The sequence below is a fragment of the Argentina anserina genome, chromosome 5, assembly GCF_933775445.1.
Source record: "Argentina anserina chromosome 5, drPotAnse1.1, whole genome shotgun sequence".
Lineage (NCBI taxonomy): Eukaryota > Viridiplantae > Streptophyta > Magnoliopsida > Rosales > Rosaceae > Argentina > Argentina anserina.
Window position 1 is genome coordinate 23,165,210 of NC_065876.1, and position 72,089 is coordinate 23,237,298.

The 72,089-nt window shown below is 37.8% G+C and overlaps 6 protein-coding genes and 1 long non-coding RNA gene across 8 annotated transcripts; 6 read left to right on the forward strand and 1 right to left on the reverse strand.

Annotated features, from left to right (window-relative positions):
• Positions 1-14,861: 14,861 nt before the first annotated feature.
• On the forward strand, positions 14,862-18,713 carry LOC126793406 (uncharacterized). Its single transcript, XM_050519919.1, has 2 exons — positions 14,862-15,061; positions 15,583-18,713. Exon 2 carries the CDS (start codon positions 15,806-15,808, stop codon positions 18,416-18,418), a length of 2,613 nt encoding a protein of 870 aa, XP_050375876.1. The 5' UTR covers positions 14,862-15,061; positions 15,583-15,805; the 3' UTR covers positions 18,419-18,713.
• A 13,222-nt stretch (positions 18,714-31,935) lies between these two features.
• Positions 31,936-35,444, forward strand: LOC126796447 (FT-interacting protein 7). Its single transcript, XM_050523272.1, has one exon. It carries the CDS (start codon positions 32,163-32,165, stop codon positions 35,304-35,306), a length of 3,144 nt encoding a protein of 1,047 aa, XP_050379229.1. The 5' UTR covers positions 31,936-32,162; the 3' UTR covers positions 35,307-35,444.
• Positions 35,445-35,579: 135 nt separating this feature from the next.
• On the reverse strand, positions 35,580-45,403 carry LOC126796448 (uncharacterized). Its single transcript, XM_050523273.1, has 12 exons — positions 45,193-45,403; positions 43,110-43,335; positions 43,004-43,042; positions 42,038-42,129; positions 39,361-39,610; positions 39,090-39,209; positions 38,941-39,016; positions 38,157-38,365; positions 37,896-38,004; positions 37,329-37,421; positions 36,988-37,148; positions 35,580-36,286 (listed from the first exon to the last, which is right to left on the reverse strand). The coding sequence occupies exons 2-12, from the start codon at positions 43,275-43,277 to the stop codon at positions 35,753-35,755; spliced, it is 1,851 nt and encodes a 616-aa protein (XP_050379230.1). The 5' UTR covers positions 43,278-43,335; positions 45,193-45,403; the 3' UTR covers positions 35,580-35,752.
• A 4,677-nt stretch (positions 45,404-50,080) lies between these two features.
• On the forward strand, positions 50,081-52,979 carry LOC126795105 (uncharacterized). Of its 2 annotated transcripts, XR_007672225.1 has the most exons (9): positions 50,081-50,255; positions 50,539-50,588; positions 50,889-50,947; positions 51,074-51,156; positions 51,383-51,417; positions 51,537-51,613; positions 51,682-51,755; positions 51,982-52,085; positions 52,650-52,979. It is a non-coding gene; the product is annotated as an uncharacterized LOC126795105 (long non-coding RNA). The 2 variants fall into 2 exon arrangements; XR_007672224.1 differs by lacking the exon at positions 50,539-50,588.
• Positions 52,980-56,610: 3,631 nt separating this feature from the next.
• On the forward strand, positions 56,611-59,598 carry LOC126795342 (uncharacterized). Its single transcript, XM_050522192.1, has 4 exons — positions 56,611-56,744; positions 57,210-57,632; positions 57,740-57,860; positions 59,535-59,598. The coding sequence occupies exons 2-4, from the start codon at positions 57,459-57,461 to the stop codon at positions 59,540-59,542; spliced, it is 303 nt and encodes a 100-aa protein (XP_050378149.1). The 5' UTR covers positions 56,611-56,744; positions 57,210-57,458; the 3' UTR covers positions 59,543-59,598.
• Positions 59,599-64,343: 4,745 nt separating this feature from the next.
• LOC126795763 (uncharacterized) lies at positions 64,344-64,829 on the forward strand. The gene is made up of 2 exons (XM_050522528.1): positions 64,344-64,410; positions 64,456-64,829. The coding sequence occupies exons 1-2, from the start codon at positions 64,344-64,346 to the stop codon at positions 64,827-64,829; spliced, it is 441 nt and encodes a 146-aa protein (XP_050378485.1).
• A 670-nt stretch (positions 64,830-65,499) lies between these two features.
• Positions 65,500-68,189, forward strand: LOC126794774 (pentatricopeptide repeat-containing protein At3g61520, mitochondrial-like). The gene is given in 4 exon segments (XM_050521550.1): positions 65,500-66,265; positions 66,267-66,461; positions 66,463-67,554; positions 68,137-68,189. Coding segments are annotated over 3 exon segments (1,866 nt in total). The 5' UTR covers positions 65,500-65,623; the 3' UTR covers positions 67,492-67,554; positions 68,137-68,189.
• The last annotated feature ends 3,900 nt before the right edge of the window (positions 68,190-72,089 follow it).

A 72,089-nucleotide genomic window follows, 5' to 3' on the forward strand; every position in this document is an offset into this window, starting at 1 on the left:
GATAGCAGTCGCGATTCCCATGGTGGGTGACTGAGCTTCAGCATGAGCCTGTGTCAAAGACAACTTAGTACATTATTGATTCACAGATGAACAAGATAAGATAAAGGAACTACATCCTAGAAAATAACAAAGTGTTGCTATAGGGGCAACAATGTGTTTAACCACTTACAGAAACGTCTTCCCTCGCGGTTGCAGCAGCTTGAGTGTTGGAAAGAGGTGGTGAAGTTGGGTTCTCACGAGCCTACAAATTAAATAAGAATCGATCAAAGTGGTTCATGAAGTGGATAGTCAATTGGAACAAATAATGTGTTCTTCTTACTTCAGTTGCTGTCTCAGGGTTGCTGTTCCCAGTTACTGGCTCAGGGTTGACCTGGTCAGTTGATGAACGTGGTATTGCATCAATCGTGAGCGGGGTGGAGGTCTCGAGATAGTTCTTCTTCTCCTCTGAATCAACTAATGTTCACAGGAGTTGGTTAGTGGCGAAGGTTGCAACAGTCTTTAATGTGGTTAATCAAATATGGATGAAGACTTACATGATTGAAGTCTATAGCGTCAAGATCGTCCTCTTCATTGTCAGATTGAGTTATTCTTCCTCGCTTACGGCCTTGGGAGAAGGAAGCACCAACTGTGTCCTCAAAGACCTGCAACAAGAACCTGTTAGTGGTTTTCAAACAGTGTTGGAATAGAACTGTGGGGGTTCTAAGTAAAGTTAGGACTTTACCCTAGAGTGAGCAATTTTTGCGGCACTTGGGACTGTTGTCCGCAGCAAATCCTAATCATCACGAACCTCAGGATCTTCCTGCAAGTATTTTCTGAGCCCAGCTTGGAAGATATGTTGAAAGATGACTCGCGATCGTTGTTCCTACTGGCCAGAATTAATTCTTCTCCACCATTGGGGGTAGGATTTGTCAACACGAAAGCAGCGAAGGATACTCCCTCTTGCTATCACAGGAAAGGGTGTTGGCTGTAGGTGCGATTGGTTCTCAGGATTGGTGGCAGTGGTGGGAGTCATGGGGCGTCTCCATGACGAAAACAAGTTCAGACTCTCGATGGGAGGGAATGGAACCATCTGAGCCATGCCTAATTGCCTCGCGAAGAGATGATGGGCATAGAGTTCCACTCCAGTGCAAGGGTGTCGGGGTAGGTCCGCCATTGAAACAGACTGTTGAAACAGATGACGGCTTTCCCCGTCATAGCGTCTGAGGACTAGAAAACCTCCACGGAGGGCATCAGGATGAGTGCGGTCTAGGAGCAGCCGTACTGAGTCAAGAACAGAGGCATCCAGGTTGTAGAAGTACTCGAAGCACGCTGCATAGCGAAGGGAAAAATTGGGCTTCAGACCAACAAATGCTTCTCCCAATACTTGATTCAGTCGGAAGTCCCTTGCATTTTCATTCCGCAGTTGCACGAAATAGACTTGAATCCAGAGGTCTAGAATCCACATGGGCCCCGAGAGCTTGTGATAATCGAGAGGTTCCATGGTAAGTGAACGCATCATGTGATAGAGTTCTGCTAGAACTACTTGTGCTAAGCCCACAGTATGGCCATTGTAGAGGAGAGTCGCGAGTTGCAGGTGGCGCCCAGTCATCTTCTTTGAGTTGGAGCAGAACATAAACTTCGATAGCCAGAATTCCAAGAAGGCAATTCCAGCATTGGCGGTATGATTGCGATTAAAACTAGAAAGCCAGGAACCATATGATTGGTAAATGCCAATCGCGCGAGTGGCTATGACCGGGCATTCAATAGCAAGATAATCCTGATCTCTATAGGGCTTGGTGCCAACTGGTAGACCTAAAATAGCATATATATCTAGTAGAGATATACCCATTTGACCAAATTGAAAATTGAAGGTATTACTTGCTGAATTCCAGAAGCAAGCAACGGTCATGATCGCACATCTGTTGCCTCCATCTTGAGTCAGGTGGAAAGAAAGATCGATACATTCCAAGATCTCTGCTGCTTTCCAGATGGTTCGATCGATCAAGCAGCGCCCTTCATACCATGTTCGCATAGCTGTGGAGACAATGGGCCATGCTCCAACTGGGGACCCATGATGACTTTGTAGCTGCCATCCATTGAAAGGCAAGCGGAGGAATTCGCGAGCGATGGTGATAGTCGTCATTGATGTGCTCTGGGATTACGGCGAGAGAGAGGCCTAAGAACACGGTGCTGTCGTCAATCACTCCAATGGTGGTGTGATTGGTGGGTTCGTTGTTTGGGTAGCCGAGGAGAGGCCTTGCACCGTCTTGAGCATCATTATGATTGAGTACCCGTGCCATTGTTGTTGAAGATTAGAGATTTCGAAAGAGGGCTTTTGGGTTTTCTAATGATGAAGCAATCGGATTTGATGAACTGGTAGAGTTCGAGATCGCGATTTATATAGAACTGAAAGGGTTTCTGAAATTGGAACCGGTTGGGTTCTGGGAAGAATTGCGTCTGCTCGATTGAAAATGGTTTGAGTTTCTGAAACAGTAGGTATTTCTCGCGTGCTTCAGCTCGAAGGGTTGTAGTGGTTTGAGGTGAAGTCTCGCGTCAGTTGGCAACGGGGGAACGTAAAGCGTTTCGAATTATTTTAAAAGATAACCTTTTGGGTTTTTCTTCTAGCCCTTTTCAATTTCGATGGGTCTTCAATTTCAAGGCCTGGAGGGCAATGTTTGGGCCTAAAATAATACTCCGGTATTATCTAGATTCTTTAGGCTCGTGGACCGGTTATTTGGGGAAAATCTATCGAAGAGCAAGATTGCATTCCTTATTGGAATAGATTTCGGGGTCTAATGCTGTATAGAATCTGAGTTGAATAAGGAAGGTGAATCCAAATCAACTAGGAGGTTCTCAAGACATGATCCGCAAGAAAGAACAATATGTGTTCTCTATATAAGGGGGTCGAATGTGCAAAATAACACACACACAATGTCAAACAAACTATCGCGCAACCGCATAGTCGGAGCGGAGCTACCCAGATGTACGCCTCGCGCTGCATGTACAACAAGTCTGATTAACCTCGGCAACTAGAGTCAAGTCCATCGAGTCGCTAGCCTAGCTTCTAGCAAACAGAAAAGTCGACACTAGTCAGCAATTCCCTACAGCAGGAGAGTCCCACTATCAACGACACATTATAAGCTCTGCTTTTCCCCAAGCGGTCTAAAGTAAGATCGGCCATCTACTTGAGGTGGAGTGAAAGGTATCTAGCAACTCCGGTTGTGTATAGATCATTCGAACTTCAACGGTTTATCAGCAACTGCTGAACAATCGTTCGAGAGGAGACCATACGTGAGCGCAATCATCAATGACAAGCAAGAGTTGTACCTAACTCAAAGGTACTAGCACGCCAAGCAACAACAGAGAACGAAGGTTAGAACCATCCATGGTTCAAAACCAGGGCTTGCTGATTGTTCTCTGAGGAGATCTTTTTCCTAGCTCGAACAACCATGAATGTAAAGCTCTACTGCCCCTCTAGTGATCGAAGGAGGATGTACAACATGAAAACAAATATCTCTACAGGGCACAACAGAATTGGACCGCAAAACTATGAAAAATAACATAGAATTTTCGATGCCGAAACAATCTAGAATAAAACACAATTTAATAACTGAAACTTCTTAGACTATCTACTTTAAACCGAAATCACACACACATGAGGGGCCTCCCCGCATGGACAAGACTTGGTAAGTCAAATTAGGATCCACGTCAAACTAACCCAAAACAAAGCCAATGCAAATGAGCTGAGCAGCCAATAGGGGTGGACTCGGTTCCATCGGTTCGGTTAAAGAGCACTAACCGAAAACTGAAACCGAGGTCTCAGTTTTATATTTCTCAAAACAAAAACCGAAAAAATATCTATTAACTACGGTTTTGGTTAACCTACAATTCGGTTCGGTTTCAGTTACATAACCTATCATTTGTAATAACTTTTCACACTTGACTTAAAACAAAAGTTAAAATCAAAGTAAATTAGTAAGCTACAAGTTTAGTACTTCAAATTAGTAAATAAGTAAACTAGATTGCAATAAGTTAGAAACAACAAATAAAATCAACAAAGTTACGATAGAGTATTAACCAAAACGTAATATTTAATAAGTTAAAGACTGTGAGCAATTAAGTTAGACATTTCGAGGCCATAATCATGTAAAATCATGTATATCGTATGTAACTCTTAGTCAATAAAAACATGACATACACCTATTGCTATATTAAATATTAATAATTAAATAGATATATGTCGATTCAGTTCGGTTCGGTTTGATCGGTTTTTTACACGGACGAAACCGCAAACCGAAACCGAACTATTCAATTTGATGTTAAAACCGGAACCGATAGATCGATTTTGTTCAGTTTCGGTTTTTCGGTGTCGGTTCGGTACGGTTTTGGCCGGTTTTCGATTTTTCGGTGTCTAAAAGTCCACCCCTAGCAGCCAAGCCCAAAAGGCACGTTCCCATATTCTAAGTGAACCCAATGGCACCCATCTCGACGCAGTCAGGTTGCCGCCAACAACGAACCAAAGCTCGATAAACAATCACCTCTAAGACATCTAGCTAGGCAACTAAAGTCACTCCTTAAAACTGGAAACACGAGCCACGTCCTCCCATCTCTAGTCCCAAGCCGCAGCAGATGCAAATTTACCACGCAATGGCATAAGAGAATGAAATTTATACCTATTATTTCTTACTATTATCAAAGTAGTGAAAAATATCGTTGTTTTGACTCATGTAACGTTATGAAATATATTGTAGTATTTCATTAGTTTTTTTTCTTTCAATTTGTTAAATCAAACATATTTGTAACTACACAATTTTCCCCTAAATTGTGCCTTACTATGGGAGTGCTCAATCCAAGCCAATTTTGCCACCCGTACGATCCAGGCTTGAACCATGTGCTGCGCTTGACTGAGTGGGGCTTAATGTTTAAGTAACTTGGTCAACTAGAGCCTGGCTAGAAAATAATTGGGTCAGCTCGAGCATGACATAAAAACATGGTTTGTTTTTCTCTATATGCGCGTTAGAGTCGTTGATTAATGATCGTACAATTACGTCAAATTGCAGCCTGCAATTGTGTAGCATATATGAAAATATCACGATCTGAAGTTTGATTCATGTGGGTGGAATTAGTTGAAGTGTAAGCTTGAATCTAAGGAGCCTACTTTCTAATTTGTATTGGAAATGTTTCAAATTGTCAGTCAATGTTAACAAATTTAGTTTGGAAATAGGTTATTAGTTCTTGTGTTCAAGTCACGATAAGTGGGTAGGTGTGAAATCCTTTAGAATTTCTTTAGAGAGGAAAGACAAAGAAAAAAAGATGTTTGTTGGAAGCATCTGAGGAAAAATCGAACTTATAGGGTAAGGCTAGAATAGAGTAAGGCAATGTTGATAGGTTTCATATGTATCAAACGGAGGATCAAGAGAGGATGTGCTTAAAGGAAAATGCTAAAAGACATCAAAAATGTATACAAAAAAAAAACCTATACCAAATTATGTGGCACATGCCACATCATCATCTTGAACTTAATATATTTCAACATGTACTCTTATATATTAAACTACATTTGATCTAAAATGCAATTAAAAAAAGTCGCAAACTTTTAAAATACCATTTATTAAGAAATTGATTATGAAGATGAATGTTAGGATTCATGCCCAAAAAAGAAGCACTCGTTGATGAAGCTAGGCTGAGTCTAAGAGTCTTTATTACAAAGATGTAGAGATTTTCTAAAAACCCTAGATCTTCAACTAGCAAAATAATATCATATTTTTTTTAGGTTCGAACAATTGATAAGAGAAACATTCAAGAAGTTTGAAAGCATATACCAACGAACAATCTCATTGACTAGATCATTAACCCAGCTTGATGAGAAAAGTGGTGTTGTTATGCAATTTGGCCTATGTATGGTTTTCTATTGATGATGATTCTTCTGATTAAAATAGGCTAATCTCACTACACTTTAAGGAAACTAGTTATTATTACTTTAATTATTACATTTAAGATAATTAATTAATAATTTACACACTAAAATTATGTAATTGAAAGGGATGATATGTAAGCTCCATGTAATTTGGTATTGGTTTTTTGTATAAATTTTTGGTGCACGTATCACTACTCATCCTTAAAATGTAACATTAGTCCATTATGGCATTATCCATAAGTGTAATAAAGTCTAAAAAAAACTATTATGACTGTCACAATCTGAACCGGATTATGACAAATATGGTAGATTGAATTTGAAATCAGTGCAAGACATTTTTTTTCATTGAAAAACAAAAATCATATTTTTGCTCGCGAGTGACAGAATTTCCAAAATTTTAGAAGCTGAATAGGAGAGCCACTGCAATTATAGTTGAATATGATTATAGTGAGCCAAAGAAGTCCGAAGGAAAATAATACAACAATAATTATAATTATAGTTGAATGAAGTGGTGATAAGCCAAAGAACATGGCATGAGAGAACAAAAGGCTGAAGCCATAGAATATTGGCCTAGCTCATAATTGGCTTACTTAAATAGACTGAAGAAATATGGCAGACCAAAGTCTCCATAGCAACAGAATGAACAAGAATTCCTTCAATATATACAAGTGCAAAAATACAGTTCTTTACAAAAACTTCCACCACTTTGGTAACAAAAAAAACATGTCAACCCCGGCCAGTAAATCTCTAACTTTACATTAGTATATAGCAAAATCTGCACTGCTGACCAAAATATGACTGAGCAATAACAAATTAGGATAGCAACACGTACTCAGTACACTAAAAGCAAAACTGTGCAGCATATAGTTCTATAAGCAAGACTTGACCACCGATTTAGGACAACTCAGGAATATCAGAAATAGAATCACACCTCTTTCCTGAAAACAAAGAAAGATGCAGGTAAGTGAGCTAATGCTCATTGGGTAAGTTAAAAACAATGATTCTAAGCCAGTTTACATTTGAAATGTGAATTAAGTTAAATGTACTTTCAAATACTTTCCTTAAATGAAAATAAGATAATACTGTAGCTGCAAGAAATAAACGAAGATGTCTAAAATAAGATATCATGAAATTGTTACAGTAGCCAAAGAAGTTGGTTAAACCAACAAACAACTGAATATGATAGGGAGAGAGAGTAAACTGATCACTCAATAAATGCTCAAATATAAGATAAAGGTGTTGCCCATTATAAATCCAGTAGAAGTAGCAATAGAGATCTTGAAGTCTCTTCAAGATATTTTCAAAAGCTGAAACTATTCTTTCCTTTGCAACCTGTAGCACCAGCTTAAAACTGAGGGGAAATCCTTGAAACCCTTTCCTTTTTCCAGTTAGAGCCCTAGCTCGCATTATGGCCACGAGCACACCCCGTACAAGCCGATCTTGATAAGGTTTTGGACATTTCACCCTAGGGAGACACAATCCCTTCTTAAACTATACCCCAGGCCTAACCAAATAAAACAAATAAAGCCATTCAAATCATTCCAAGAAACTCTTGGTTTCTCCAAACCAAATCAGTCAAGGATTTTTCACAATAACTTGGAAGGCTTTAGCATAAGAGAAAAACGTTTTGAAATAAGTAGTTCTTGGAGCAAAATCCCTTTTCTGTTCTTCTGTTTTGTGAAAACTATTTCAGTAAATATACATATGACCTTGGAAATTTTATAAGAAGAACAAAATCAGGTTAACACATATTAATCATAAATATAGTCTTACAATAATGAGCCTCTGTTTCAGTAAAGTCCATAAGTAAAAAGATGGGTTAAATGTGCTTAATTGTAACTCAATACATAGGAGAAAACTCGGGATTTCATTTGAGAACTGAACGATATATGACACAGCCATATAATTAAGTCAACTTGAAGGAGAATGCTTGAAACTTTCTGAAATAGACATGGACAAGGAACTCAGACATGTAATTATTGAACTGAAGATGGTCAATAAGAAATCAACGTTGGAGTTTCTTGTTTGTAAGAGAATGAAGGTTATAGGTATAGTGACTACTTAACCAAATATAGAAAAGCTTACAGTAAAACTGATAAATAAATAGCTGTGTTGTAAATGACTATATAAATGGAATAGTACTTTTCAGAGATGACTAGAGAGATGCTCAATTTAATTTTCAAGGAACCTCTTCAAATGTGGACTTGAGAAGAAAATTATAGCAACAAGGAAGAAAAAGAGAACGGAAGCAAAATAGATTGTAGATACTTAATTGACAAAGAACAAGCTTAATGATCAAAATGCTAATTTTTAGGTTGAAAAGGCCCAATACTATATAAGTCACAACTTTAGATTTGACACAAGTAAACAAATATAGACACAAAAGATACGTCAAGGCAAAGCACTAATACAAATATTGTAATAACCCGATTTTTCGGAACGAAGTTTGGTTTAATTTAATTTCTATAAAGTTGTGAAATTCAATTAAAATGAAATTTAGTTGTTAGCGACATTACGAAACAAGAACGGAAACGTTCTCGGAACGTTTATTTAGAAAAACGTTACGTTTCTGCGACGTGAATATCGACTTTTATTCCGTCGCTCATTTGCGAAAACTTCCTTCACGAAAGTTGTAGGGCTCGTTGATACGAGTTTGTGGATAAGTGACGCGTTCTAATCGGACGTTGTACGTAAAAGTTATTACTGATAGAAGTTATTTCCGATTCTAGAAACGGGTATAAATAGATAAGTAATGGAGCTAGGGTTTCCATTTCTGGAAACCTCACCCTGCACTCCCTCCACTTTATCTCTCTTCTCTCTCGCTCTCTCCCCGATTTTTCCGCCCTCCCTCAGAAACTTTGCCGGCGATCTCGCCGACCCGCCGTCCGTGTCACACACCGCCTCACTCAAAACTCTCGCATGGTCCTCCTCGTCCAACCCTGAGAAGACCGTGTCCTCTCTCGTCGCCGTTCACTGCGCCGACGCACCCCCATTAACCTGCAACTCGACACCACTGGTTTCTATCCCCGGCGATACACGCGCTCAGAGGATAGCTCGCCTTCACCTCACCTTGCCTCTAGAGCCATTAATGACGGAAGTGGAGCTCGACTCGCCGATCGTCGTACTCCTCTACGCGATTTGACTTTGCCGTTCTCGCAGGCACCTCTGGTGGTCTTCTCGGCGGTTCTACGCCCTCATGAGGTAATGGTTGATTGATTTGGTGTGGTTGTGATGTTGTTTGTGAGTTTTTGGATTAAATGGTGGAGGATCGGAGGAGATCGGAGGAGGGGAGGAAGTGATGAACACCGCCGCCTTAGGCGGCGCGTGTGGGAGCGTGGACGGGTCTAGAGGCGGCGTGAGGCCGTGGAGAGGAAGAGGGGAAAGCAAGGAGTGGTTTTGGGGCGGCGGTGGCGTGCTACGCGCCAGCCCTAGGCTCGGCCCGTGTGCCCCACGCGCTGCCACAGTGAGTGGCGCGTGAGCGCCACGCGCGGCTTGCCGGAGGTGGCGCGTGTACCCCACGCGCCGCCACGTGCGGCGGCGCGTGAATAGTGTTTCCAAACAGTAAATTGTAAAAAATTTATTTTTACGACGGTGAATGTAAAAATGTGATTTACGTACGGTAAATGTAAATTTTATTTTACGTACGGTAAATGTAAATGTAAATTACTTTCAGTAAAGGTAAAAAGTAATTTCAGAATGGTAAATCAGTAATTAATATTTACTGAGACAGTATTTACATTTGAATAGTATTCATATGTACAGAAATACGTAAAGAGTATTATACGTATAGGGATACGTAATTGCTGTGTATTTGTACAGAAATACGTGAATAGTAAATACATGAACAGCAATTTCGTCAAACCAGAAATTGTTGAACAGTAACTTATTATTACTGTTTCAGCATTTAAGGTTTACGAAACGATTCTAAATTTTTTTCTTATCTTTTCAAGGTGATCGATAAATCAAGGAAATGAATTACCTTCGGAAATTGTGGAATTACACTCGAGTTGATAAGATGAGTAAAATCTCACATATTTACGAATCTACCCTTGCGGAGATTCAAGATTTTGCAGAGTTTTAAAGATTGAAATACGACACGTATATGATATAGTGGAATATACATATTTGTATAAATGGTAAATAGGTACATATATATAGTTTGCTATATTATATATTGTTATGAATTCGTTATGAATATGTCATTTTGATGACGAGAATTATATATTGAGCATATCGAGTTAATTTGTACAATATGAGGTGATGATTATTGTATGTGGTTTTAACATGGAATTTGTTAAAACATTTTGTCTTCGGACGAGTTTTGTCTTCAGACGTGATTGATGTCTTCGGACGAGTTTTTGTCTTCGGACTTGATTTTGTCTTCAGACGTGATTGATGTCTTCGGACGAGTTTTTGTCTTCGAACTTGATTTTGTCTTCAGACGTGATTTTTGTCTTCGGACGAGTTTTTGTCTTCGGACTTGATTTTGTCTTCAGACGTGATTTTTGTCTTCGGACGTGTTTATGTCTTCGGACCAGTCTTCGGACGTGTTTGGCATGTCGGAACCTAGTCTTTGGCCGGGCAAAAATTACGATACAGTTAGAGCTCTAGTCTGTCTGCCGGAGTATTGCATGTGAGGTATCAGATGGGTTATCGGCTCATGAGTACTCACATTTTTGGATGTTGGGTAGCAGAAGGTTGCCCAATATCGGCGGTGTACTACGTGAAGGGTAACAGATATGTACCAGCGTTCATTAGTACCCGTATTATAAATGTATTTGGGTAAAAAGATGGGTTGCCCAATTTCTCATGAGTACTTTCATTTTCATATTTTTGGGACAACCAGACGGACCGTCCATTGACTCATGAGTGCATTTATATTTGTTGATTTGTGAATTTTCGTATATATTGATATGCGAGTTATATTTTTATTTTACTCATACGAGCTGTAAAGCTTACCGGGTTTGTGTTTACAATCCCGGTGCACCAATTCGATGGTGTAGGGGATAATTCTGCATGTGTCGATTAGTGGGAATCGAAGGACAACTCTGAGGACTCGAAGTCGTTCACTTTCCAGCTTGTGGTGAGGATTTATAGTGGATTTGTGTGAGAGTTTGTGAGGATTATTACATTTCCATTTTATGTAATGTTGAATTATAAATTTGGTTTGTAATAATTGGTTGTCTGAGTTGTATTGTGAACTCAGTAATGATCCACTGCGACATTAAAACGATTTCGATTTATTGAGATATGGTTTTAGCGTTTTCATGACTTCGAAATTTGAGTTTTTATGCTTGAAATTTCGGGGTCGTGACAAATATACACAAAACTGTGTTCAAATACAACATATACTCCATAATAGGATATAAGATACCCTCAATTGCAATCATATGAAACCTAGTTTGATATAACAAAACTCTGATATGATTTAAGAAATATGTTATCATCTTTCTAGAAAAAATGCTATAAATGGTTTATCAACTTCTAAAGAATTGTTGCCACAATCAAACATAATAATCTCGAGGAGATTTAAGAACAACAAGAATGTGATCTGTTGAAAACACTACAAGTAATACCAACAAAGACAGCCTCAATTGTTCGATATGTTGAGTTGTGTCTTGGCTGTAAATCAAAATGTCATCGAAGTAGACCATCACAAATTTTCCAATAAAAGCTCGGAATACCTGGTTCATGAGACGCATGAATGTACTTGGGGCATTAGTTAAGCCAAAAGGCATGACTAACCACTCAAAGAGACCATCACGAGTCTTAAAGACTGTCTTCCATTCATCACCTGGCCGCATTCTGATCTGATGGTAACCACTTCGTAGATCTATCTTGGAAAAGATCTGAGCCCCTGCGAGGTGATCCAACATATCATCTAATCAAGGGATAGGAAACCTATATTTCACCGTAATCTTGTTGATTGCTCGACTATCCACACACATGTGCCATGTCCCGTCTTTCTTTGGTGTAAGAAGGGCTGGCACCGCACATGGACTCATGCTTTCCCTGATTAGCCCTCGATGCAACAACTCAGTTACTTGTCTATTCAGCTCCTCGTATTCTTGGGGACTCATCCGATAGTGTGGTCTGTTTGGTAAACTCGAGCATGGCACCAAGTCAATATGGTGTTAGATATCCCTCATGGGAGGCAATTCAGCTGGTAGTTCGTCTGGAATGACATCTCTGTACTCATCCAAGATGAGAGCTATCTGACAAGGTGTATTACTCTCCACAATGTCCACTGACTTGATTATCATCAAATATATATATCACCTCCACAGTCTTCTGATTCTCTAAGTAAGTTCTTCATGCTCAGAAAAGTACTACTCTCTTGCTTACCTGTTTTAACCTTCTTCTCCCTCCGAGAAGGTCCAAGTATGATTTTAGCCTCATCTTTGACGAAGGTGTACGTGTTTTTGTATCCGGCATGTATAGCTTTCCTGTCGAATTGCCAAGGGTGTCCCAGCAGCAAATGACATGCATTCATTGGTACCACATCCCACCAAGCACCGCCGATCAACCACAACTTCATTACCTTTCTTAAACCAAGAGAGTTTATATGATTATGGCTTCCTCTTTGTTTTGAGCTTCAATTTGTCGACCATTTCTTGGGATACGACGTTCTCGCAACTCCCTCAATCTATGATAACATCGCAGGCCTTCCCATTTGATGTACAACGAGTGTGAAAGATATAATGCCGCAACCAATTTGGATCATCTTCTTCTCTGGTTGCTTTCATTACTCTTCGAATTACCAAGGACTCTCCATGATCGCTCCAAGTGATTTCTTCATCTGTCTCATCCTTGTAGTCATCATAGATTGGTACTTCGTTCCATCTATCAACACCTTCTTCTGCTAAGGTCACCATCTTCCGATTAGGGCACTCGGAAGCTATATGCCCTAAGCCTGAGCACTTGTAGCACTTTATTACGCGCCTATTGCCTTCCCGAGCAGCACGGTTCTCTATAGGAATCTGTCTTGGTGGTTCCACCATTTTCCCAGCATCACTAGGACTATGTTTATTGAGGGTTTTCTTCTGTTTGGAATCGTCGCCAAATCTTCTATAACGTGGTCGCTGCTGCCTCTCAATCTGAATTGCAAGTTTGTAGACGTCATTATAAGTCCAGTATGACTGCAACACCAAGACATCATATCTTTCATGCCTTAAACCTCCAATATACCTTGCGATGGTCTGCTCCTCGGTCTCAGTTACACCACTTCTTATGGTTAGGAGATCAAACTCCTCTGTGTAATCATCAATAGTCTTGAGGTTCTACTTCAAACTATGCAGTTTAAGAAAAGTTTCTTGGACATAGTTATCTGGTAGGAATTTGGTCCTAAATTCCTTCTTCATCTTGTCCCAAGTCTTAATCTTTGATTTTCTAAATCGTTCCCTTCGTGCCTTCAATTGTTCCCACCATGCTGATGCCTTCTTCACCAACTTAACGGCTACTACCTTTACCTTCTGGTCATTTAGGATGTTTTTGTAGTCAAAAACTCTCTCCATAGTGTTGAGCCAATCCAAGAATTCATTTGGCTTCATTCCTCCCTCAAAATCTGGGATATCTACCTTTATGTCAGAGCCTCTTCTATAGCTCTGTTCCCCCCTTCCAAAAGGGTTCTCATACCTCTCCATATCAATGATCCATCTCCACTGTCATGTTTCTGAGTTTCAAAATGCGATCGATCCGTGCATCCAATTGTTCGAACATTCGTCGAATCTCTTCCATGTCTGTGTTGCCCCGACCACCTTCCATTCAAATTCCTCCTCCGTTGCACCTGTTACAGGCCATGGAATTTCCCACCACGGAACTGCTCTGATACCACTTAATATCTTGAATCCCAAATTTTATAATTAGGGCCAAATAAAAAGTTATTTGGTAACTTTAAGCCGCCATGGTGGAAAGTGTTAGAATGACGGTCAAATGCTGAAACATTAGACCCATCATAGATCCAAGATAGCAACTGACATCATGTGACTTAAATGACGCTATTTCAGACTAACGTGATAAAATTTAAGGTCAAGGTCCTAACAAAATCTCTCTATTTGAAAATTTCAAATTAAACCAATTTATTATTATCTCTAGGTAAGGCAGTGTTGCGGTAACAAAAATTCTAAATTTAGCTCTAGAATTGGCACGGGTGTCCGAATAGAAGATACCATCAACCAATGTGAATACATGACGATTTAGGGTTGAACCACATTGGATATAATTACGATATTCCATCATTTAAAAATACTGTGTCAAGAATTTAAAATCGACACATCCAAAAACACAGCATTCAAATATAAAAAATCAAACCAAAAAAAAAAAGACAAGTCTTGATGCATCATGTATCACTATGTTACCACATAATTTCCGCAGATATTAATCTAGCAAACACATATGTTTTCACATAGCGTGTTGGGTTACTGGGGTAACTAAGTGACTGACGATATTTAAGGATGGAAGAAACGAATTTAAGGAGAGGTCTGAGGTCTGACCTCGCTCCGAGGAGACTTAATTAACACGCCGCTCAGGAAATAATAAACACTCTTCCCCATTTTACCCTTTATAGACCAACCGGCCCCCGAACCCCAGACCGGCCACCAACTCACGACCATGGAACGAAAATGAAAAGAAATAAGGTGTTGAGTCAGTGACCCCCCACAGGTCGCCCCCACCCTAAAACGACAGAAAGAGAGAAGAAAAAAGGGGGACAACGCCCACGAACGCGAAATTGGCGGGTCCCACGGCTGCTGCTCTGGGGGAGCACAATTCGGCGGAGAGAGAGAGGTGGAGCTGGAGGGGCCCATCAGCAGCGGAAGAAAAGGGAGGCGCGAGAGGACAGAGTCAAGAGTGAGACTGAGAGAGGTGGGGGCGCGGGGCCCACTGACTCCCCCTCCTCTTCTTAATCTTCCCATAATTTTCCAGCTGCCAATCACATCATCCTTCTGTCCTCTTCTCTTCTCTTCTCTTCGTTTCTGTTTTTTTGCTCTCTCCAAAATTCGTTCGCAGAGAGCAAAAAAACCAAATTCAGTTGTGTTTAATTTTATAATTCCTAAGCGAGCGAGAGAAGAAGAAGAAGAGGGTGTTGCTTTTGGTGTATTATAGGTAGAGGGAGCAGAGGGATCCCTTAAGGACCTATTTGTATTCTTCGCGAGATTCGTTCTACAGGTCCGTTTCTTCCATCATTTCCCTTCGTTTTTTCTCCTAATTGTTACTTTTTTTTGGGACCTGAATTATGATATTTTGTAATTCTACGTATTGCTTCAGTAACTGGGTTGGGTTTGGTTCGGTCTGTGTTGATTTTTGTTTGGGGTATGTGTATGTTTAATGAGTCCCAAAAGATTCGAGTGTTTGAATGTTTGTTTTCGTTGATTTGTTGACTTGAGACCTTGAGTCTTTCATAACGCTCAAGTCCCGTCTTTGAATTTAATTTGTTTCTCAATCTAGCCGGATTTATTTGGCCGGATTCATTCAACTAGAGGTTGGTTTAATGTTTAAGGTATATATGTTTTGATTTCATTCAAGTGTGGCTTATATGTTCACTGTTGCCAAGTTGGTGCATCATTGTATGTTTCTCTGCGGTAGTAGTATATGGTGGGACTATAATGTTTCGGTAGAGTATCCAATTGGGAATTGTCGTAATCTCTGCACCGTGAGATGACCATTTTGTGATGAATTACAATCTTCAGGAGATCCCCCACTGCCGTCAGCGCTGAACTTTCTGTGGAGTTGAACAGCGCAGCGAGTATGAAGTACTAGTGTTTCCGGCTGACCTGCTATATTTGAGCTGGATGAATGCTTTTATTGTAGGAAGGTTTCGTTGATTTCTGAGTATGAGGTCGGTCACCCTTCTTCCATCAATTTTGTGCTGTTAGCGAATTGGTTGTCTGCCGAAATCTGAAGGGAAGGGAGATGGAAGACAATGTTGGGCACCTCGGTTCTCCCGAAGGGCGAAGTACTTTAGTGAAGGCAAAGAGCTTATCTGATTGTCTTGGGGTGTCAAGTGACACAAATGTGGAAATGGATATGATAGTCGATATATCTGACCATGAAATTTGTGGTTGTAAAGATGAAAATATGCCACAAAAGGAAGGGATTGGTCATTTCTCTTCAACCGGTTGTACAAAGGATGATGTAGATACTATGAAGCAACCATCTTCTGTGGTTTCTACCGTCAGAATTCCAGTACCTGAAGACAATCATACAGAAGGAACTTCCAGAGTGATGTCAGGTCGTGATGGACTTGATAATAATGAGGAGAGTGAAGCTTCTGCACCTTTTACAGCAGGGAACCCTTCAGTGAAGAAAAATTCAGTGAAAAGTGATGTCTGCTCAGACAGTAATCAACCCAGTCAACCAAAAGGTGAAGAGTTTGTAGATGGTAAACTGGATGGAAATCCACCAAGCATGGGTAAAATTGAAATCAAGTTCTCGGTGCAGACAACCTGCCATGATAAGCAATGTAAGTCCGAGTCTTCTTCTTCCAACTCAGCACAAGTCACTCTTCCAGCCTCTTCAAAGGATAGCTGTCAGGAGATGCCAGTCTGTAAAAGTTCGTACGAGACTAACACACCCGGTGCCGTAGACACTTCCACTTGCACGAACATTAATCTTGTACAACCTGCATTTAAAAGTTTAGTACCGGATATGGCCGCGGATGTGCCAACATATCAGCTGGATGCTACCATGATTTCATCTGAGAAACAATGCGATGAGAATAAAGCTTCAGGCCCAATTGATAGTGCCAGGACAAGGGGTAGTGGTAAGGTGCTGGGTTTGACACCTGTTATGAGATGTGTGACTGGAGTATACATTAATCATTTGAAATCTGATTTTCCTAAGAAGAAAATTAAATCAGAGACTTGCTATGACCTGGGTGATGATGATGCACTTGAAGTGGCTTGGAGAGTTGCAAAAGAAGTAGAGCAGGAGGTTGAGGCTTCAGGAAGCTCCTCTTCAATACCGGGGAGAAGTAGCAGGGTGCTTCATCTCAGCTCTGTTGATTCAGCAGGTTCTCATCGAGAAGGCTGCGTAACAGAAACTGGTTCTATACACCAGAAATGCGAAGAGTCTGATAGTTTCTGTTCCACTAAAGAGAATATGGATATAAAACCGGAAACAAAGAAAGAACAGTTGCCTTTGGAGATGAAAGAGCCGGTTCAAGGCATTGTCCCTGGAACTAGTGTTGGCTGTCAGAAGCAGGGTTTATCCAGCTTTGCTACTAAAGTTGAAGGTGGATCAGCAAGTATCCAAACTTCTCATGTTTTCGGTATTGATCTTAATGAAGATTTTCTCGAAAGTGAAGAAGATTATCCTCAGAAGTGCATCAAAGAAACTGTATCTCGTCTTGAATATGTGTCAAAGCCAATACCTGTGCTCGCTAAATCTGGAATTCCATTGTGCTTACCGGTGCCACAATTTCAGAGTGAATGGGACCTAGGTGGTTGGAGGGGTTCAGCTGCTACTAGTGCTTTTAAACCAACTTCCTTTTCTGAGAGTTGTAATAGAAATGCATTGTCAATGAATGACACTATTTGCAGCTCAAACTATTCACAGGTTAAAGGGATTGACCTTAATGTTGCTCCTTCTGGTGCTGAGTTTGACGTTGAATTAATCCCCAAGAGACCTATTCCAGAAATATCCGGTAATTATTCAAAAGAGTCATCTAGTGAAGTGAATTCAAGACGACCAAGAATGCTTGACATTGATCTCAACTGTGTCAGTGTTAATGGAGACAGCTCCCAACAATTGTCTCCACCAGCTTCTGTTAGGGATTTTGATTTGAATGACAACCTAATTTCTGCAGATGCATGCCTTGCTCCGAAACAAACATGTGTAGGCTCTCGAGTCTTGAGAAATGGGGATTTCGATGATCTAGCAGTCTCTTCTGTGGAATATTCAAGACAATCAGACTGTAAACCGATCGTATCTTCATGTTCTCAGAATTTGAGTTCAAGGGAGGGCCTTAGTCATGGTCATGACAAAACCTTTCTGGTGGCTGCAAGCAATATGGTTCCCTCAAATGAACAGCTGCAGAGGATAGCTGCCTTGCAACACAAGATTGCCTATGCACCACCGCCACAACCTCATGCTTTTCTCTATAATAATGGATTTTGCATTGAGCCAACCAATAGCTTATCCCCAAATGTTTACCCTCCTTTTCTTCCATATATGACAGATCCACGTGCAACCGCTGTAATCCCACAATATTTTGGTTCTGGTGCTGTTCCTGTGTTTCCTATGGCCCCACATTTCATGGGGGTTCCTCATGGATCAGCCCTTAGTGACATTGATTATCTCAGGCCAACTGTTGATCTAAACATTGCAGCTAATTCTTTGGAGAGTGGAAGCAGGGGGATGAATGCTAGACAGTTTTCTATTCCTGTAAACGATGCAACCATGGAAGAACAAATGAGATCTTATCAGCAAGTCGGTTTGACCGCCATACCTATGAAGAGGAGGGAACCAGATGGGGGATGGGATTCGCATCAGCTTTCCTACAGACAGGCCACTCTTTGGCGTTAGGTTTGTTTATACAGAGTTCCGATCAGCTAATTGGAGGCGGCCAAGAAATCGATGTGATGTATACTTCTGGAACCCCTCGATCAATAGTTCAGTTATTACCTTATTGCAGTAGTGAGCGCCGTTTTGCCTTCAAGTAGATATGAGTTGAGATTATGCTCTTAAGTTATTCTTCTTTGCCATAACTATTCTATATGCATACTTATATCTACACTCTATGCATACTTGGTCGATAAAGCGGATTCTGTACAGAGGTCATTTTTATCTTCATGAATATAAAGAACTTCTACTTGGTTCCTATCAACTAGTACAGTGATTGATCATTGGCTAGTTAATGAGATTAGCATTTTCTATATACTGCTGTTGGTGTTATAAGAATGAAATGCATGGCACTCTGGCAATGTTTAAGCCCCTTTCATAAATGACAAATGTTAATATACGACTTTTGTTTCTTTGATGTGACAAAGATTGTTATAGCGAGTGTGTATGGTAAATCCATGTTGTTTTGGGATGTTGCAGCTTATTCTTAGAACTTAACTGGATTCCCATAATTACTGCCTTTGATTTTAGCTTGTCAGTGTTATCTGCAGATTATTGTCCTTAATTGTTGGACAGAGGCTAGAGCACCAACTCTGTATATCTGTGGTTCTTTTCTGTTATTTGGGGCTCGCAGCTATTGTTCATTCTTTTCATCCAGATATGCTGCTTGGCGGTGCTACTACTATCTATGTTACAGGTGCTTTACCTGCTGTGTTCGAGTGATTTTTAACATATGCTATTAGTCTTGCTGTACTGATTCTTGTAAGCTCTTCAATACTCTTTCTGTTAAATGGTTCACACAAATTAATATAGCCTTGCTTATATAATCATGTAGCATCATCGATGGCGTGTCCTGTAAGTTCTTGGGATTTTATTTTGTTTTGTTAATATGGAGTTTTTTTGTTCATCTCATTCTCTGAAGCCATTTTTGTTGCAGACGTAGTTAAACCCACCATGGCTGATTCTAAGACATCTTTAGTTTGGCAGCACTCTCATTCCCCTTCTGCTTCAGGATTTTCAGCTGCTCTTCGTTTTGATAACATCACTGGTGCGAGCGTGAATTTTCTTTTAGCCTAGTTCTTTATATTATTCTCAAAGTCCAAATGTTTGATCATTTAGCATTGTCCTCCCACAAAAGGCCACAATCTGCGACTCAGACAGACGACTAATTGTCCGCAAACCACTGCTCTATTATTTGGCCTCGATCTCATCTTTTCTCCAGCATCATAATGTTGCTGAATACTCCAGTATTTATTATTCAGAAGTGAGACTAACTAAGATTAGGTAGACCTCGTAAAACAATATTGCTCGAAATTGAAAGAATCATGTACATGATTCACATCCATATGAGTCAGTTAAGGACCCCTGTTTTATGTTGTTTTGTTTTACAGCAACTGGGGGTGGTCCTATGACTCCTATAGTCCTATCTGTGCACATGCAGTGTCCAATCTTAGGTTCCATAATATTCTTGCTCCACAACAGAGGCCAACTACACTCTTTATGCGCACTGTTTTAATAGAACACTAATAGCATATAAGTGTATAACCAATACTTAGTTGTGTATTTCATTCCTTTGGAGCCACCATATATGTCTAGGTTCTCAGCAAAACCTTCTCATGTTGGAGAATACGATCGATCAAGGAAATCTGAAGACCCCATATCTACAACAAATAGATCGTAGCATTTCCAAAAGCATTGCTAATTACAAAACGATATAATATAATTGATCCAGATATTATCCATGACTTGGCACTCTAATTGAATTTGATTTGATTTGATTTGGATGTAGTAGTAGCCGATCGAGACTTCACAATCATGCATGTGTCATCTCTAGTTAAAGAGTTGAGATCGAATTGAGATCCTAAGGAAGAAGATGAAAATTAAAGCAATATCACTAAAAACGAAGGAAAGCGACGCCATAGACGGAGTAGTGCCTTGTGACGGAGACTCTTCATCGCCCCTGCCGCATATTCTCCTCCACAACCTTCCATGCAAATCCCAATATAATATCATCGTCTTTGTCTTCAACTCACGCTAGTTACAAATTCACATTCTTTTCAATGAGAAGTTCCAAAGATATTTTACGTTAGACCTATGCCAAATCAAACCACCACAATTTTATCATCCAAACTTAACGTACCGACAAGTTCATTACATTATATTGCTAATTGCTTAAATGTAACCGGTGACTAATCAAATCATGTTATTCAACAAAGGGTGTGCCAATAACACTACCCTTATGGTATTATCTTTCACATGGTATGGTGTGCCAGCCACTGTTTTGTCGAATTTTCATCTTTTATCATGGTGTAACCTGAATGATCCCCGATTGCCGGAGACTTATTAGTACGTACATCAAACACAACCCACTAATTGATAATTACGATCAAACCTCGAGTGTATGTTAGAAAAACAGTGATATATTGCTTATATAATTTAATAAACTGAATTATAAAATAACAGAAACATAACATGAAAGAAATTCAATATGAACTCAACTAAACTACCGAATGATTGATGATCGAAGAACTAGTCGAGACGTGTGTGATACTATATTGTCCTTAAAACGTTTACGCCTGCTCTATCGGTGCAAGGATGTTTGGCGCTTGTCTCCCAGGATATAACGACTAACAAATTCTAGAAAATTGCACTACTAACTAGAACTCTCAACGAACTCGAAAAATACTTCTTTCAATCACCAGAGAAAAGCTAAGAAACAGTTTGAGAGAGGGAGAGCTGATTGTGTTTGGAATGATTTTACAATGAAAATGATGGTGGTTATTTATACAGTGAGAATTTGTAATCAGCAATGAATAAAATGGTTGTTGGAATTCAAAGATAATGTAACATACATAGGTTACAGTCAATGAATACAAAAACGTTTTCTCTTACAAATCTCCATAACATCTCTGCTGTTATAGAATTTGAACAGTTAAGAGAAGGTAAAACATCCAAAAATGAATTTTCAGAAATGCAAAAAGAATCTACGTTTCGACCCCCAATTCGAAGTTGCATTCGTATCCGCATGCATACACAAGTTCCTTGCACCCCCACCCATGCGCGTGCGCGAGGGTATAAATGGGTTTACACACTTTACAACCCATAAACAATTGATTCTATATAAAGCATTTTCAATACTTCTCTTTTCAGGATGGGACAAACAATTTCTCTCATTTTAAATAGTCATTTTTGAATGACAATTTCTTATTCACCCACTAACCAAATTCCACAAACAAACATATGATCGTGTAGCCCTCATTATGGAAAACTCAAATCTATGTTCATCTTTGATTAATTTTAAGTTTAATTTAATTTAATTAATCAATTAAAATTTAGTTTAAAATGATTTATCCAAACCATTTTTCCAAACAGTGTATAAGCAAGATTATTCATATTTAATTATCTACTAATTAGCTAGGAACCTTTGTTTTCAGACATTATATATCTAACAACATTATATATTCAAGTTAATTGGTACATGTAAAACGCCATTTTGGATTCTCTGTTAGTTCTATCCACATGCAGATGATACTTCTGAGTTCTAATACCCAGATCGATGAGCAAAGCAACTTTGGGAAAATTGGTCGACTTTTGGACATATCTTCGAAACATGTTCTTAAAGTGATGATGCGTGATAGCAACAAACCCTAGAAAGGACAAAAAGAAAAAAGAAATTAAAGAGAAAGAGAGGAGAAGCCTCTTCTTTCTCCACGTTGTGGATCTCATGCAATTTCGATCGATCGCTTCAGAATGAAGACCCAAAAAAACTTACTTAGCTATAACGATCTCACGAATTTTCATTTAAAAGGCTTATGTCGGCTGCACCCTCCAACAATTCGATCATAATGAGTGTGATCTCACCCTCCATAATGTCAACTATATATATCTTCTCCTTTGGCACACCATAAAAGGTGCGATTGTGACGAAAAACTTGCAAGGATAACAAACCGTCATACTTTAGCTTTGCATGGACTCACATATATGTAACGGGATTGATTTTCATAACAATGACCACACTTTGCCAACAAATTAAAAACTATGGTATGATCATATTTTATGGTGGATACATTAGTTCTTGAAAAAAATTGTGGTAAATGCATTTGTTTTCATTATTTAGAGGAACTTGTACTGTACATTACCATTCCTGGGTTTTCTCGCCAACAGCCTAAGACCAAACTCACTCATCTCTTCTCTCGATCCCGACCGAGTGCAATCGGCTCCGCCGTTGCGTCTCGGTTTGGGAGACGTTTTCCTTTTTGTTTCGGTTTCACACATCAGTTTTCCTCACACCCTTTCAGATCTCGAGTTCGTTGTCCGAGTTCTCGATGTTTGAGTGTTTGTCGGCGGCTTCCATTTCCTTGCTCCATATTTCCCAGATTTAGGTTCGGCCTTGGTGGTTCTACTACCCACTTCACTTGGGGTGTGATCTTTTTTCTTTGAGTTTTCATCGATTTGCAGGGCTGTGTGTGTTTTTCTTTTGGTTTGCTGAATAAAATCGGCGATCGGTTCTTGTTCGAACTACTCGACTCGACTCGACAGTGGTCGACTCCTGCCCTTCATGGGCGATGTCCTCTCTTGGGGTTCGTCTCCCTTTCTTGCTCTGCTGCTTTCCAGTGTTCTCGGGTCTTCTTGGAGCAGGGTATCGGCATGGGCCTCCTGTTCTGCGCGTCCGGTTTCACCACTGGAGGTTGCAGTTTGTCTTTCGTCTCTCCTGCACTTGCACCGTTCGGCTATGGTGGGTGCCCGGCTGCCTTGGTCGCCACTGCCCATCTCTCTGCGAGTACGGTTTGGTCAGAGTGGTGGCTGTCATTTTGGGCTTGGGCCCCTGTCTCTCGTTTGTTGTTGCTTGTGTCTGTTCTGGACTTCCTTGGCTGGGCTAACTTCATCGGTTTGAGTTGTCAAAGGTTCTGACAGAAAAGGATTCTGGGCTTCGCATTTCCCTTCATAATCAACCATGCTCGGATTCAACCTATTGATGCTAGTTTAATCTTATTGTCGTTGTCATGTCTGTTTTATTTCTGTTTTTACAGTCTAGGCCTGCCGTTTGTTTTACTGTTTTCTGGACATGTTTTTCGAAATCTGGTGGATTAATCGCATCTCTGATAGATTAAAATCTTGAACTCGTTGTAATTCTTTTTAAATGAATGAATTAATCTTTGATAAAAAAACAAAAGAGGAACTTGTACTGTCCGGCACCATTTACTGGTATACTATCTCTATCAGACGTGAGAGTTCATAAGTTTGTCGTACGAAATACTAATTAATTCACCTAGCAATATTGCTCTTTTTTTTTGGAGAAGAATCTATTCAATCTCTAAACGATAGTTTGGGCCCTTTTATATTGTTGGGTTCGACAAGATGATACATCTCACTTCAAAAAGCGACAATATATCTAAGTTACGTACAATGACTCACCTCAAGTGCGAATTGAACCTAAATGCAACAAAGACTCCTCCCTCTTTGAAGTCCAAAACTCTACATAATTTGTACACATTAAACCATGCGTCCTAGTGTCGGAGGATCAGGATCACATGTTGATGCGTACGTATATCATTTCTTAAAATAGCTACTAGCCATTGTATTTTACAATTTCGAAAATACTCTACGTCCAATATGCAATATATACTTCTTTCCGGTTTACAAACCCCTATAGTTATGAAGGGTTTAGGTTAAAATGATGAGTAGTTTGGTACGTGGTTATTAATGAGCTAGTGAGCTAGAGTCAATGAGAACGATCGAGTGATGGAAGAGGAAACTAATTCTTCAATGATAGCAACTACCAAATTTGTAAATTTGATAAGCATTTATAATTCTTTCTGAATAACGCCCATCTTCTCATGTTCCAGTTTATTGAAAGCCATTTAATCAAATTGCTGGATTCTGTAGTGACAAAGAAGCCATATATCAAACTCCAGATTCATGCTATCATTCTCTCCAACAACCTGATTACCTTGCTCTGTGTGTCCGCTGTGCCACTTAGCACAATTTTATGATTATTAATTTAAACCTGATCAAAAGACGGGCTCTTATGTAATGTGATCGAGTTAATAAGAGCGTTCTTTTATAGTGGTAAATTCTTCTATTGATGCCGACACTAATCAAAATTTAAATCTCAATTTACATTAATGACAAGGAGAAGAAGGGGTTTAACAAGATCCCATGCATATATGACGGGTAGAAAGCATATGAGGATCGGATAGTGTCGTTGATTACTTTCTATTTTATATATATAGTTTGTTATCGTTATCAAATATGAATCCTCAACGTTCTTGCAGACATTCCTACTGATGACCCATACACGTATTGACGCGCGTGCCACGGCGGCAGTAGTTCGGCAAAGCCGCTGCGGGCGGAGGAGAGGTTTTAATGTCGATAAAGCTGGCACATAGGTAACAAAAACTACTACAGTGCTGTACTACTCTACCTGGTCCAGTAGTGGTCAGTAATGACAACTGACAGTCAAACCTGGCATGCACGTATATAACTAGAAGAAGAAACTTTGTTGTTTTCATCCTCTACATTACGTACAACTTCCATCAATGTATTAATTTGTTTGTGAGAATCGACATGCATTTTTCAATCCTTTTGGCTTTGCCACCGATTTCAATAATTAATCAAAAGCAATTCACGATTAAACTCTTCTTTCCCTTTTGAGCCCAGTTTATAGGTTTTTTTTTTATCATTTCCCTGTTTCAGTCTCTCTTTTTTACACCCCTGTTTCTGTCTTTTAGACATCAGTTCCTATTAATCGAAGGGTTCGTGAATTTTGGAAATCGATAAATATGCAAGAGTAATAGTCACGATACTAAGTTTTAGGCTCTTAAGGCCTGATAATCTCAGTATTACTAAAAATAATGATAATAATTTGAAATAGTTGGAAGAAGCTCAAACACAGTGTGAACTCTGAAGCAGCAAAACTGACCCTGGAACTTTAGGCAAGGTTTGCGAGGAGGAAAAGTGAACGAAATTGCAAAGCCTTTGTCACAATATTTTTTGTTTTTCACACATTGTGATTGAAGTCTCGAAGAAATTTCTTCCACATTGCCTACCAAAACCTAAAATACCTTTATGTACTTTTTTTTTTTTGAAAACATACCTATATGTACTCGAATGTTACATAAAATTTTATATTCGAGAAACACTTATATGAATTAATTTATTCTTGGCTCAACTAAACTAATCGGGGTCGGACCGCTGCTGCTTCTCCCCTAATTTCACAATATAAGATTCATTGATAGATGACTATTAAAAATTCATCTAGATGTTTGTAAGGGGTGTATTGTATATGAAACTAGTTTGAGTTTTAAATAAATTCATAGATTTCAAAAGTGTATATGTATTCAATACAGACTTTTAATTATTCATACAAGTCTAGGCGTATTCATTTAGGATTTTAAAAAGTTATTATAAAATTCATGAGAGTAATCAGAACTTTTTAAAATGAATATAAGTCCGTGAGTATTCAAAATATTCATTCATACTTATGGAATCTCATGGACTTTATAGTGTAAAATACACACCAGAGTCTAAAAATTGTCTAACCTCTAGACCAAAGATTTTCATAGACATTTCCATGGACTTTCTCATTTCATTCAATGATCGATGTTCATCCTCTATCATTTTTTTATTTTCTTTTTGTCTTTTCTTTACCAATTATTTTTCATACAACCCAAAATGGTTATTCGCCCTTTGATTATTTGCTTCTTCTTTATGTTATGTTCTTACATTATAATCTTTATACTTACTAAAACCTTATTCTCAATTGTGGACACATGTCCAATGCTACCAATAAAAACAATGACGATGAAAAAAGTGCATAAGAAAAAAAAGATTAAATTTGAAGGGTTTCTCTTACTCTTTTATAAATAATTGAGATTCTCTAATTTCTTTATAATACACAACCAATAAATTTGCTTAGAATAAATGTGATACCCCCGAAAACCATAGAAAAAGTTTATTATACTAATTAAATTAAGGGATTTATATACTTATCGATTTAAAAAAAAAGTCGGTTCCAACCGACAGAGGGAAATAGATAAAAATGAAAGGATTGGCATAGGAAGGGGATATCTCTGCTCGGCTAATCTATCTCTCTCTCTCTCTCTCTCTCTCTCTCTCTCTCTCTCTCTCTCTCTCTCTCTCCATAAAATTTATCGTCGAGCACTGCAGCCATGGACGGTATCGTTAACTGTGGGAACCGATCTACAAGACCATGCCCAAAAACTTTCTTATCTTCTCCTCTATAAAACTGCTCCCCGATTTTAATGTGGTGTGTTTGGAGTTATTTTTCTTAATTTATTTTTGGTCGGGATGTCACAATAAAAATGGTTTCGTAGAAAATTTTATTAGCATGCATTAAGTCCCCGTTTAATAGCACTCATGAGGCGTTAGAGAACCAGGCCAACCTAGATGCTTAAGGTGCACTCGAGAGTGAATCAAATTCTCATGGAACTGTGGAAAGTGAAGCAACAGAACCGTAAGCTTGTAATTAATAGACATGGTATGTACATTAATTGGTTACCATACCTTATTTTCTTAATTAATAAAAAAGAAAGTTTTAATTTTTTATGAGTAATAAAAAATCAGTATAAGTCAATCAATATGAATTTTGTGGATTTCATGAATCAATAGAAATCTATAGAAATCAGTCAAAAATATGTGGTTGAAGTCAGTGATTTTAACAGTTCTATGAGTCTGTGGACTTTTTAAATTTGTCAATTAAAATAAATCAACATAAATCTAAATACAATACACCCTGGGTAGTGTCATTCTGTCATTCATATGTAGAAAATATCAAAATATTGATGAACTTTAGAAATAGTATGAAAAATGTAGTACGTTTTAAAGGGGAGCCATCTACTCGACTTTGGTAGGTAAAAGGAGAATTATGAAGTTGGTGAAGTTTATAGCCCCTTATAGCTTAGGCCTAAAGACTTCACAAGATCCACAGATTTGAATCAATAATAGAGAGATGTGGTGATGTTGCCTAATTCCTTGAGAGGGAGAGATTCTACCCCATAGATTTCTTTTGTTAGCATTCTTCCCCTCCACTTAAACATTATCTCCATCAACCCCACCAATTCACTAATAGGATCCACGTATATTCAAATTTGTAACACCATAAGATCCATATATAAAAGATGATACATCACGTAAAGCAATAGTGCTCTACATACGGCGCTAATCACTTTTATTTGAAATTTGAGGTCTCAAAATTACGATCAAGGAAAAAGAAGAACAAGTTTTTCCAAAAGAATTTCCAAAAAAAGTTTCCAAGTTTCAACTTTGATTTCTGATTTCTGATCATGGTGCAAAAATATATAAATGAATACTCACCATATCACTTGATAACAAAAAAATAAAATAGTCTCTAAATTTATATATAATGATAGGTGACTAAATTCATGCACCGATTTTGTAATACTAATAATGCACATAAGAAATTATATATGTGAGTCCTATTAATCTCACATTTTCTCAATCACCTATCAGATTGAAAATAGGCCTAATTGTTTTTCCAAATGGTTATTAATAGTTTTTAATTTAACAATAACCAAATAACCAATGAGTTTGTACATATCAACACTAAACCAACTAAATTTTTGTATGACATGAGTACTCTATGTCTCGTCTAAAATGAGTTTAAGTAAAATGCGATAATTTTTATAAGTAAAGGTAAAACTTATGTTCAAATATCATTACCATATATAGGTGGAGTCAACAAAATATCCTGTATATGCTGTTGTACTATATAATATAATAGCTACATATATGTATATAAATATATAATAGCTACCTGCTAAAGTATTAGTAATTTAGTGTAACATTTAAGCAAATAAATTTGTTGCACACCACTACTTTGTCCATTCTATTGCCCACTTCTAATATTAATGGCATGTGTCATTTACTCAACTATAATCCAACTATGGTTAGCATCATGAATTCATAATAATATATCATAATTTCTTCTAGTTTTAACTTTAACTTAATTCTTTTTCAGCAAAAAAAAGTGTTAATGTGGGTACGAGAATATCACACTTTTTCTCTCTGTCATTCTTATCCAACTTAAGCAAAGGGATAACATTTATATGCATCCTCTTGGGTCCCTACTTGTTAGTTGTGCTCTTATGATTTCCAAACTACATAATGTGAAGTTCTCTCATATTTTTAGAGTGTAACATGGTTGTTGATGTCTTTGCCAAAAAGAGTATTTCTCATGAGTTGGGAATGATTGAGTTTACTGAGCACATGTTGCACATAATTTCTTGGACGATCACTGGTTTAGATGTAGGCGCACATGAACTTGTTTTAATATTTAGTCTCTGTGTTTTTTATTTCTGGGCCTTTTAGGTCCCTTTTGTAACCAAAAAACAAATCGCACTTTTTCCTCTCATCTAAAATCCAGTGTTGGATTTTTCTATGGTGGTAGTAGTTCAAATTCATGTCATCAAAGTCTTCTTTTAATCCAATTGAATAAACACATTTCATGGTTCTAAAAAACAAATTAAATATTTGTAACCAAAAATAAAAAATCAAATTAAAGATGGAGACTAGAATGAGTAAACCTAGGTTGGATTTCTTTTATTGAATTCACGTGAAAACTAGAAGAACACAATTTATATTATTGTAAATTTAAGTCGAAAACCTATCTTTCTGACCTAGCCGCTCTGCTAGGGTTTCAGTGAGACCAAATATCCAAAATTGCTGCTATGGTAGGAACCAATTCCGATTTGTCGTTTGGGTGTAGTGATCTATCTTTGGCGTCGACTGCTCTGGTCAACCTTGGGGCAGGCAGCCCTTCTTGTTCCTCATTTCTTCCTTGTTGGACGCCTCCTAGGTCCAAAATTCCCTAGTTTCAAAGGGATAATTTCAACGATATGGCGTATGAAGCGAGGGTTATATGTCAATGATGCGGGTGACCGGTTTGTTTTTCAATTCCAACATCAAGCAGATCAGAGGAAGGCTTTGTTTGGGGGTTTGGGGGTTTGTGGTTCTATTGCAATACTATGGTTGTACTAAATGAATATGATGGCGTCGGATCTGTGGAGGACGTGCCTTTGTTTACGTTGGAAACCTGGGTGAAAGTTCTAGGGTTATCTTCTAAGCTGCGTACAAGATCAGTGGTACGTGTTATTGGATCGTTGATTGGCTTAGTTACAGATCATGATTCAGCGGCGGTGTCTCGCAAGGAGGAGGTGCAACGCATTAAAGTAAAGTTCGACGTTCGTAGTCGTCTCCGAAGTTGGATGGTTTTTGCTTTTCTGCTACAGTTTCTATTGAGGTAGATCTTGAATATGAAAAGATCAAATGTTGTTGTCGTGCATGTGAACTTTTCATGCATGATGCCATGGGATGCGATGAACTTTTGATCAAGGAGAAGGCGGCTATGATGGACCCGATGCCGGCAGTTGAGTTTGCAGACTTGGATCTCAATGGTCGACGTGCGCATGCTGGGTCGGCGGGATCCGACATTCCTGCTTTGAATCCTCTGTGACCAATTGGTTCAGTTTCGTCCGAAACCCTAATTGAGAGGGTAGTGTGTAAGGATGATATGGCAGTGGATGATGGAGCTATCTCTTCATCTATTCCGGTTGTTCTTGCTTTGGTGGAGTCTACGAGTTCAGAGGCATATATTATTTCGGAGGTTGTGCCGGTCTCTACACGACTTCAGGGGGTGTTACCAAATTCCCTGGTAAGTCAAGTAAGTCCTTTGATTTTACTTCGCTTCCCAAGGAAATTAAACATGTAAGGCTTTTGAAGCGTGGTGCTACTAAGGATCCTCGGCGCCTATGGAAGAAATATATCCAATCCGAGTCAGGAGATGAGGACTCTATGACTATTGTGGTTCAACATAAGGATGACACTCTTTGTATTTCTCCACAGAAGAAGAAATTGGGACGTCCGAAAGGAAGTAAGAATAAGCTGAAGACTACATCATCGGAGTGGAGGCTTCTGTTAGGAGGCTGCAGAAAAATAAGAAAGCTTGGGGGTCTGTTGGAAAAGTTCAAGCTCAGAATGAGTCTCCGGTTAGCTCGGAGATGATGAGTTCTCATGATGTGGAAGTATACCCAACTGGTGCGAAAGTCGGGGAGGAGCAGTCTATCGCTTCTCCGACTAAAATGGATTAAGAGTCTAGTCATAGTGTTTAGGAGGCTTGGTAGGATCTTTTGTTCAATCTTCTAAGTCTCACTATGCTATGAAAATAATGGTGCTATAAATTATATTCACGGTAAATGTACGTTTTTGGCTTTGTAAGGTTAATAGTTTCTTCTAAGTTTGGATGACCAAATATGATGGTTTTTTTCGTCGGCTCTTATCGGTAGGTTATCTTTGTATTCTTACTGAATAAAATCATTTTGACTTCGTTCTCAAAAAAAATTATTGTAAATTTATATTGTAACTATAGTTAAACTATAATTAAGTACTTGACACATGTCATTAATTAAAGTGGACATTTAGTAAGCAAATTAGGAATGAACGACAAATTTTCAGTTTTAGCCTAATCACTTGTGACCATTAATATGAAATAGCTGATCCAAGGATTGAAAAATCGAAATTATCGTCGATATTTCGGCGATAATTTCGTTTTTCTTGCCTAAGGATATATCCTTCATATACCAGTATAATTTCGTCAGATATTTTCGAAATTTCCCAATATATCACGATATAAACACGTTCCGCCACGTGTCGCCACCATAACCTCATTCTGACACATGTCGCTACGCATCCAATGACCTTGTCATCTCAACCAATTCCTATTATTGTTCTTTTATGCAATTATTATGATATATACCATCTTACAAAAAACATTTGATAAATTGTCTAATCCAAACTAATTTTGATAGTTTCTTTTTTCCTTCCTTATTATTCAACTAAAAGTTATTGTTAGCTAATTTTTAATTTCTTTCTTTTGTTAACTTTACTATACTATGAATATATAAAAAGATGTGATGCATTGTTGCACCACTACTACTTCATTTGTTCTTCTTAAGATTTTTCTTCAACTTACCTACTGTCATATAAATTGATGATGAATTTATGAGAGAAGCTCAACAATGCATTATTCACTATATTATTTTCAAGTCAATTAGATGTTTATACTTTAAAATCAATTTTTACGAATTCTCGATGGTTGTTTCATCTCAAATCACTACAACTCCTTATAGACTAAAAATTATACAATATTTTCTTATGAAATACAATAGACAATTGATTAAAGAAACATCTCTTAAAATTACATCCAAAATTTCCATATTTTTATTTAAATTTTCATCAATTTTCTCAATTATTTTTCAAAATCGATATTTCTTTAATATTTCTGCGAAATTTCTATTTTTTAAAGCCTTGATATATCCGTAATTACCGATATTTTAGTTCATGAGGTGATCTCTATGTCTATGTCTTCCTTAAGAGAAAAACACAGATGTACATTTGTACAGTACCCACCAGAATCTTTCTCTCTCAAAAAGCCATATGATCCAAAGGGGCCACCTCACCATCACCACCACCAAACCCTCTTCTTCTTCTTCTTCTTCTTCTTCTTCTTCTAAGTTAAGCTCTCACTGTCTTCTTACTGCAACAGAATGTCTCACTTCACCATCCATGTCTCCTTCTTCACTCCTACTCCTTCACTACCCACCTCCTAATTTCCCTTCATTTCTCTCCCCACACCCCGTCTTGAATCTCACCCCATAACTAACCCACCACCATGACCAAGCTTATGGTCGAAGTTCACGATGCTAGTGACCTCATGCCCAAAGACGGCGACGGTTTCGCGTCACCCTTTGTGGAAGTGGACTTCGACCAGCAGAGACAGAGAACACAGACCAAACCCAAAGACCTCAATCCTTACTGGAACGAGCAGCTCGTTTTCAACGTCGACAACCCAATAGAGCTTTCCAACCACACTATCGACGTCGTTGTCTACAATGACAGAAATTCCGGTCACCACAAAAACTTTCTCGGCCGGGTCAGAATCTCCGGCGTCTCCGTCCCCCTGTCCGAGTCAGAAGCCACACTCCAGCGCTACCCACTTGACAAAAGAGGCTTGTTCTCCAACATTAAAGGCGACATCGCTCTTCGAATCTATGCTGTTCGAGATTCCAATAGTACTATTGCTCCCCAACCAGAGCTACAACAGCAACATCAATATGGAAATGTTGAGAAAGACACTGCTTACGGTTCTAGCGTAGAGATTCCTCACGTTTTCTCTCCTACTCCTCTACAAGAAATCAATGGTAATACTCATAGGATTTATGAAGAAGCCGAGCATCATCATCACACGAGTGAGGAGAAGCTGATGAAGAAGAAGAAGGAACCGGCAGTGAGAACTTTCCACACCATCGGAACTGGTGGCGGTGGTGGTGGTGGTGGTTTCACTCATTCTCATCCACCTTCATCCGGGTTTGGGTTTGAAACCCACCACCAGAGAGCACCCCAAGTTGAAACAAGGACCGATTTCGCCCGGGCGGGGCCGGGTGCGGGTCCTGCCACGGTTATGCATATGCAGGGACCTCCGAGGCAGAACCCGGAATATGCTCTGGTGGAGACTAGTCCACCACTCGCAGCCCGGCTCCGGTATAGACCCGGCGGGTTTTCAGGGGATAAGACCTCCAGCACATATGACTTGGTGGAGCAGATGCATTACTTGTATGTCAGTGTGGTGAAGGCTAGAGATCTTCCGACTATGGATGTGTCTGGAAGCCTTGACCCTTATGTGGAAGTGAAGCTCGGGAACTACAAGGGAGTCACCAAGCATTTGGAGAAGAATCAGAACCCTGTTTGGATGCAGATTTTCGCCTTCTCGAAGGAGAGGTTGCAGTCGAATTTGCTTGAAGTGAGTGTGAAGGATAAAGATTTTGGGAAGGATGATCATGTCGGAAGAGTGTTTTTTGATCTTACTGAAGTCCCAGTTCGATTTCAGCCGGATAGTCCTCTTGCTCCTCAGTGGTACAGATTGGTGGACAAGCATGGGGACAAGGTTAGAGGGGAGATCATGCTCGCTGTTTGGATGGGGACTCAAGCTGATGAGTCGTTTCCTGAAGCATGGCATTCTGATGCACATGACATTAGCCATGTCAATCTTGCTAGCACAAGATCAAAGGTTTACTTCTCACCAAAATTGTATTATCTTAGAGTTCAAATTCTTGAAGCTCAGGACCTTGTCCCTTCAGAAAGAGGCAGACCCTTGGACACATATGTGAAGGTACAGCTTGGTAATCAGATGAGGGTGTCAAGGCATTCTCAAGTTCCCACAATTAATCCAATTTGGAATGATGAGCTCATGTTGGTTGCATCGGAGCCGTTTGATGATCTCCTTTTCATATCGGTGGGTGACAGGATTGGACCTGGCAAGGATGACTTGTTAGGAATGGTGATTCTTTCGGTTAGAGATCAGATTCCGCCAAGATTGGACACTCATAAGCTTCCTGAGCCTCGCTGGTACAATCTTCAGAAGCCTTCAGTGGCAGCTGAAGAGGAAAAAGAGAAAAAGAACGAAAAATTTTCGAGCAAGATTCATCTCCGCCTTTTTTTGGATGCAGGTTATCATGTTCTTGACGAGTCTACACATTTTAGCAGTGATATGCAGCCTTCTTCTAAGCACCTGAGGAAAGCAAGCATTGGAATTCTAGAACTTGGGATTCTTAGTGCCAAGAATTTGCTCCCTATGAAGGGTAGGGAGGGTAGGACTACTGATTCATACTGTGTAGCCAAGTACGGGAACAAATGGGTTCGAACTAGAACGCTTCTCAACACTCTGAGCCCTCGCTGGAATGAGCAGTACACATGGGAAGTGCATGATCCGTGCACTGTCATTACCGTTGGTGTTTTCGACAATCATCATATCAATGGAAGCAACGAGGACGCCAGGGATCAGAGGATTGGTAAGGTAAGAATCAGGTTATCCACTTTAGAGACTGATCGGATTTATACACATTACTATCCTCTGTTGGTTTTGACGCCCTCTGGTTTGAAGAAGCATGGTGAACTTCATTTGGCATTAAGGTTCAGTTGCACAGCTTGGGTTAATTTGGTAGCTCAATATGGAAGACCATTGCTTCCAAAAATGCACTATATCAATCCTATACCTGTTAGGTATGTTGATTGGCTCCGCCACCAGGCAATGCAGATTGTGGCTGCACGGCTATCTCGAGCAGAGCCACCACTAAGGCGGGAGGCTGTTGAGTACATGTTAGATGTAGACTACCATATGTTTAGTCTAAGGAGAAGCAAAGCCAACTTCCAACGTATCATGTCGCTTCTCAGTGGATTCACCATGGTCTGCAGATGGTTCAATGACATTTGCACTTGGAGAAACCCGATCACAACTTGCCTGGTGCACATTTTGTTCGTGATTCTAGTGTACTACCCGGAGCTGATCCTGCCAACAATTTTCCTCTACCTCTTCGTGATTGGTTTATGGAACTATAGGTTCAGGCCAAGGCACCCGCCTCACATGGATGCTCGGATTTCACAGGCAGAGTTTGCACATCCTGATGAATTAGATGAGGAATTCGACAGCTTCCCTACAAGCCGACCCTCTGAAATTGTGAGAATGAGGTATGACAGGTTGCGTAGCGTGGCGGGTAGAGTGCAAACTGTGGTGGGAGATTTGGCAACCCAAGGGGAAAGAGCTCAGGCACTACTAAGCTGGAGGGATTCAAGGGCTACTGCAATCTTCATCATCTTCTCACTGATCTGGGCAGTTTCCATATACATTACTCCCTTCCAGGTTGTGGCAGTGCTGGTCGGACTCTACATGCTGCGGCATCCACGATTCCGGAGCAAGATGCCTTCTGCACCTGTTAATTTCTTCAAGAGATTACCTTCCAAGTCCGATATGTTACTATGAGAGTTAGCTAAATCACCTTCATTATTCTGCAAGAACAGTTTTCTACTTATCTCATTCTTGTAAAGAAAAAGGTTATTCCAAACGAGCAGAAGGAAAGACAAATGTGATAATGTGATTCTCCCACTTTCTCTGGATACATATATCCCTGTCAATCCAATCTGTAGGCAATTATTTCCGAATATCATCAGGAAGTCCAGGTCAGTTGAAGTGATGACTTTTAGTATCAATAAGGTTCAATTATTCGATCCAGCAAGCATGTAAGGTCAAAACTCAAATGAGGAAACGCACTGAAACAAATAGCATGATTTTACTTGTATAGCTGTCATGATTCAAAACCTGAATGCAAACAAAATATAACGTTACAATCATACCAATTCTTTTCTGAAGCAAACAAATAGTTTCCACTTGAGCATTACGAAAATTGGATTAATACAGCTAAAATTACTTTACTTCGATGAAATAATTATAATCCCAAGATGTACTAGTACAGCTACAATAGTCAGGAAGCTCGCAAGCATCCCACCTACAAGTGCCTTATCCACAATACCCCAATTACCAATGCTTTCTTGGGCTTGTTCTTGCTTTTCCTTAGATCCCAAGTCAATATCGTTCTCCTCGAACTTCCGAACTTGATTCTTTCGCTTCCGTAGCAACCATCCAATGAGATTTATGTCCTGATCTTCCCGCGGAACACCAGTAGTTGTTACAGAACAGTTTGTTGATTTACCCTGTTCTCCACAGCTTCCTGGCCCGCAAGCACAAGTTTCAGGCTCTGGTGAACAAGCACAGGTCTCAAAATTGTTTGAGCAGGAGAAGCTATTCTCCTGGCGCTGCCTTGCATTCATTTCAGGGATAATCTCAATCACTTCTCCAAATACTGACCACCTTCCAACTGAAGTTATCTTCGCAATAGCTGAAGTCCCCAGCATACTTTCTGGACCAGCTACAAGCACCTGTACATATCCCTTGGTATGACCAACCTGGGGAAGAGATATAAAAATGGATTATAAGAATCACTTCACTATAACTGTCCCTTCTTGAAAACCTTTGGCTGAAAAAGCAATGTGTACAAAAACATCATTGACTATTGGAATCATAATAGCAAGCAGAAGGCCAACCCAGGAACTCCCATGTACCTTGAAGGACTTTTTATCTTATATCATTATCCATGAAAAGCCTATTTTTGTCACTATTTTATTTCAGTAATAGTAATCTATTTAGGGTCTTCAATGTAGCCAAAAAATATAAATTGCAAGTTGTCAGTTACCATTTTTATTTATCATCCGATTTGTAAATAAAATTTGCACTCAACTTAATTGTTATGAAATGTTGACCCACTAATCCCATTTTTAAACATCAAACACGATTTCTTGCTTGTTCAACTATGCATGCAGTTATTTGCAAGTTGACTTCCAAAACAGATATGGCTCCAGATACCAACTTACTTACCATCATGTTTTATTTCCAGAACACTATACAAGAACTGATATGGATGCAGTTATTTGCAAGTTGACTTCCAAAACAGATATGGCTCCAGATACCAACTTACTTACCATCATGTTTTATTTCCAGAACACTATACAAGAACTGATATGGATGATATAAGTGACTAGAAATTTGATCAAAAAAGGAAGTACCCTAGAAAATGATCAACTTGTACTATTAGATCGAATAAACTTACCAAGTGAATACCATCAGTGGCAAATTCTGTTATCCAAATCCTTTCCGCCCTGCCCTCCATTCCAACATATGGCGTGAAAGCTTCAAAAACAGAAGTTAATTCACGACTCCTATTCTTCACTACAGTACTGGGGACCTTTTTCATCCTTGCAGCAGGTGTTCCTGAATTTTGAAAAAGTTAAAGAGAAAATCTGGTTATATATTTTTAAGTAATTGCCAACTACTTTCTCTCTCAATGAGACAATTTGTATTGACTAGATATTAGTAATTATGATTTATTAGTTGATAATAACAAGAATTACTGAGCTGAAAAAAGCATTAATTGAAATTTAGACATCATACCAGGTCGAGGATAAAACTGTGAAATATGAACCTGAGGAAACTTGTACTCCTTAATAAGATCACGAGTTTGAGCAAAATCCTCATCCGTTTCACCTGAGATAAACCAAGAAATAGGTGTCACCACTCGAGTACCTTCTTCTGGACTGCTCAATGCAGAAGCAATACAATGTATAGCATGTACGTCTATGGACATGTCCTTCAGGAGATAAAAACAGACACACACAAAGAAAGGAAACTTAACAATCCCACGAAATAATGCTTTATCAGTTATTTTACACAGTAATTATACTTTCAACACAAGCAAAACAGTTCAAAGATGGATCACGGCCAAAAGATAAAAAAAAATATAAAAACTCAAAACCTTGTTCATTTGATGTTATCTGTCAATAAAAATTAACCACCTAAACTGCTCGGAGTATATAAAATGTAAAAAATGTGATTTTTGTTTTTGGAGAAGAAATTGTTAGCTTCTCAAATTGGTTAGGATCTTGAAGAATAAGCGACATTTCAGAAAAAATAACAAAGAAAATTCTGAATAAGGTAATCTGTATATGATGATACACTGACCAGGAAATCCACAAATTATATCTGTTGCAATCTGCATCCCTGGCACAAGCTCAGTTAGGGTATCTACAACAGTCTTGAACTCACTCACAGTATATTCTCGATTCATTGCCTGAAACAAGAAGCAGTCATGGAAGTCTAGGTCTCCACACTATATATTACACTAGCAATTAAAAGAAAAAAAAAGCCAACTCCAATCATTATCAGCTATGAGATATTGTGCCAATCTATGAAGAATCTCGAAAACTAAATTTCAGGACTTACAGTTAAGACAGCATCACTTCCAGATTGGATTGGCACATGAAGAAACGAGTATACACATGGATGCCTCAACACCTCTGCAATTTCTTTCAGGTGCTCTAGAATGAAAGGAGGATTCGTCATTCCAATTCGAAGCATTGTGCTTCCATCAGAAGGAAGCTCCTTGACGATTGCATTCAATAAAATAGGTAGATTGACCCCAATGTCACGACCTGTAAATTACAAACACCCCTTAGCGTACAACTTACAAATGCCAAAAGCAATTCAGTTTTTATTTTTTTATATTATTAATTTTCAGTTACTTGATGTACTATGGAACCATATCCTAGCAAACAAAGTAATACTTAAACGTCGGAGACCCAGGATTCTAGTTTATTAATGAATTTAGTTTTTTTCCCCTTGTGGTTCTCTCGAATATGATACATGTTAACTCGGCGACGTCTTACATGCTCAGAATATTGGTACTCAGACGTGTTGGCAATAATAACCGTTGGTTGTTATTAAAAGTTAAAATCTGACAGTTGAGATTGATGACAACATGGCTGAGTATCAAAACTTTGAGCATGGAAGAACTATAGGAAAATTATCTTCAAAAACTGTCAATAATATAGATAAAATAAAAGTTATGATTCTACATGTGGGGTGAGTATCGTGTTTCAGATCACTCCACATCAATGTATAAAGTATAAATTCTCACCACCAAGTACGTTAAAAGGTTAATAGAAACAACATCCCCACAGAGAAACAACATAATTAAAGACTGGTAGTTGAAAGAACAACTAGTTACCATATGCTCCAGTATCTTCACTGCTCAACCATATTTCCTTGACTCCATCAGCTATCACAGATTTTACACGTCCCACCTGCAGTGCCAATATTTATATTAGTTGAAATCAAACAAAAATAATTAAGAAAAGACTTATCTGACATACTTACAAGTCCATCTACAGTGTAACTTCCTAAATGACCACGGGCATGCTTTGTCTTGCAGTACGTGCAAGCACCTAAACAACCAACATTAATGGGAAGGATCTCAACAAACTTGTTTTTCCTCACCTGTTGAAAAATCGAGTCAAACAGACTGGTAGAGATAAATGAAAGCCAAATACTCCATGTCTATGCTAGTGGACAGTATGTAAGGCAAATAGAAAGGGTAGGAGTACGACTGAAGATGGCCAAGAGAGGTGAAGGGGAAAAAAACACGCACCTTCGGGAGGTCCAGTGCTGGCAACGTCTTACGGCTTAAAAGCCGCACCTCGTGACCTTTCAAAGTTTCTTCTACAATTTCAACCACGCGGTCTATTTGCTGGACTCCTACTATACTAACACCATCCAGCTCCTTTATATCTCGACTTCCTTGAGGCACACAGCCAGCTACCACCAGAGGCTTTTTTGCACCTTTGCCTTTTGATATTAAGGTGTCCATGGCAGATTGGCTTGGAGATTTGACTGTGCATCTACATTAAGTAATGCAATCAATACATCTACAATAAAATGATCTCTTAAACATAAATCTTCACAGAAAAATGAATATAAAGTGAAAGTCAACATGTACACTATATAGAAAGGGGAGCAGTACAAGCACAAAAAACTGAAAACAAGTTCGGGGGAGTAATATAGCAGTAGCATCACAGTCGTGGTTGGTTGGTTAGAGATTTTAATATTCACACATCAAATACTAATTAGTTGAGACAAAAACTTTGATTGGCAGAAAGATTTTTAATTTCAGAATCGAAATGCGTTAGAGAACACTTATAAAAAAAATGTAAGCTTGCAGCCACTTCATTGTGGCATTTAACTCAACATATTGTAAGATAAAAAATCTGATAAGAACAATATTTAATTAAAAAATGAGGAAAAAATACAAAGATCCACCTGATTACACCAACTAAAGATAAAACACATCAAGCAAAAAGAGCAATAACAATATGACTGATGCTAAAAAATTGGAAACAAGTCAATAGAAAAAGAACTACTAACGACCCAAAATGGACTCTTTTCGACAAGAGGACAAACCTCTTCTCCCTAAGAGTCTCACCAGATTCTTCTGTTGGCTTCCATTTAACTGACCCAGAAGGAGGCTATTACCTCTTCAATACTAACCTGCTTCTTTCCAGGGCGATCCCAGTTTACATTAGACTCTACAAACACCTTTCTCCAGAAAGGTAATGCAGCCCCACAATGTAATAAAGATAAACTCTCACTCAGATCCGTCAAAAACATTATACAAATGAGACACATTATCGCCAATCATCTTTTCCCAAAGAGCTAATGCAACTCACAATACATGTAGCCTCACTAAGATCCATTTTTGAAAATTGAGACACCACTAAGGGGAAAGACAAACACAAATATGCTTCTTTGAAGGTTGAACCCTATCGCAGGAGATCCTTTCTACAAGCAATAATTTAAGCTAAAACCCATAGTTTAAGAGTCTTTAGCCCTCCCAAAGGGATATGTTGAGAAAGAAAAAGTTGCACCATCCTCTTTATAATGTAGTTATAGGTATAAACCTATTGCTATTAGCAAATTTGTGACCTTCTCATTATTAACAATGATGAGTTTTTATGCAGTGAAAAAGAATTCTTCTAAGTAGCTAGTTTAAAATGTGTTGACCTTTAAAGTAATGTAATAAATGCAAATGTGATTGAGATTCATAGTCACCATCAATTGTGAAATGATAGCAACTCAGCCAAGGTGAACAAAGAAAAAGGACACTGATAATGACGTAGTGTTATATGAGCCATGAGACAATGTAATCATCTATGAATGCTAAATCAAACCCTTATCAGATTATAAACCCTTAATACCCCACTCCATGACTCAGAGAATATAGGATGATCCTTTTTTTTTGGGTGGGGGGGGGACAGACAACTAGCAAGGTTTTACCTCCAGGACTGCCAGCTTGGACGATTCCAGTCTCTTCAGATTTAACATCTGAGACAATGTAATGAATTCATCACAATCACCCAATCTGAAACTTTTGTAATCCTAACACCTCATGTGACCCTGTATTACATCTTTAGCGCTCATATTATCTCATAACTGAAAGTGTACTATATCTCCAAAATCTATCATACGGTATGCGCCAACAATTAGTTTGGCACGGGAGTAGCATTCAGATATAACAGCATTTAAGCACCAATAGAACCAAGAATAGTTTTCCTTTTTCACTTTTATAACCTCAAAACACCAAGGACCTTAAAGTTTATGGATTGTACAAGAGAAAATGCGAGATTTCCTTCGTAACAAGAACCACAATAGCAAGTGTTTGGGTTAATTGGATGAAATGTAATATAAGAACCTATAAAAGCATCGTGTCAGTTTCTGGTCCGCTTGGTGGGCTTTGTTTTCTTCTGAATTCAGAAATTATTCCTTTTCAATTCTACTGATAGATTGCAAACACAATGCGTTGATAGTGATGTTATCGTGGAAGTCTGTATTTCCTTGTTAGTATGCTATGATTGCTATCATATAGCTTAGTGCAGCTTACAAAGGCTATTATTCTTTGAAAGTGGACTTCTTGTCATCTATGGTATTTTGCTATCTCTTTCAATAAATTTCAGTGCTAAATAAATATGGAAAGAGAAACAGAAATAATCACTTCCTTTCAATCAACTATCATTATCAAACAAGAAAGAGATAAGAAAATGAATAGTACTAACTTTAGAAACAGAATCCAAAATAACTCCTCTAAACTCACCAATATTGCTAGAAATGCAATATAGTCCATAAATAACTATGAAATGATCAAAATGATGTCCCAAACAATTGAAACAGCATCATATAATCCTTTCACTTTGATTAAAAACGTATGAACGACTATTTGCAGTGTGAGATAAGAAAAAATGCAAAAATTGAGAGGGGAATAAAAGTATCCTCACGTATTAATGAGCCACAGGTCTGCATCCTCAGGATTGTCACTTAATGAATAACCAAAAGCTGAAAGTTGACCAGCCATATATTCGCTGTCACTCTGACATAGTAACAAAATAAGACAACAACAAAAGAAAAAATGAGAAAATGATTGTGTTTAAATTTCTGATGACTAAATGTAAATATATATAATATAGAAAAATAGATAAGAAAAACAAACAACAAAATGATCTTATCTATCACTTTTTGTACTCCTGATATGTTTTCCTACAGCTTGCTTCATACCCATATATTTAGAATTCGAATTTTTTTTAATTAGATAAGAAAACAACTATCACCATATATCTCCATATGTCAACAAGTTCATTTTGACACACAGGAGCATAAAACAATTGTATGTACAAATCGAGTTCGTGTTTAGAAATGAATGACTAGTTGAACAATTACACAAATCTAGGATGGAGGGAGACTGAATGTTCATGACGAATGCAGCATACAAACAGTTCGAACATCTTTTACAAAAGTGATATTCTACACCCCCAATCTTGTATTCCCCATGTGTTCTTATAAAACTTTCTGCACCGTAATCATATATGTAGAAAAGAGAACAGAACAAATGCGAAAGCATTCCCAAATAAACTCTAAACATAGACCACATTTGACTAGAAGAAGTGCATTCTGACAAATCGGTAAGAGAATAAGAACCAAAATGTTGAATGTTCTATAGGTTGCTCACTAGGGTCAGTGGTTGTGCACTTGTTTCTGAGACACGCATAAATTAGAATAGACTGCAGAGTGACTAGAGCTTAGTGTTGGAAGACATGTCAAGTTTTCAATTTCATCTGTCTCAGTAAACAAAATTCATCTACTTGCAACATATCATATACTCCAAACATTCTACTTAACAAGAACCGCAAACCGACAACATATACAACTAAATGCAGAGAAACTCGAAACAAATTTGCATCAAGTACCTGGTTGTGGGAACATCCAAATGTCTTGATATATATAGTCTGCCACACACACACACTTGTTAGCGAAATCAATCATCTCTGTTTAGAGAAAGAAAGAGGGGGTTACCTCAGTGCCGGGGACTTTAGGGGGTTTGATTTGAGACTGAGAAAAGCTGTGGCCATTGAGATTGAGCTTTTTCTTATTCTTCTTTGGATTGAGTGCGATGGATGTTATTGGCAAACGAAAACCGGGAGGAGCTCCGGCGTCGATGAACAAATCCTCAATGTCCTCCATGGAGCTACCTTCTTCCGCTTCTCAATTCTAAAACCCTTTTTAGGAGATGGGTCAGTTTCTATGGCATCAAACAAACAATAAAATGGTAAGGTAAGGTAAGGTCACATGCCGCGAGTTCGACTCACGTTTAAGCATAGAGTTTAGTTACTTATTTGGTAAAAGAAATTGTAAAAGAAAACAACTAATTACAATCCTTAAAAAGTAGGGGTGGGTTCGGTATAATACCACTCACATTTTGCCTATACCATCTACCAGCCAACTATAATTGGTTAAAATAAAAAATCGCTACCATTACCACCCATTGAAGTCGGTATACCACCTTCTCGGTATACCAACATGTTCAGTTGGTACAGTTAGTAATGGGCTTGTACCAACAAACACTTTTGGCCCAATTATGCCAAAAGCCCAAACCTTTTATTAACTTTAAAACTAGTTTATACAAGTTCATAAACAAAATTTATTACAGAACATTCCACTCTCAAATGACTCATTAACGATTACAAACAAATATATCAATTCTTTGTTCTCAATCACTGCCTTGCAAAAAATCACTATTCACTCCATCTACCACTCATATGTAAGACCAGTACTCCACTCGCTACTTCGAACACGACACTGCATGAGTGCATCTATAACAGAACCAGTAATTGTTTAATGAAACTCATTACACCAATTTCTAAAGAAAATGTCGTACTACAGTTTCAGTCATCAACAACCAAACACAGCTATAAGCATCGAAACATGGAGAAGCATCAATACCGTCCTATGGTGCACCAATACATGTATGGGACACGGATACGGGTACGGCATGATACGGGGATACATTTTTTCTAGTATGTAGCGTTTTGGATAAGTTTTGTAAAATAATATTTAATACATATATATATATATAATAAATTCTAGAATTTGATCAAAAACAAGCAATTATTTGGTTACTACCTGTTGAATTTAAACAGCAAAGCAACAGACAATATAATACCTCACAAGTTTACCAAGTGGAAGCTAGGTTTTTAACCAGCAGAAAAATAAAACTAAGCTGATGCAATAGTACAAGGGTTATATGACTTACGTCAGTAGAAAATGCAGTGACTACAATTTTGGAAAATAAGTACTTGTTTGTGTAGAAGGGTAGATAAAGATAAAGGTTCGCGAAGTACTTAAAGAAAGTGAAAACAAGGGGGGTTCTATAATTGGTCAGAGCCAACTGAAACTTAGAGAAGCCATTGTTTCCAGAATTAGGTTTGATAGTCCATGATTTTTTTTGTTCCTAGAAAGAAATCAATCCATGATCAAATTTCAATTATTTGTTACTTTAGGACTTACTTCTACTTTTAAAAGTAAACCAAAATAGAAAAGTTTACTTGACTAGCGTTCATGCATAACTGATAATTTATGGACCTGGGAAATCTTTCAAGATTGAAATGCAAGATCATAGATTGTGAATTTGTGATTGGCTGGTGATTGTCTCCCTCAGTTTGTTTCATTTTAATCATCAATGTAAAGGGTTTTTGATCTCCTCAGGTTGACATTGCATCAATAAGGTTCAATGCATCAAATGTTAAGTACGAATTGCATCTGCAGATTCAATATGATAAGTGTGGATGAGGCAGACAACGAAACAAGACTGTTATTACAAACAGAAACCATTAGAAAATGGCAGGAGATTACAGAGTCATTCAACTAATGAATTAGTGCTAATAGACACTCCTACAGTAGACCTTTCCCTAATAACAAGTCATCCAACTACAATAATCAGTAAAGCTAAACAGTGAGTCCCTCAGGAATCGCTATATTGCAGAGTAGTGCATTTCCCAGCGGAAGCTGGGCACGGTTCCTCTTAGATCCGCCTCTGGAAAGAACCCAGATTTTATAGACAAAGTATAACGACGGAGTTGAATGAATCAAGAAAACATACCGGAAAAGAGGTCGGAAAAGAGTGACGGACGTCTCTGGGTTCGCGATGGTTTTTCTGGGTTCAACCAGGAACAACACTACAACTAAACCCGGAAAGCCAAAGAACAAGAACGAGGATCAACGCAACCCTCCTCGGCCTCGCCACCTCCTTCCTCTTCGCAATGGTTTTTCTGGGTTCACCTCCCTCAGTCTCTCTTCGAAGCAAAACGAAAGAGAGGCAGAATGCGATGCGGCTGATTAGTAAAGGTTTTTCTTATTTTGGACGGTACAATGACAATTTTACCCTAAACGTATCCTGAAGAATCGTATCAGGACCGTCTGAGTTGACTTTCCACTACATAGTTAGGATACATTTTCATCCATAGATACGTGTAAAGTACGTGTCCATACCGTATCCGTATCCGACACACAATTTTTCCCGTATCCATGCTACATAGATACCGTCCCCTAAACAAGAATCGAAACCATGAATAAATTGAAGAAGCCATCACCGTCTCATTCATAGTTCTTCCATAGCCACATTTACAATTAGTACTTCAAAAATATAAAATTACACAAATAAAAACGAAAATAGAAGAACAAAACAATAAAGATTGAACCTTTATCCTAAACCCAACAAAACCCAGCATTCATTTGTACAAGATGGAGTCATTTTTATAACCCCACTGCAGTTTTGGGTCTCAAAGATGATTCCAAAGAAACAAATCGGTGGAAAAAAGATAGAGAAACATAACTTTAACACAGAGTGAGAACCCATTAAATAACCACTCACCCAAAATTAGAGAGAAGCCCTTTGATTTGAGGATTTAGGTTTTAGAGAGAGGGAGGAAATGATGGAGGCCGAGGGTTCGATAGAGTTGAGAGAAAAAGAGAGGCTCATTCTATATTGCAAGAGTGACTGAGGCTGCATTTACTTACCAGCAAAGGGAATGATTCCCACAGGTCATTCCGTTTCCGTTGAGAAAAGGCTATCTAGTAACTCTATCCGGAATGAAAATATTATGGGTCCCACGGATTAGTCCCGATTGATTCTTCTGTATTGATTCCCGAGGGGTGACTGAGTAGTAAGTACTATCATATTTTCATTCTCAAATTGTCCTCGTGAATTAATGATAACCCAAAACTACCCATTTGAAACCCTACGGTGTGTTTGGATGAGGAAAAGAAAGAGAGAATTTAATTGAAAGATGAGATTTTATAATTCTAAAAGACAATGTCCTTATTTAGCAACTATAAATTTGAAACTTTAGAATTTTGTGGAAAATAAAAAAAAGGAATTCGTTGTTCAAATTCCTCACTTGAATTCCTATAAAATATCTGTCATTTGCAAATTTCTTTTAAGTGTTCAATTATCTTTCCAAAATAATACTATATATTAATTTTTCATCTCTTTAATTTGTTTAAAATTTTCTTAATCTATTACGCATTTCAAATTTCACTTAAATATATCCAAATAGTAGAATTTGCAATTGACGGATTTTAGATGGATGAATTTTAAGATGCCATCATTTATAGACTTTATGGAATTTAGAATTTCCACATCTAAACACATCACTGGAGAAAACCATCGATCTTCCCCCTCTTCTTCTTCTGTTAATGTTGCTCTTGCTTCCTTGTTCAATTGTTCCTCTTTTTCGTGTTCAGGTAAGATTGATTCTTTCTCTTCGATTCATCTTCTTCTTTAGTAATTCCCTTCGTGTTTCACATTCATCTTATTCTCCTTGTTCGTCTCTCTATTCTTATTTATATTTTTTTCAATTTTCTCAAACTGCCTATAAGCTAGTAGGTGCTCAATCTCTATATTCTTATTGAAACCAAGCTTGAATGGTGTAATTAGTTGTTGTCTTACAAACCCAAGGTATATCTTTTGTTGCATAAGTTTTGCTCATTGCATTTGTCAATTGTCATGATCTGTGCTTCCATAATTGAAGACATAATTTACCATGATTTTCTATTATTCCTCATTGTTATAGTTTTAATTGATATATGCTTCTAGGTGATTGGCTTATGTTGATCGTTCCTTGTGCTAAAAGATCAGTTAAGTCTTGTAGGAGTTATAATTTGGGTTTTTTGTTGTTGTATTGGTTCCTCAACCATTTGTCAAGTTGGATATGTGAATGATGAGATTTGATTTTATGGGGAAGAAGGAGCTCAAGTTTTTCTTTTTGTTTCTCTTTAAGTTGCAACTTTTCAGTACAGTTTTTCAAGACAAACAATTTAATTCAGTTCTTCATTTGATTTTTACTGGATAGTTAAAATTCATTTTAATTATACTTGATCAAGTTCTGTATGCTGCTATTTCTTTTGTTGTTAATTTGATCCTATCTTGTAATTACAATAATGCATGCACACTGGAATTGACAGAGATTTGGTTTAAATTTTGAAGCTAATTTCATCTCAATGCACACTTATGATATTCTTATTTTATGATATTCTTATAAAGAAAATTGTATGCATGTTCAGGTGAGAGATTATTATAGTATTAATATTAGAGAGTGATATGGGATACATGCTAGACATGTTCGAGCTGCCGGGAAGAAGATGGTATATCGTATATTATTGACTAGCTAGCTCGCTTAGCTATAGAATCACCTACTGAAAGTCTGAAAACATCCATGCCGTAATAGTACTTCACCGGCCAGTAGCTAACAACAACAAAATAAAAGGGCGAAATTAATATATATGCATTATCATCGCTAGCTTAACCAAAAGCTGAGTAATCGATATTCGATAACCATGTCATTCTACAATAAGCACCCAAAGAAATTGTCAAGTTTCCCGCTAAAAGAGTCGTGTATATATATATAGTTTCTATTCATAGTGAAGCTTCATTATGAAATTACATAATGAAGTTCTAATTTTATCACACTTTTCGGTCAAATATTTTCACTATAAGCGATTCAATAGTTAGGTATATCATCTCTACAAAATTTCATCTAATTCAGACATCGTTAAGATATTGAAATTAGATTAAATCAATGAATGAATTAAAACTGTTCAACGTGAACCGTTCGTGTAAATCTCAATTTTGAAAGCTTAAATCATTGTTAAATTGGATGAAATTTTGTAGAGATGATCTTGAATACCATACCTAAATATTGAATCACTTATGGTGAAAAAATTTGACCGAAAAGTGTTTCAAAATTAGAACTTCACTCTGTAATTTCAGAGTGAAGTCCCAATTTTGACACACTTTTCGGTCAAAAATTTTCACCATAAGTGATTTAATATTTAGGTATGGTATTCAAGATCATCTCTACAAAATTTCATCTAATTCAGACATCGCTAAGGTATTAAAATTAGATTAAATCAATGAATGAATTAAAACTGTTCAACGTGAACCGTTCATTTAAATCTCAATTTTGAAAGCTCAAACCATTGTCAAATTGAATGAAACTTTGTAGAGATGATCTTGAATACCATAACTAAATATTAAATCGCTTATAGTGAAAAAATTTGACTGAAAGTTGTGCCAAAATTGGATATATATATACACGTACCGAGCTGAAGATACATGCACACCTCTATAAAAGTCTACCAATAAACTAGCTTAGCTTGCACGTGATTAATATATAAGTTGATAAGTCTGAGCGCTCATTATGAACTTGTCAATCGATCCACTCGATTTGAATTCGAAGATCAAAATTGACCATGTTGGTGGATTCACACCACACCAGAATTGGATTTAGATCGAGTATAAATTTTTTATATATTCTTGTTTTTTAATGGTACATAATTAGTATAAATAGGACTTTGCACAGGGTCGATCTCTTCAAACCACGAAGCAAATCTATCAACATGGCTACATACAAGAGTATCGCTGCAATAGTTCTTCTCCTTGTTTGTGGTATGATCCCTCACCTCTCTTCTTCAACTACTGTTGTTATTAACTTGTCTTTCAAATTAAGTGCAGATCCAAACCTCAAGTTAATGAATAAATAATACGGAAATGCGCATATATATTTGTCTAAGTACGAATTAAAGGACCCCAAAAAATGTAAAACAACTTCTTGAACAAACCTTCTATCATGCCATGGTTTCCTATCGATCATAATTCAAAAACCCTATTAGAACGTGTATACAGTGCATGTATGCATGCTTGTTCAACGATGGATGCTTGATTTTGAACAACTTATAAGGGAAATAATGTATTTGCAGGTTCAATCCTACTGGGTATGAATCCAACTGAGGCCAAAGTTTGCCTTCAAATTTGCTACGTCGAGGCAGCGTATATGACTTGCCCATCTTCAGGCTCTACGCATCTTTCGCCATCCTGCAACTGTTGCTTAGCTCCGGAGGAGGGCTGCTCCCTTTACAACTCCGATGGAAGTAAAATATGTTAAGACTCTTCATTTAAGAGGCATGAGCATCATCATGCCCTGGTATTGTTGGTTTTACGAAATACTATACGAGAATAAGAAAAGACTACGATGTCTGGGTTATATCTTTGCTTTCTATTGTGCTTTAATTTATTTTATAAATCCACAATAAAAGCCCAACCGGTAACAAATCAAGCTAGGTGCAAACTCTCCAAGAGAGGAATAATCAACACAACCAAATTAACATTCAGTTGCTTTGATTATTTATCGTCTTTCATGTTCAATTCGATTTGTCCAACATTTCTTCAATTGAATAACACTATAAAAAAAGGGAGTAAATGCTACGAATCATTCGTGAGAAATCTATAATCGTTGGCACGAAATGATAATTGTGTTGTGCTACGGCCTATTCCCTCACGTACGTAAACGTGAGCAAACCATTTTTATATAATTTTTCCATACTAATTTGTGTCAGGAAACTGACATCGGCACCAATATTTTATTTTCAAACACTTCTTAAGCAAAAAGATAATAAAACCACCGATTATTTTTTGCAGAACCTTTTATTTTCAGCCTTAGATCAGCTCTTGAGATTTGAGTCTCAACACTTCTTACCTTTCTCATCCCCTCCCTCTTCCTTCTCTTGTTCTTTCGTTGCTGCGCAGGTCTTCCTTCTCCTGCTTCAACTTCTTCAGTCGCCATTGGCGGCCTGCCATCACTACAAGCTAACTACCGACCCAACTAGGTTCTCTCTCTCTCTCTCTCTATATATATATATATACACACACACACACACACACACACACACACACACACACACACACACTTTCAGTATGTTTCTCTCTGAACTCGGTAATGGGTTTGATTTGAATTTGAGTCTAGGATAGGCTGAACTGATTCAACTGAAGAGACTTTCAATTGCAATAAGAACAGATCAAAGACGATGTTGTTAGTGAGTTAGTTGTAAATTGCGATTCTAGTCATAGTAACGTATGATTTTGATTTTCTTTGCTTGCTTTTACTTGCAGCTACTGGTCCTGGAAGCTTTAACAGCAAGGTCGCCCGTTCAAAAAATTGGGTTAATTTCATTTCTATAGTGGTTTACAATAGTATATTGACATAAAATGGAGATCTGATTTACCGTGATTTAGTGTTATTAGCAAAGTTAGAGCATTTATTTGTTGAGATCGTTTACTAGAACCAATATTGTATAATGTTTTTGCATTACATTGGTTATATACTTGATTCAGTTTTCAAATTTGATTTGATTATAGTTCTTCCTAAGCTCATATTTTGTAAGATTTCTTGTCAACATTCAGCTAGAGCGTATGCTAAATGAATCTAAATTCCTTTTCATTCTTTTTTTTTTCTGGAACAGACAATACTAGAAACAGTTGCCCGGGTTAAGTCAAATAAAAACGAGTCGAAAGAGGAAAAGTATATGCTTCTTTCTCATTTATGTTTCTGTAGATCTTTTCTGATTGGTTGAAGATTCCCATCAGAGTAGTCCACATAACTTTATCGTTATCGTCGTCTTTATCTAAAGTGTGATCCTTTTTGTAGCGTAAATAGGTCGTTTCAGCTAAATGATATTTTGGATAATGATAATGGAGTGGAAGAAACCCCGACACTGGTAAATCGCAAAGGTAAGATTGCTTCATAACTACTGCAGGTATCTGTCACTATGGTTACAAGTGAATGTACTATTTCATTTTCGACAATGTCTTTATAATATCGAATTTTTAATCAACATATCCAATGTTGCAGCTAGACTTGAGGTAAATTTACGTCTTCGACCAGTTCTTATTGTAATCTAGGATAGGCTATTCAATGGGAGGTTATACTCCTAACTGATGATGACATCTCTTGTAGGTTCCAACTCAAAGCACCAGCCATTTTCAATTTCGGTACTTTTCCCTTTTGATCTAGATGGTTAGAGATAAAAAAAAAAATTTCATGTTGATAAATTTGAGGCTTCATTATTCGTTGTAATCTGATTACTGTTTTGGCACTCTACTCTGCACAGGGATTTTCACCGTCTGGTAATAATCAAATTGTGATTTGGCTGTAGGAGGTTAATATGTTATGTTCTTGACTTCCCATGTAAGTTTATATGACTTAGGGTTTTTGTGATTTGCTAAAAGTGGTTGATCACTGTGTTATTGGTTTAGAGTTAAATCATGGCAAAGAGAAATGGTATGCACCCTTCAATGGTTTCCTAAGCTTCTAGTCTCATTGAGCAACTGTAAGTGTTAGTTCTGGACTTTAAAATTCAATGGCTTCAGTATATCCTTTGTAGCAATTGGTTATGTACTGTTATAGTTTTTAAATATACATTGGCATTAATATTTATGTACACAAAGCTATGTGACCTTTAGCTTTATAATTCTATGTGAATAAGCTTAATCAAACTACTCTTCTGATATCTTGAACCTGTAAATTAATTCTAAAGTAAATTGTTTTATGCGCAGGCCAATATTGAAGATGTTGATGTTACTGATAATAAGATAAAGGTTGTTGATGTAGTAAAGCTACATGTACAAACTGTTTCTTATGGAAAAAATCGCTAAAAGAGGTTGGTTAATAACCATGTAGTTATACATGTGTTGATTTATAAATTATGTTTAAGTATGAAATTATAAATTCACAATGTGGCATGGATTTCGATTGCTACTCACCAGAATGCCAATTCACAAATATTTTGCAATATATACAGTGAATTATTTTAGTGCAGATATTTAGTTAATTTCTTACTGGAGCATTAGTTGCCACTATGTTATTAATATACCAACATGAGATTAGGCCCTTTTAGTAAGTTAAATGGACTTGATTAATATGGCCAATTTGAGAACATACATGGTAATTTGCTTTTGATCTTAAAGCTTATGGGTGGGTATAATTACTTTATGGTTGATCTCATGTTCTCAGTTTTGATATCTGAATTATGTGATTCAAATTTGTATTGTAATTGGTTGAAAGTGAGATATGTCATTCAACTTGATGACAACTAAATTTGTAGTCGGCGGTTAGTCTATTATAAACTTATACATCAAATTTGATCTATAACATTTTTGTATGAAGATATTGTTTACTATACCTCAAAGTATGTTTGACTTATAAATTTCCTTGAACTTGTAAGGTGTTGGAAGCAGATTCTCCTCTGCGAATTTGAAGAAATGTAGCTATTTACTAAGCTTAGAGTTAGATGAAGGTGGAGATGGAGTTATGATGCCATACTTCTATTAGTAGCAGAGAAGTTGTCTTTAGTTAATTGGACTTGCCTATGGGAATATTAGTAAGGTTTTTGGTTTTTGTTTATTGGATGAAAACCGTACACGTTATTTGCTCATGTAATTAGGTGCTTGTGGTTTATCTTTTCTTTTACTTACAAACAAAATTAGACTTAATTGTTGTTTCTTCTGTGGTGCTGAGTTAATAATCCAGCCAGTTTGATTAATCAAGCTCACTTGCAATACAAATATGAGATTTTTTTTAAATCATATCGGGTGAACTCACGAATGTGAAAGATTTGTGGGTGAAATTATTATTAGTATGAACATTGCCACGATTCTGCTAAGAAATGTGAGATGATTTAATTCTTTGCTTGTGGTAGGTCCTAAAGATGGGCCCATGTAAGTAAACCCACGAAACCCACATAAAATGTGATAATTCTGGCAATAGCCACGGCAGTAAAGCGCACATTTCCAATTATTGTCGCTGCACCGTGGGTGTATGCGTTGGCCACAAATAAATGTGGGCATAGAGGTCAAAGCCGATGAATCCAAAACGTGGGTGATGTCGATATTTTCAGTAGTGTAAATCAAACTGTTCTACTCTCTGGTTCCTTAAATCAAATTCATCCATATTCATGTTTTGAATTATTTTTGTGGGTGGGTTTTATGCAGAATGAGACATAGAGAGATGAATGGTTCAATACTTCAATTTTCATGGCGGGTTTTGAAAGAGGGAAAGTGTGAAAGTAAAAGGGCACGCTCGACAGAGTCTCATCTCCATATACAACAATAGTAATGTCCATATGAATGCCCATATGCATACTTGGAGAGTTAGAGCCATCCAGTTTCAATTTCCATCGTTTACATTTTCTAGGTTTTTTATGCATGTATATGTCACAGAGGTCCAATAACCGGATTTCAATCTTACATGCAACCTTTGCTTAAAGAAAGCTAGAGAGTGGTAGGATGATGAAAAGAATATATGGTAGATTAATTCTTGAATTTTCTTCAAATATATACAATCTGAGAGAGGACAATTATTATCTTCCCAGGAGAGAGAATATAAAATATTCATATGAATTTATTTATTTTCAGAAATTCATTTATGAAAATTGTTTAACCATAATTGTGAAAGAGGACATATGTCAACCAGATTAAGAGGGTGGACATTTTGGTGGACAAATTAAGGTAGTCGGCAAATTTGATTCCCTCAAACTTCAGCGCCACATTATGAGCGACCGGGTTCAATAAAAAAGCTTCAGAACCTCATTCTTGGATTGATGAACTGTAACAATGAAATTAACCAGCCATATATGGAAGGCGGTGAGACATGCAGCTGTTTGAATTTGTTGCAGATGAGAAACCTAATCAAAGAAGACTGAATCAAGCTAGCTAAGAAATCGGAAATTTAAGAACCAAGTGGTCACCAGCTAATACACTTTCAATGTCTAAGATATAAGTTCGTAGTGATCGAACATTCGAACCACCAGTTGAGACGTACAAGTTGGCATATGCATGTGGCAGTAGCTACTGCATTCTTGATGGTAATTGGTAATAAACTTGTTCGATCAAGAAGATATGCTGATGACTCTCGACAGGGCCGAGTTGAGTTTAGATCTTTAAAAGGCTAGGTCATATCACTATCCTGCTTAAAGGTTTTCCGGTTTTCCCGGTCAGGCAGATTCGTTCAAGTCAGCAGCTTCAACATGTTTGCCTTGGCTGTAAACAATACTCAATAATCGAATGCTATCACAGTATTACGTACGTAGCCAGCTCCAACCAGAGAGTAAATTTAGCCTCAAGATGAAATCTTAAGCAATCGTACCAAAATTACGTCAGTTCTGTTGACAAAGTGGTAAATTAAACATGAATGAGCTCACAACACACCATTGCTACATTTTTTTATGGTACTAGTCGTGTACAATTAACGTAAAGTTATAAACTCATGGTCTCAAGATTTGTTGATCAAATCATAAAAAAAAAATACTACCTGTTTCCCAACAATAATGGAGATGAGGAAATGAGGAATCCTTATATAAGTGAGCGCTCAATTTACTAACTTGATAATTAATTCCCTTCATTAGTTGACCTAGCATTTATTTGGTAATATCATATGCGCCGCTGTTTTTTTGTTTTTATTTCCCCCAGAAATGTGTACCAATCTCCAAGTAATCTACGAGACTTTAAGGTTTTCTATGTATATATATTTGTTCAAGGTGGTCGTGGCTTATATGAATTCAAAGGCATCAGTAAACTTAAGATAAAGCTGGATTTATCTATATATCGAGCCGGATCATGATCATATAGGTGGTTTCTCTGTTCGAAATATCGGCGATATGACCGATATATCCCCGATATATCGCCGATATATCGCTGATATTTCGAATCCGATACGATAAGAGCATATCGGTCAAAATTTATCGGTCAACGCAAAAATAATGGTCAACGGTCAAATATCAGTCAAACTTTAAATTTTTTATTATTTTATCAATTGTTTTTAATTTTTTAATATTTATTTCCTCTTTTTTTTTGAAAAACTTATATTTTTTTTTTCATTTTTTCATATATATTTTTAATTTTATATAAATTTTAAATATATATGATGAATTTCAAGTCTAAATAATCATTCTTAAATACCTATTTTTATTATTAGATGTCGTTTGTGTACTTTAATTTTCATTAAATCAAGTATTTATTTTCTTTAGTTTACTTAGTACCGTTTTTTCAGTTTATTTAGTACATATTGAAGTATAATTTTATAAATTTTATTGAAAATAAGCAAATCCGATAAAACCGATATATCCTCCGATATATCGTTTTACCTCTCGACCGATAAGATGCCGAAAACGATATTTAGACCATTGGGTGGTTTCAAACCAGAAGTTATGTCAACCAGTAGGATCGGAGACAAAAGACTCTAGCTTCTTCATATTTTAAATGATAATCATTACTAGAATTTAAAGCTGGATTTATCTATATATCGAGCCGGATCATGATCATATAGGTGGTTTCAAACCAGAAGTTATGTCAACCAGTAGGATCGGAGACAAAAGACTCTAGCTTCTTCATATTTTAAATGATAATCATTACTAGAATTGGAAGCAAATTTGCCGATCACATTTATTTGCCCACTTTGACTACTCTACTAAACTCATGTCATGTGTCTTTTCTTAAGTCATATTTAGATAATAATTTAGCAATTTGACACATGACATGAGTTTAAAAGAGTAGACACAAAGTGGGCAAATTTGTTTCCACTATAATTAGGCTTATATGCTATCCCAGCCTCAAAAATCAGTGCAAAACATGGCTGGAGACAAGAGTATTACAGCAGTGGTTCTTCTCCTTGTTTGTGGTATGACTTCTCACCACTCTTCAATTATTGTTCATCCTAATTAAGCTTATGTAATCAATCAACTTTTGTCTCAAAGCAAAGAAATGATCCAAACTGTGTAACACTTTCCAGTTTCCACAAGTAGTCGACAATCGAGTTACTGACGTCCTAAATTAATATAATGCATTATCACCAGGAGAATCGCTAGCTTAACCAAAAGCTGAGTACTCGATAATCATGCTTCGATTCATTCTGCAATAGCACCTAGGGCTGGGCATTTATACGAATATATGCTGAAAACCGACTGATCCGAACCGAAAATCGGATTCGGATAACCGAACTAAAGAAAATTAACGAAAATACCCTTTTAACCGACCCGACCCAGTTAAAACCGGTCTGGATCTGGTTACTGCCTCTGACCCGCCCGATAATAACTGAGCCGACCCGGATTTTACTTAATATCAGATTTAGTATGTTAAAAACCCCTAGTCTCCCTTGACCATATAAATACCCCATTTCACATAGCCATCCTCCTCAGTCCTCACCTCTTTTCGTAGAAAAACAAAAACTAGAAACTCAAGTACTGAGCCGCCATCAAGGCTCTTCTTTTTCCTAGATCTAGTTCGTAGCAAGAGAAGACCTCTCTTATTGTCTTCATTCTTAGGAAGTAAGGCACTCATCCTACTTTTATTATTTTATCATTTTCAATTAGATGAATTGATGAAATTGACCTCTGATCTACTGTGTTTTATACATATTTCTATGTATGCTTTTTTTTATTTATGGTTTGCTCCAGATGCATGAACTATGATTAACTCCAATATAGAGTAAGTCAGTAGGATATGACTTTAAATGTCTATGCAAATTAAGAATATTACTACTCTTTTTCAAGTAGTGGTGTGTGATCTTCTATTGGTGTAAATTCTAAATAATGTCTTTAAATATGGGAGTAATTGTAAAAGTATTAATGATTATTTGAATTGAAACTAATTTGAATTTCAATTAGTTAATTTTTCGTGTGAATTAGATCATCAATAGATATTCATATGGACCTATGGTTTCAATTTCTAGACATTCAATTGAATCAATTATGTTTCATTCTTATATTTATGGTTCTTATATTGAATTGTAGATGACTAAGCAATCAGGGACAACACCATCCATTGGAACCTCCACATCAAGCTCAATGGTGCTAGCTCCTCCAGTCACTATCCCTAATGCAGCAACCCCTACTGCAACACCTGATGCAACCCCTGTTGTAACTCCTGATGCCACCCCTGCTGCAACACCTGATGCCACCCCTACTGCAACCCCTGGTTCAGAGACTCAAAATCAATTGAAGAGGAAGAATCAGAGTGTGGCATGGGACCACTTCACTTAGATGAAAAATCCTGACGGTTCGAGGTTGGCTAAGCAGAGGGCAAAATGTTTCCACTGTCCGCATACTTACTTATGCGATACAAAGTCAAATGGTACAAGCAACATGAGAAACCACTTGTTCTACCACTGCAAGAAGTGTCCCCTGTACATTCCCAGTAAAAAACAGAAGAACTTGGTAATTATATTTGAAACATTTTTTGAAATGTAGTCAAGTTTTCTATTATATGAAATATGAATATTGAATTTAAGTAACTAATTCAGTCTCTCTTATGATTTTGTGAGGTGTGGGATTCTGCTGAAAATGAGGGAAAGCTTATTGCAAAGGGTTTCAATGAGGATGTAGCCAAATTAGCTCTTGCTAGGATGGTTGTTAGGGATGAGCTGCCCTTTAGCTTCATTGAAGGTAATGGATTTAAAGATTTTATGAAGGAGGTTCAGCCACAATTTAAGAAATTCTCTCGTAGGACTGTTGCTAGAGATATTTTGGAGTTGTATGAATCATAGAAATCTATGATAACAAATATATTAGCTGCTCATGGTCAAAAGAGTGACCCTCACCACTGATACTTGGACTTCAATCCAAAATATAAACTACATGGCCCTCACTGCACACTTCATTGATGATGAATGAGTTCTTCATAAGAGGATCCTTAATTTTTGTGTAATACCAAACCATAGGGGGAAGACTATAGGGCAATTAGTTGAGACTTATTTAATTGGGTGGGAAATAGAGAAATTTTTTTGTATTTTGGTTGATAATGCTTCTCCTAACCAAGTGGCTTTAGACTACATGAAAGATAAAATAGGGAATTTGAATGAGTTGATCTTCAATGGTGAGTTTTTACATTTGAGGTGTTGTTGCCACATCCTTAACTTAGTTGTTAAGGATGGAATAGCAGAGCTTGATGATTCAATTGAGGGAATTACAAACTGTGTAAAGTACATAAGGTCAAGCCCATTGTAATAACCCAAATTTTCAATACCATTTCTTTTAATTTATCAGAAATTAAGGGAATGGTAATTTGATTAAATTCACATTTTACACCTTTTATTTTGTCGTTGTTCGAAGTAGAAATTGGTTTCAAGAGCCAAAGGTGTGTTATTTGATTAAGTTCATTTGACCCAAGAGTCGACTTTTAATCCGTTACTCTTTTCAGGAAACTTCCTTCACGAAAGTCGTAGAATTCGTTAATACGAATTCGTAGACGTGCAACACACTTTAATCGGATGTCGTATGTGGAAGTTGTTAGTAACGGAAGTTTGGTTTCTGATTTTGGAAATAGTATAAAAAGAAGGAGAGGAGATTAGAAATCAGAAAATCAGTTTTTTTCCAAAAAAGCAGCTCGGTTACTGTTCACCCGAGTTCGGGTACTGTTCACCCGACCAAAAAAATCTTCTCTGGCCGATTTCTCCACCATCTGACGTCGCCTCGTATTGTGCCACCTATCAAACTGACGGGCTCGACGATCTCCATCTTTTGGGCTACGCCTTGCACTCCGGCGACAACCACACACGGTGCAGCAACTGCCAGAAGTTTCTGCTGTGTCGGCGCCGCCTCCTCCGGCCACCATAGCTCGAGATTCTTGGAGGGGTTTGCTTGTCTCAGTCCCAGCAACATTCACACAAAAGGAATCAAGTCAAATCGAAGTGTAAATACCCGAATCAAGAATTTTAATTTCTAGGGTCTGTGAATAGTGCCGAATTTATGTTCTTCGTCGTTTAGACTGTTTAGGCTTGGATTTAGACCTTGGTGTCAACTAGAAAGTTGTTGGAAATGTTGTTTAAGTTGTGGTGGTGAAATTTGGTGATGATTGGTGGCGGTCGGTAAACAGTGACGCCGCATGAATAGTACTATGAATAGTGTTCTGCAACAGTAAATGTGAACAGTGTTTGGCAAAACAGTAACAGCGAACAGTGCAATGACAAACAGTAACTGTGAACAGTGTTTTAGTAAAAAACTGTGATTAAATCATGAATAGTGTTCTGTGAACAATGTTTTATGAACAACATTTATTTGTACTAGAATCGTCACCTGGTATTTTAAGTATCATTTTCTAAGCATTTATCATGCTATTAGGTGACTGACGAAACAAGTGAAGAAATTACTTTCAGTGTCGTGGAAGTTGCACGCAGGAAGGAAGGTGAGTAAATCTCACATATTTACGAATCTACCCTTGCGGAGATTCAAGATTTTGCAAGAGTTTTAAATATTGAAATATGACATGTATATAATAAAGTGGATTATATATATATATTGTATAAATGGTAAATAAGTACATATATATATAGTTTGCTATATTATACACTGTTATGAATTCATGGTGAATATGATCACAGTGGTGATGAGAATTATATATTGAGCATGTGATGTGATTAGTACAATAATGAGTAGATTATTGTACGTGGTTTTAACGTTAAGAATTGTTAAAACGTTTTGTCTTCGGACGTGTTTATGAAATATGACATGTATATAATAAAGTGGATTATATATATATTGTATAAATGTAAATATGTACATATATATAGTTTGCTATATTATATACTGTTGGGATTTCGTTTGTGAATATGATCACAGTGGTGATGAGAATTATATGTTGAGCATGTTGATGCGATTTGTACAAATAATGAGTAGATTATTGTACGTGTTTATGTCTTCGGACCAGTCTTCAGACGTGTTTGGCATGTCGGAACCTAGCCTTTGGCCGGACGAAAGTTACGTTACAGTTAGAGCTCTAGTCTGTCTGCCGGAGTACTGCATGTGAGGTAACAAATGGGTTATCGGCTCATGAGTTCTCATATTTTTGGACATCGGGTAGCGAGGAGGTTGCCCGATGTCGGACGTAGGGTAGCGAGGAGGTTGCCCAACGTCGGCGGTGTACTACGTGAGGGGTAACAGAGGTGTACCAGCATTCATTAGTACCCGTATTATAAATGCATTTAGGTAAACAGAGGGGTTACCCAATTTCTCATGAGTACTTTCATTTTCATATTTTCGGGACAACCAGATGGGCCGTCCATTGACTCATGAGTGTATTTATATTTGTTGATTTGTGGATTGTCGTATATATTGATATGCGAGTTATATTTGTTTTATTTTACTCATACGAGCTGTAAAGCTTACCGGGTTTGTGTTTACAATCCCGGTGCACCAATTCGATGGTGTAGAGGGTACTACTGCATGTGTCGATTAGTGGGAATCGAAGGACAACTCTGGGGACTTGAAGTCGTTCATTATCCTGCTCGTGGTGAGGTTCTATTGTGGATTTGTGTGAGAACTTGTAAGGATTTATTTGTGGGTTTTGCGAGAGATTGTGAGGATTATTACATTTCCATTTTTATGTAAATTGAAATATAAATTTGGTTTGTAATAATTGGTTTGTCTGAGTTGTATTTTGAACTCAGAGATGATCCACTGTGGCATTTAAAACGATTTCGATTCATTGAGATTGTTCGGTGTTTCACGACTTTGAAATTTTGAGTTTTTATGCTCGAAATTTTGGGGTCGTTATACCTATCAAGGTTAGAAAAGTTCTGTAAGTGTGCTTCTCAAGAAAAAGTTGAGCACAAGGGTGGGATAATTCCTCTAGATGTGTGCACTCAATGGAACTCAACATACTTAATGTTAGACATAGCTATTAAGTATCAGAAGGCTTTTCTTAGGATGGAGGATGAGGATTCCCAGTTTGAATTCTATTTTGAAGAAAATTATGGTGGGAAGAAGAGAGATGGACCTCCAAAAAGCGAAGATTGGGAGAAGGCTTCAAGGCTAGTCAAGTTCTTGAAGATATTCTATGATGCGACTCTGAAATTTAGTGGGACTCTAGTTGTAACGGCAAATCAGCCAGTGATTTGTATGAGCACTATCATTGGAGAGTTGGAGAAGTGTTCAAATGGTAAAATCTTTGTGGAAATCTGTCTTATTTGTATTTTCAATTATCTTATTTATTATTTCTTAAATCGATGACTAAATGGATAATTGTGTTTTGCAAAGTGATGATGCATTGCTTGTGAGCATTGCTAAGTCAATGAAGTTGAAGTTTGATAAGTATTGGGGGAAGGTTGATGACCTAAACAAGACACTTTTAATTGTAGTGGTGTTGGACCCATGATTTTGTTATATACTCTTAGTATATTTTGTTTTACTCTTAAGTCTTAAATATGGTTCAATTTACTAGTTGGTTGAAGTTTATAATATGTGTACATATTAGTAAAACATGCTGCTAATTATAATTGTCTTATTGCTGGTGCACATATGTACAAGATAGAATACTTGAAATATTTTTTTTATGAAGCTGCAGAAAAACAAGTTTGTAGTGGATACAATGGTGCGAGATGTGAAGAATACATTAATGCAACTCTTCAATGAGTATGCAGACAATGATCCAGAAGCAACATAAGCTTCATTTTATGTAACTTAGTCACAAACTGCTGCAAATGCAAGTATGAAGAATGAGGACAGCTATGTAGCGAACATGAGCGAGTTCATGAAGGCTAGGCAACAAAAAGATGTTGTTGTGATCAAGAATGAAGTTGATAAGTATTTGTTGGAACCATCTGAGATGCCTTCTAATCCAAACTTCGTCTTGTTGCAGTGGTGGAAAGAGAATGCAGTGAGATTTCCAATTCTTTCGATGATTGCCAAGGATGTTTTTGTTGTACCTGCATCAACTGTAGCTTATGAGAGTGCTTTCAGTCTTGGCTCGAGGATTCTTGATCCATTTCGAGCAAGTTTGACTCCTAATATAGTTGAGGCCCTAGTTTGTTCAAGTGATTGGTTGAGGGCGACAAACAAACCATTGTACAAGGAGCCTGTTGGGTCTGAGTTAGAGCAATATGCTGAACTTGAAAAGCTGGAAACTAGTAATAACTCACTTATGCTTTCTTCTCTACTTTGTTAATATATTGTCACTCTTGTATTTGTTGACTTAAATTTGACATTGTGAATCTCTGACCAGTTTGTGGAGGAACCAATGCTTGTGATATTCCATAAGAGACACATTGAGTCAATGACTACATGTATCATGGAAGCAGCTACTTAATGGATTCTTTTTTTGATTCGTTTTCTCAAGTTGAATAACTTATTTGCTTATGGAGCTTGACTGTTTAATAGCTCCTGCATTGAACTATAGTTTCATTTGGTTTGAAATTTTAATTATTGATGGTGATGAAACACTATTGAAGTTTTAATTTTCTTATAATTTTGAACTTTAGCTTCCTTTAATTTAAGATTGTTGTGTTTTGAATATTGAAACTAAAGAACATAGAAGGAAAGTGAAAGTTCCCCAGTTTTAATATGTCAAATTTTTTAGAATCCAGTTGGGCCAACCGAACCGACCTGACCCGGCCTGAAATTTGGCCCAACCGAAAAATCGGGTCTGAAACCTTTACATTCGGTCTCGGCTTAAAAAAAACTAAAATCCGATCAAAATGAGTCGGGCCTCGGTTTGGGCCTATAATCGACCCGTATTACGGTTGCCCAGCCCTAATAGCACCCAAAGAAATTGTCAAGTTTCCCGCTAAAAGAGGGGTTCAGTTGCTGTGCAGAAGATAATATGGCTGTGCTTAATTAGTTACTGTTGTGGCCGGGTATATATTTGTGTGTGTGTTGTATTTTGAATCTTTGACGATCATTCGGTCATGTTGTCTATAATGTCCTACAGATACATGATATTGGTTTTCCACCCTATGAGTGGGAGCATTCTCTCTCTACACTAAGGTAATCTTCGGTAAGGAAGGGCTATATTGGCCCAGAGCTATAATTTAGCCCTCTTTTTAATATTTTTAATTTATTGAAATGGTGAATCATCTCCAACAAAATAGGGCTAAAATTTAACCCTATAAATATTTTATTGTTTTGTATTATGTTTTTCTATTTCTAATATTTTTACTTTCTTATTATAATACTTTAATATAATTATGGAATGATTAAAGAGCTAAAATTTGGAATTTTTTTTATGTATATTCGGATTAGATTTTCATACAATTTCACATGTCTCTTCATAAGCAATTCTCAAGATTTCCAGTTAGTGAATACCACGTGTCGTGCTATAATCCACTCTCTAGATTTCTGATTATAATTTTGTACATGTGGCGGTTCTATCTTCAACTTCAAACTTTAATAAAAAGGGTGGTTTCAGTTGCCTTATTCACTAACTGATCTATCATTCTATCTTCTCTCTATCTTTTTTTGTTCATTTTAACACTTTTCTTTAGGGTTTAACAATGAATTCCAACTGGTTTTCTCAGTAGAATGAGAAGATTTGTGAAGACGAGGAAGATGATGAAGAAGACGAAGAATATGATGAGCGGAGGCGAATAAGCACAACACAAGTTATGATGGAAGCAGCTAACTGGTTTGCTACTAATCCGCTTCAACAATAACCTCATTGGGGTGGTTCTGTTCTAGGCCGCATTATTAAACGTTAAGAACATCAGGTAGCTCATGAAAAATTGTTAAAGGATTATCTTGTAACTGACCCAGTGTACCCTTCCCGAAGATTTCAGACGTCATTACATGATGAGAAATGAGGTTTTCCTACGCATTTTAGAGCATGTCCAAGTGGTGGATCCATACTTTAGGCAGTCACAAGATTGTGCTGGGCGTCTAGGCTTCTCACCTCACCAGAAGTTGACGTGTGCACTTCGAATGCTAGCTACAACATGCTCGGCTGATACCTTAGATCAATCATTCAGTATGCCTCAATCAAGTACCATTGAGAACCTTAGTTTATTTTGTCGTACCATTGTCACAATGTATCAAGAACACTATCTTCAGGCTCCTACAACGGAGAATCTTGATAGGTTGCTACAAAGAGCTGAACGATGAAGGTTTCCTAGAATGATAGGTTCGCTTGATTGCATGCACTGACAATGGAAGAATTGCCCAATGGGATGGCAGGGTGGCTTTAGTGGCAAAACGAGGAAGCCAACAATTGTTCTTGAAGCAGTGGCAGGTCTAGACACTTGGATCTGACATGCTTTCTTTGAAATCTTGGGAGCTCAAAATGATCTTACTGTTCTGGGACGTTCTCCACTATTTGATGTTGTTGCTGCAAGTGAGTCACTACAATTGAATTATTATGTCAATGATACTCCTTATGAGTTTGGTTACTACCTTGCTGATGGTATCTACCCAAATTGGGCGACGCTGGTACAATCCATAAAACAACCTGAAAATGAGCAAAAGGAGTATTTTTCCACAAAACAAGATGCATATCGCAAAGATGTGGAAATAGCATTTGGAATTTTACAAGCACGATTTGCAATTGTTTGGCAACCTGCAAGAGGTTGGGATAAAGATTCATTATTGACAATTATGTTGGCTTGCATCATACTTCATAACATAATTGTGGAGGATGAGCGAGATGACTAGTATAATGGTGAGTTTAATGATGATGACCCAAACCCAAATAAATCAAGGAGAGCTCGAGCAAAAATTTATGATGGCCCAAAGTTACCCCGTGATCCAAGAACTGGACAAATTACTGTGGCGGATTACATGTCTCGCTACCGAAGGGTACATCTCCAAAACGATCTCGTCAAACACGTTTGGTCAACAAGGAGATGAGGAGGTCAAGGTGTATGACAATTACCTTGTTATTATAATAATTGATTATTGATGTCGATCGACAATATTTCGAAATTAGAATTTATTTGTGATTTTTTTTAGAATGTTTTATAATAATTATTTTATTGTTTAAAATACTTACATTAGAATATTATATTTTTTCCTATACAAATCCGCAAGGCCCGTTGACGAGCCTTAGATTCAGTCCGGTTAAAAAAACTGAAAAAACCGAACCGAAATTCAATTTCAATTCGGTTTTCAGTTTGAGCCAAAAATCAAACCGTTTGAACCGAATTCCACTCCTAACAAGTACAACTCAGAGTTGAGATATTACATTAGTCGAAAGCTCTCCAAACGATCCCCTCACAACCCAAGTCCTCCATCTCCTCCCAACTCCACCTCCTCCCCTCCTCCCCCTCCTCCACATCACCCGTCGCCTCTCCGCCGCTCCATCCAAAGCCTTCAAACACTTCGATTTCGTTTCCGAAAATCTCGCCCCCGGTGCTCTGGGTTCACTCTCCTCCTCCTTCCAGGCCCTTCTCGAGCTCACATTGCGACACCCCGACGACTCCGAAAAGAGCCTCGTTGAGCTCTACAAGATGGCCAGGGACCGCGGCGTGCCGCTCACTCCCAAGGCGACGGCGCTGCTCGTTCGGTACTTGGGGATGGGTGGGAGGAAGGAGGAGGCTCTTGTGGTGTTTGATGAGCTCGATTCGGAGATGAAAACCGCGCACATTCGCAATGTGGTGATCAGGCTGCTCGAAATGGGTGATGATGCACTGACTGTGCTCGATGAAATGCTTGAGCCGGAAGCGAAGTTCCGGGTTGATGATTTTACTGTTGATGTTGTGATTGGCTCCATGTTGAGGAGAGAGGTGATAGGGAGGAGTGTGAGTGAGGAGGGGATAGTGGAGCTGGTGTCAAAATTTGGTGAGTGTGGTGTGTTTCCTAATAGTGTGATACTTACGAAATTGGTGACTGTGTTGTGTAGGCATAGGAAGGTTGGTTTAGCTTGGGATGTTTTGCATGATGTCATGAGGAGTGTAGAGGCGGCGTCGTGCAATGTGCTGTTGGCGGCTTTGGGAAGAGGTAACGATTTCAAGAGGATGAATGAGCTTACGGCCAAGATGGAGGAGATGGGCATTAAGCCCAATGTTATTACTTTTGGTATTCTTGTTAATCGGTTGTGCAAGTCTAGGAGATTAGATGCTGCCATGGAGGTGTTTGAGAAGATGAGTGGAGGAGTAAACGGAGGTTTCGATTGAACCGGATGTGATCATGTATAACACTCCGGTTGATGGACTTTGTAAAGTGGGAAGGCAAGAAGAAGGTCTCCGTTTGATGGAGAAGATGAGATCGCAAGGTGGGTGCGCTCCAAATACTGTAATCTACAATTGTTTGATTGATGGTTTCAACAAAGTTGGGGAACTTGAGACTTGAGAGGGGCCATGAGCTCTTTGATAAAATGAAGGAAGAAGGGATACCAATGAATGTAGCCACCCTCAATACTTTGCTTGATGGTCTTTGCAGGCACGGGAGACTCAACTCTGCACTTGAGTTCTTTAATGAAATGCAGAGGGATGGTCTGAAGGGCAATGCTGTCACTTATATACTTCTAATCACTTCCTTTTGTAATGTGAACGATATTAGCAAGGCGAAAGAGTTATTTAATCAGATGTTGATTTCTGGGTGTCCCGCAGATGCAATTGTTTACCAGTGCTTGATCTCTGGTCTAAGCCAAGCTGGAAAACTGCAGGACGCCAGCTTTGTTGTGTCGAAGTTGAAGGAGGCTGGTTTCTCCATGGATATCATTTCCTACAATATAATGCTTAAAGGGTTCTGCAGTAAAAATAAGCCTGATAAGATTCATGAGATGATTGAAGAAATTGAGGCATCTGGACTTAAGCCTGATAGCATAACATACAACACCTTGCTTGCCTACTTCAGCAAATCTGGGGACTTCAAAAGTGCACGTGAAATACTTGACAGGATGCTGGGTGAGGGGATTGTTCCCACTGTTGTCACTTTTGGTACGTTGATTCATGCATATTGCATGGATGACAATATGGCCGAGGCCATGAGAATCTTCAGAGACATGGGTTCTAAGTCAAAGATACCTCCAAATACTGCAATCTACAATGATTTGATAAATTCTCTCTGCAAGAAGAATGATGTGGAACAAGCTCTTTATTTGATGGAGGTTATGAAGGATAAGGGGGTGAGACCTAATACCCAAACATTCAATGCGCTGTTCAAAGGGCTTACAGAAAACAAATTTTTAACGAAGACATTTCAATATATGGATCGAATGGTTGAACAGGCATGTATTCCTAATTATATTACAACCGAGATTCTTACCGAATGGTTATCTGGTGTTGGTGAAACAGAGAGGTTGAGAAAGTTTGTTCAAGGATATCCGGTTTCAAAGCCTCAGCTCCAAGAGAAGGCTGAGATGGTCACATTGTAAGTTGTGCATAATCAGGAGAAAGCGTGAATGATTATAATCTTCGAGCTATTTTGCAGTGGACAGGTCAGTTTATTATGAAGCCCTGTTGATCTTGGCTGATACATGTGTGTCGAATAATCTTGTGTGTAATTTTGTAATCCAATTTAATTTTAACATCTTTGGTCTAATTTGTTTAATGACACATGTTTGTAAAATCTTTGATGTTTATGTCCTACTGCAACTTCAGCTTTTGCTTGGTGAAGAACTTGTAGGCTTATAGGCAGTCTGTTAATGGGGAACTGGCATTTTTAGGCTTTGGGAACTTAATCGTTATTTAAGACTGCATGGTAGGATTCTGATGCATTGCTTGGCTACTGCCTACTGTTAGTCTGTTACTTCAGATGCAACTGGTTGCAAATAGATGGGATTCAGGTAGACATGTAGGTAGGCTCAAAACTACTACGTTCTCTCAGTTCAGCCTCAAGCTTGTAACAAGCCTAGAACAAACTCCAACTTATTTGTTCTGTCTGATAACCCAACTACCCAAGGGTTATTGGATTTGCTCTAAAACTCTCTTCTTCCTTCTTTCTTGACCTTTGTCATGCTAAATAGTATTTTGTTGATATCTTTTCTTTTTATCTTCAATTTTTCCCTTGTATCATGCAGATGCTAGTTTACCGTGACTGCAGCACCCACATCATGCCAAGGATCCATTAGGTCAGTTCAACAGTCACATTTCATTGGTGTCTCTTTGTTTTCATGAATTTTGTTTAAAAAAATCAGTATCTTCCCTTTTGCAGGTTAAAGCTAATTTATGTGAACAATTTGCACAAGTTGGAGATGTCCCTAACAAAACTATACAGTACAAGGAAGATGCGACTAGTGCGACTGCCCATAGCGCCATAACCTTATCTCTGATATTGATGGCTTTTTAAGCGAGTTACAGAAGAATAGTTTGGACAAAGTTTCCATCTGCGGCTGCTGAACTGCTGAAGCAGCCGAGACTATAAACACAAGTAAATAAAGTGGGAATGACCCAGCCTAAGTTTACTTTTAGAGCAAGGCTCATGTGGGTGAAAGATCATTTCGCCAAAAATCGGATTTTGAATTGAAGAATCACAAAGCATTAATTTCATAATATTCAGTGTTTAATTAGAATTATTTGGAGCAGAATGCATCTTCCTTTCCCTTGGACGCGTCTCTCTGAAGTCTGAACATAGTAGGTGCCCATTGAGTGAAGCGTGGTTCCATTTTTGGTTGTAAAAGATTGTGCTAGCTTGTTTATGTTTATTGTTATATTAACAATAAACTAAACGTTTATTGTTATGTTTAGAACTTAGAATTCGAAAGCAAGTTCACTAATTTTCGCAAAATATGCAATAAAAAGTCACCGGGAAAACAAGGATCACTTTGCATTTTTTTCTTTATCTCAGATTGCAGAATAATGGGTATCTTTAGCTTTCCCATAGAAAAGAAAAGTAACAATAAGAATCAAAATGAACACCTGATCACACTATTACTTTATTGATTGAATTGAAGACAGCAAATGCATAGTCCAGGCTCCGAGTTTTTTTTTATCCTTATTACAAATCATAACCACGTAATGTCAAACTATAATGTTTATTGTATCATACAAACTAGATCATCCTTTCTAAAAAAAAAAAAAAGAACAAACTAGAGCATCATGATCATACAACCGCGGAACCGCCCTACCGCCCCAGTTATTATGTTCTACTACTTTTTTTGGGGGGTTAAGAATATTACGTTCAACTATTTAAGTACTAGCTAGTACAGAGGCGAGTTCCATCGTCCCCGTAAATGGCACAGCCTGGTGCCGGAGCTAAGCAACAGTTGCAGGGTGGTGAAAGCTGCTCGTTTCCTGAAGACGGGCAGGTCATAATAAGCCTAATTATAGTGATGATTATCAATTAAAATATGAAGAAGCTAGAGTCTTTTGTCTCCGATCCTACTGGTTGACATAACTTCTGGTTTGAAACCACCTATATGATCATGATCCGGCTCGATATATAGATAAATCCAGCTTTATCTTAAGTTTGCGGGTGCCTTTGAATTCATATAAGCCACGACCACCTTGAACAAATTATATACATAGAAAACCTTAAAGTCTCGTAGATTACTTGGAGATTGGTACACATTTCTGGGGGAAATAAAAACAAAAAAACAGCGGCGCGTATGTTATCACCAAATGCAAGGTCAACAAATGAAGGGAATTAATTATCAAGTTAGTAAACTGAGCGCTCACTTATATAAGGATTCCTGATTTCCTCATTGATCTCCATTATTGTTGGGAAACATGTATTTTTTTAAAGAGTTTTTTTCACCAACAGTCCCTCAACTCTGGTGTACCTACCAATGTGATACCTCAACTCTTAATCGTACCAATGTGATACCCAGACTCTAGTATTGCTATCATTGAAGTACTTCCGTCAGTTTTTTTCAACTTTTCCGTTATCTTGGTGACGTGGCAGGTACGTGAGGCCCACAAAGAGGGTTAAAAGACAAAATTAACCTCATCTGAGAGGAGCAATGTTTTTCCCGCCCTTTACCTTGAGAAAGACACCCAACAATTCCAATTTTGGCGCCAATTTTCACTCCATACTCCTTAATTTGTGTCTAATATCTAAACTAAAGAACTACCGCCAACCAGTCAACCACAATATGATAAAACCTAGATCAATCTCATTTTCTATTTTTACCCTAGCACTTGTTAAACTAACAGAATAAATATATAAATTTATATGGAACATCTCATTTCCACAATCTCATAAGAATATAGAAACACATAACTTAACGAAATTCAACTACATGTACCATTAGTTCTTACAAGCAAAAATCATGGCAGATCAACATAAAAGGTGGCAACTAATGGTACTTAAACATGTATTTGAATTTCGTTAAGTTATGTGTTTTTATATTCTTATGAGATTGTGGAAATGAGATGTTCCATATAAATTTATATATTTATTCTGTTAGTTTAACAAGTGCTAGGGTAAAAATAGAAAATGAGATTGATCTAGGGTTTTATCAGATTGTGGTCGACTGGTTGGCGGTAGTTCTTTAGTTTAGATAAGAGACACAAATTAAGGAGTAGAGAGAGAAAATTGGCGCTAAAATTGGAATTGTTGGGTGTCTTTCTCAAGATAAAGGGCGGGAAAAACATTGCTCATCTCAGATGAGGTTAATTTTGTCTTTTAACCCTCTTTGTGGGCCTCACGTACCTGCCACGTCACCAAGATAACGGAAAAGTTTAAAAAAACTAACGGAAGTACTTCAATGATAGCAATACTAGAGTCTGGGTATCACATTGGTACAATTAAGAGTTGAGGTATCACATTGGTAGGTACACCAGAGTTGAGGGACTGTTGGTGAAAAAAACTCTTTTTTAAATGATTTGATCAACAAATCTTGAGACCATGAGTTTATAACTTTATGTTAATTGTAAACGACTACCATCAAAATATGTAGCAATGGTGTCATTGGTGTGTCGTGAGCTCATTCATGTTTAATTTAATTACTACTTCTTCAACAGAACTGACGTAATTTTGGTATGATTGCTTAAGATTAATTTCATCTTGAGGCTAGGTTTACTCGCTCTCTGGTTGGAGCTGGCTACATAATAGTGCGATAGCATTCAATTATTGAGTATTGTTTACAGCCAAGGCAAACATGTTGAAGCTTCTGACTTGAATGAATCTGCCTGGCCGGGAGAACCGGAAAACCTTAAGCAGTATAGTGATATGACCTAGCTTTTTAAAGATCTATAAACTCAACTCGGCCCTATCGAGAGTCTTCAACACTCTTCTTGAACAAGTTTATTACGAATTACCATCAAGAATGCAGTAGCTTATGCCACATGCATGCCAACATGTACGTCTCAACTGGTGGTTCGAAACTTCGAATGTTCTATCACTACGAGCTTATATCTTAGAGATATTTTCGAGTTTTAGCCGGTGACCACTTGGTTCTTAAATTTACGATTTCAGTCTTCTTTGATTATGTTTCTCATCTGCAACAAATTCAAACAGCTGCATGCCTGACCGCCTTCATATATCATATATGGCTGGTAAATTTTCGTGTTACATCAATCCAAGAATGAGGTTCTGAAGCTTTTTTTATGAACCCGGTCGCTCATAATGTGGCGCTAAAGCTTGAGAGCATGCATGTCTATGAGCTAGCTTCTTTCCTTAATAGAAAATTATTTGCATAAACAAACTGACCGATAGAGCACGACAATCGAATTCAATAATTAAATTCTAATACGAAGGGACTATGCCGGTGGACCAGATGGACAATAAATTATATTTAGACTTTCATCTCCTTATGTTTAGTGTCTATATTTGGTTTTCTAGGTCGACGAGTGTTTGGACAAGAATGCAAGATGTGTCAGCGGATTAATTACCGTTAATTAGTTGAACAAGAAGTTGGGTTAGCACGCAACACATGCATGCTGACATGCCTTCTTTGGTTTCAATGGTGTTGATCTATCTTTCTCAATAGTGGCGGACCAGGATTAGAAGGTAGGGTGGACTTGAATTTGTTGATATACATTAGGAAAAATCTCGATGTTGTGAGAAAATTTCTTAACTATAAAGAAAAAA

Excerpts from the sequence above, each read along its gene's own strand:
- LOC126793406 (XM_050519919.1), top strand. The coding sequence starts at position 15,806 with ATGGAAGACAATGTTGGGCACCTCGGTTCTCCCGAAGGGCGAAGTACT.
- LOC126796447 (XM_050523272.1), top strand. The coding sequence starts at position 32,163 with ATGACCAAGCTTATGGTCGAAGTTCACGATGCTAGTGACCTCATGCCC.
- LOC126796448 (XM_050523273.1), bottom strand. The coding sequence starts at position 43,277 with ATGGAGGACATTGAGGATTTGTTCATCGACGCCGGAGCTCCTCCCGGT. Across the intron at positions 39,210-39,360 it reads CAGCACTGGACCTCCCGAAG|GTGAGGAAAAACAAGTTTGT; the intron begins GTGCGTGTTTTT and ends ATTTTTCAACAG. Across the intron at positions 37,149-37,328 it reads ACAGTTTTATCCTCGACCTG|GAACACCTGCTGCAAGGATG; the intron begins GTATGATGTCTA and ends TTCAAAATTCAG.
- LOC126795342 (XM_050522192.1), top strand. The coding sequence starts at position 57,459 with ATGAAAAATCCTGACGGTTCGAGGTTGGCTAAGCAGAGGGCAAAATGT. Across the intron at positions 57,633-57,739 it reads GTAAAAAACAGAAGAACTTG|GTGTGGGATTCTGCTGAAAA; the intron begins GTAATTATATTT and ends TGATTTTGTGAG.
- LOC126795763 (XM_050522528.1), top strand. The coding sequence starts at position 64,344 with ATGGGATGGCAGGGTGGCTTTAGTGGCAAAACGAGGAAGCCAACAATT. Across the intron at positions 64,411-64,455 it reads TGTTCTTGAAGCAGTGGCAG|CTCAAAATGATCTTACTGTT; the intron begins GTCTAGACACTT and ends AAATCTTGGGAG.